Below are 70147 nucleotides of genomic sequence, written 5' to 3' on the forward strand. Positions count from 1 at the left end.
AAATTCAGTCCAATTCAGCCTCTCTACAGCATGATGCTGTAACCAGAATGCAGCTATTCCACTAAAATTGAGTGTTGCCACCTTAACCCAATTGAGAGGATGAACACCATAAACATCAAAGTATTTTTCACAATTTATCTTCCACATCTTAGGGTTATCACCATTAAATTGAGGACAGCTCAGGGGTGGAACATTTCCAACTATGCTCATTCCTGGCACCGAATGAGATGAACCCGCAGCAGAATCATATCCAAAAATGATGGGTGATATAGGAATCTCTTCGCGCGTATCTTGGTTCACTGGTGTGACCAGAATTGAAGAAGGGTCTAGCTTGGTCTGCAACTCGATCTTCAGTTGACATAGGATGTTGCCCTCCAGGTGTTCGACATTTTGACTCAATGCATCAAACGCCACACTCGGATCCTCCACTTTCTTCCATAGCAAGCTTGAGGGCTACCAAGTCAGATTGGTTCCTTTCATCTGCCTCAACTCGCTTCTTCTCGTTCTCCTCAATGGTCTTCAGCAGAAGATCCAGCTTACTATCTTGAGCCATGGTCTGAGCAGCCTGCTTGGTGATGTACCTTGTTTCCTCCAGGATCGCGCCCGATCAAACTCCGCAATTCTGATTCACAAACCAACGGAAGGCAACTTGCCTTTTCGCGGATAACACTTCGAAAAGTGAATCCAATCCTTCCGTCAGAAGTTTACCGCAAAATCATAGACGGAATTCAACCGAGACCTTGCTCTGATACCAAATTGTTAACTACTTGAGATCGTATAGAGGAAATGATAGTAGTAGCTAGATAGTATTTCGATCATGAACTGGATTGCTGATACAACTCGCCGATCCAACCGGATCATCACCGCCGCCGCCAATGCCACCAGCCAGTTCCAAGCCACCTTCTACGTAGTAGTTCATGTGTTCTTATACACCACACCCTGACAGCTGCACGGCTAGCCAGCTGTTACATGATCATGCACGCACCCACTCCGGCCCGTGATAGCACTTGTTGGGCCAACGCTCTCGACCAGCATGGCCCAGCACTTGCGTAGTCTCCTGTAGCTTGTTCGGCACGCCGCTCTCGCTAGCTTCTCCTTCTGTCGCCGTGTCGTCCTCACTATTAGCAGGCGCCACACCTTCGTCAGTAGCATCAGTAGTAGTTGGTACCCTGACATTTTCTTAAGACCAACGAGAGAAGATGTGCACAACCTGATGGATATTCTAGACCATTTCGATCAGGCAACGGGGTTGAGGGTAAATGCCCAGAAGAGCTCAGTCACAACCATCCAATGTCAGGGTATCAACTTGTCCGAAGTACTACACAGCTTTAGCGGACAATCTGTAGCCTTCCCACTAACCTACCTGGGGCTACCGTTGCACACAAGAAGGATCAAATCAGTACACTTGCAGCACATTCGGGACAAAATTAGAGCAAAGTTGGCAGGCTGGAAAGGGAAGTGGTTAACTATGGCAGGCAGAAGAACATTAGTAGCAGCTGTTCTAAGCTCAATACCTCTTTACCTGCTAACAGTTATCAAAACACCAAATGATTTCATCAGTGAGTTAGACAAATCTCGCAGGAGATTCCTCTGGGCTGGAGAGGGCGAGCTCACTGGAGGGAAATGCGAAGTGAATTGGGAAATGGTCTGCTCACCGAAGAACTTGGGAAGTTTGGGCATACTAAACACTAAAAAGTTTGCAAGGGCGCTACGTATGCGATGGCATTGGTACCAATGGACAGATGGTTCCAAGCCATGGGCGGGCATGAATATCCCAACGGATGGTAAAGATGCTCAACTCTTCGCGGCACTCACAAAGGTTAATATTGGGAATGGGAAGAAAGCAAAATTCTGGCCAGACAACTGGCTGGGAAATGCCACTGTCAAATCCCTGGCGCCATCCTTGTTCGGTCACTGTAGAGAGAAAAATCTAACGGTCCTCGAAGCTATAACTGGAAATAGATGGATGAGGTGTATGGTAGACAACCCAGGAGTCGAAATGATCAGAGAATACTTTGCAGTCTGGGAGAAGCTTGAAGGGGCAAACCTACAATTCACCGAAGACACCGAAGACCACATTCAGTGGAAAGTTGATAATTCGGGTATGTACACGGCAAAATCAGCATATTTGGCACAGTTTGCAGGAAGGGTTAACTCACACGAAGCATCAACAGTTTGGAATACCTGGGCAAAATGATGTTCTGGTTGCTGCTGAAAAACAAACTGTGGACATCGGACAGGCTGCAAAGGAGGGGTTGGCCAAATGCTTACTTTTGTCAACTATATTACAGGAACCTTGAGACGTCGGGACACCTCTTCAAAGACTGCACTTTCACCAAAAATATCTGGCAAGCACTGCTCACCAGGCAATTGAGCACAAGTATGTACTAGGACTACACAAAATCAGATAGCCTTGTCAGATGGCTCCACAAAGCGTTGGCCGGAAGTGGAAAAAATACTAAAAAGATGATCAAGTCGCTGGTTATGCTGGTCCTTTGGGAACTTTGGTGCGAGAGGAATCGCAGGGTGTTCCATAAAGAAGAAATGACGACCGAACGGCTGCTGTGAAAAATCAGTGATGAAATCCACGTTTGGAAGGCCTGTGGGGCTAAATTATCGCGAGATTAAAAACCATCCTTTGTAAGAGAGTGGGCCCATTTGGTGGCCTTACCCGATAACGGGTTGTAAATCAGCGCAAGAGCTGGCTTTGGTTTCAAAAAAACAGAAGTGGGAATGAAGGCAATTTATTACTGTTAACAAAATGGAAATGGAAATGGTGACAGTAATGACTGTTTATTAAAAATCTATTACCTCAATTCCACGTTAATGTGGAATAAGGGATAAATTTAATTACAAAATGATAAAGCCCCAGATGCTCTGAATATTTCAAGTAGGTGAGCAGTACATTAGGTAGCACTGCATTGTTGCGCTCTATAAATGTTACTACTGTACAAAGATTAAAATGGCCATTAATATGAACGAACAAAACAGAATAATCGATCATTTGGAATAACGAAAAAGCACTGAAACAAATAGAGATAATAAGGTTCTCATTGTGCACGGAGAACAAATCATACACATACACACAGATACTATTCAGAAGACAATAAACTGAAATTCATGCTCAAAACCTCAAACATATGCACTTCTACCTAACATATTTGCACCACCTATTAATCTATCTTATACTGTAATTTACATAACCATTCAGATGCCATAAAAAAACGATGGAACATCCACTCCAGAGATTAGAAGCCATTTTAAATTAAAAGGATCACAAAGTATATAACAATGGGCAGGAGATCACAGATCACTGTACCCTAGAACATAATCAGGTCTTGTATAGTTTGCAAAATTTTTTTGCAAAAACATCACATCAAGTTTTTAAACACACATTTAAAGTATTACATGCAGTCTAATTACAAAACAAATTTTAGATTCCGTCTGGAAACCGCGAGACGAATCTTTTGAGTCTAATTAATTCATCATTAGCACATATTGATTACTATAGCATTTATAGCTAATCACGTCCTAATTATACTCAAAAGATTCGTCTCATGATTTTCTCCATAACTATCTAATTAGTTTTAATATTCATATATATTTAATGCTTTATTTAGATGTTTAAAGATTTGATGTGATGTTTTTTGAAAAAAGTTTTTGGAAGCCTCCATACAGAAAAGCCGGCGGGTGGCTTCAGAAGTTCAGACGAAAAGCTTCCCCGCTTGTCCTTCTTCCCACCATTCCAAATCCCATCCAGAACTTTCCAGAAACTCAAACTTCTCCTCTGACCTCTCCCTCCCATGGCGTCTTCTTCTTCCCACCAATCCCCCCAAGAGTCTCCAGAAACTCAAGCTCGACCTCCTACCATGTTCCACGCAAACAAGGGGTTGGCGAAGCTCCTCGAAGACTGACTCGTCTCCATCCTCCGCCGCCTCCATTGCCTCCTCGACCACGCCATGATCTCCTGTGTCTGCAAGCGGTGGCACAACATCGCTCGGCGGTACCCGCCGGCCATGCTACCATGGCTGCTCATGCCGTCCAGGCGTCCACCGCCGAGACCTCCTTCTTCTGCCTCCCCTGCGGGCTCAACCACCAGGGGCCCCGCATACCGGACAACGCCCGCGGTGCGCGGCGCTTCTGCAACTTCTTCACGGGCAGTTGGCTCGCCATCGCCGAAATCCCCGGGATTAGTGGCCCCGCTCTGCCATGGAATCGTGCCCCCGCTCTGCTCAACCTCTGCACCGGCGAGCGCGTCGACCTCCCGAGAACCCTCCGCGACAACAACCCTGATGTCACCAACATCAACCTCGTCCACACCGTCATCCTCTCCGGTGCCCCGTCTGAAACTCGCCCGTACTGCGCCGCTGCCATTGTGTCTGGCAAGCCCAACATCGCGTTCTGGCGCCCCGAGATGGACTACTGGACGCCGCCGATGCTCAAGTGGGATACGCCGGTGAATAAATGGAAGAAAATGCTATCCAAGGACCCAATCGAGGACGCCAAGTACTTCCTCGCCGGCCCGTTCGGCAAGGGTTTCCATGTCCTCACCAACAAGGAGGACCTCCTGGTATACACGCCCAACACCAACGACAAGCGCCGCGAGCTCACCATGTCTTCCGTGAAGACGTACCACGTCCGCAGAAATCCCCGCCCGACCATGCCGGAGCCAGGGGAGGTGCTCGCCCGCTACCTCGTGGAGTCCCGCGGGAAACTGCTCATGGTCGTCAGGTTCGTCTCCTCAGAGAAGGCCACGGTGGCATTCGACGTCTTCAGACTGGATCAGCCGCAGCCACCTTCCTGGAGCTGGAACTGGAAGAAACTCACCTTCGACACCCTCGTAGACCGGTCGATCTTCCTGAAGCAAGGCTGCTCCGTATCCGTCGAGATGAGGTGCCCCTTCCCGCTCAACATCTACTTCCTGGATGACTCCGCGAGGTTCGACGGCGCCGGGACCTCGCAGACGCCGCAGATCGAGAACCCCTTCCCCTGCCGTGACGCTGGTAGATGCTGCCTCGTCGACCAGAGCATCGACCACTGCCTACCGCGGGAACCGCCATCGGATTGCTCCCCGTGGGTTTGGTTCTTCCTGCCCGAAAGCGGCGCCATGCATCGATCGTCTGCAATGGAATCAGTTCAGAATTGGCATCGGAATACTCGCCGTAGAATTGGCACAGACACTGCTTCATGTTTAGGATGAGTAGAATTTGTTCTGATCGTTCAGAATTCTATTGATTCAGCTCTGGTAATCCTTGGCCTGCTAATGGATTTGGATCCAATCCAAATCCACTCTAATCCATCTCTTTATTAGCTAGTCTACCAAACCAACCCACCCTAATTATTTTTTATTAGGATCTAATCCAAACCAATCTAATTTTAATTTTAGTCCAACTTGCACCAAACCATTTAGTTAAAATTCCAATCCACTTCAGTAGCATGGATGCGCTCATTTGGTATATATAAACTCAGACCTAAAATTTTAAAACTCGCGTTCACACTATAAAAATTTATCAAATTTGACTGAAATTTGGCGGGATGATTTATTATGTGTAAGAGCAGCTTTGTGCAAATTTTGATCAATTTCTACATGTGGGTCGCACGTATGTCTATTCTCTTATCTATTAGCTCAATTAAAGGATCCATTTACCCTTCACGGGTTAAATCTATTTAAAACATAAAATCACCTAACCAAACCCAATCCATATCAATCCATCTGTCTCTATAACCCAACCCAATCCAATCCATTTGAAGTAACAATCCATTTGCACCTAACCAAAGACAATCCAAACTAAAATCCAACCCATTTAATCTATTTCCATCTAACCCATTAGCAGGCCTAGGTACTCCTTCTATATTTGGCAATATGTTTGAGTAACTTTTGAGATATGAATCATTGTTACTATACCATGAGATGCGTGATAAAATTTTGATACTGATGTTCATGCTTGCAGTTCTGAATTTTCCTAACCCATGAAGGTTGTGACCTCTGCTACTGTTTCTTCCATTGATGTCTGGTGTCATTTTAACACTACTGATCTCCGCATTTGTCCAATTAGTGAATGATGCAAACTTTAATTTTCCTAGTTCACCTATTACAACTGATTGACATCTTTAGACTGCTTTATCCATATTGGTGTTTTCCTCGTTTCTCAAAGCTTCTTTCAGATGTTCTTACGTGCGTGAAATGTTTAACTGGTGATCGTAGCACTAAATTGAAACATAGTTCGGCAGTTTTCAGGTTCTGCAAACAAGTATGGATGTGGCTCTCTCCTAGAGTCAAGACACATATGCCGTTTCTTGCATTTGTTTGAACAGTCTGTACAAGCGATGGTCCTTATTGCTTTATCCATATTGGTGATTGAAATTGACATTTGGCATGTCATTGTACGTATGCATAATTGGAACTGGCCTGTTGGTTACTCCATTATAAAGTAGTATATTGAGTCATAAGTGACAAAACTTTCTACCTTGGGCTGCCCGCAAAGATGGTCTCTGATTCAAGTCACAAAAGCAATTCAAATGTTTTTGAAAGCAATGACAGTGCTGTCCAAAGTGGGATAGAATTTGGTACTTTTTTTTCTCTGGCAATATTTCGGGCTCGCAGTTCGCAGTTTTCCTGACCGCATGAAGATTGTGCTCAGTACCGTGGGCTGTGGTTATGAGTTATGACCTCTGTTACTTTTTGTTGCCTTCATGACTGATGCCTCTGTTGTGTTGTTAATTCACTTCTGGCTGCTGTTTAAGAACTTATGATCATCTCGATGTTCCTGTTGAATCCCCCATCCCCCCTCTATTTTTAAAGATTCTTTCTTGTGACTTGTGAATTTCAAACGAAAAGCAGGTTGGTATTTGCAGTTCTGAAATGAAACATAATTCAGACGTTGAGGTTGGGATGAACATCAGGTGGCACTTGACACAAATTGGATACCATCCTTTAGCCATGGCATAATTGCTGCTTTTTATGTTTTTTTCAGAGTTTTTTACCATCTTTAAAAAAATATCTCAAGGTACCATACTTTTTAGTATAAAAAGCGTAGTGTCTTGAGATACATTGTATCTTGAGTTACCAAAAATTTATACTAAATTTCTTTGTACCTTGATGTACTTTTCAAGAATGATAAAAAAACCTTTATTTTGAAGAGTTTGTCCGGTACATGTGATTGTCATGTTGAATTCAGACGTTTCGAACTGATATTTGTCATGTGTAGTTAACATTAATGGCATTTGAGCACTTCTGTAAGGTCTGGAGTTCCATTTGACAAATCACAATGACAGTCCTAAGTGATGCAAATGACTACTTTTATAAATGAATGACCTACCTTTTAATACTGCACAAGAATTAGGATAAGCTACAGAATCTCTGGTATCACTTACTCGCTGTGGTAAGTCTTACGTATGTGAGCTCATTTCAGCTGCAATGAGTAAAATATGCAATGTCAATTAACATAATCTATGTGGCATGTCAGAAACCTCCTTTCCTTCAATACTGAAATTGAGAATGAAGGCAATTTATAGTAATGCCTGCCTATTGAAATGATGATAGTAATGCCTGCCTATTGAAATTAATTACAGAATGATGGAACTTTCCAGTTCTGAATATTTCAAACAGCTGAACAGAATGTTGGGTAGCACTATAGCAGTGAATTATAAAGCTATATAAACGTTGTGAAATACTCCCCTCCCAATTTTAATCCATTTGCCACACATTTAATCAATCGTCTTATTTAAAAACTTACGTATTTATTATTTATTTTGTTATGATTAGATTTAGTACTAAATATATTTTAATCATACGTACATTTTTGGTATATTTACATAAAACTTTTGAATAAGACGAATAGTTTAACATATATACTTAAAAAGTTATTGATGTCATCTATTAAAATACAGAGAGGGTATTAAACTAGGCATACATACAAACGGCTAAACCGAAAGAATTGATTATGTTGAATAGTGAAAGTACTAAAACACAAATAGAGTGATCTTATATTTTTCCAGGTTATAATTTTTATAAGATATTAAAGACATTTTGTTTTTTCTCTAAATTCATATATATACCAAATCTAAAAACATATACATCGATTCAGACGTAGATATAGGGAAAACCAAAACATTTATAACCTAAATAGAGAGGAGTGCTCGTAGTTAATGCTCAAACAAATGCAGCACATATATAGCGCACACTGTAACTGCAGCATGGCAAGAGATCACCGAACAATAAAGAGAAGGGTGAAAAGCCTTGTGCCTTAAGAGTTGAGACGAGAAGCCTATAAATAAGAGCTGCTCTGTAACATCAGGCTCAGCGTTTCGTCTTCCCCCCACCACCAGCGAATCTCTCTTCAAAATCAACTCCAATCCCATGGCCTCTTCTTCTCCTCCTCCTCCTCCTCCTCCCATGGCCGACGCAAACAAGGGCTGGGGGGAGCTCCCCGAAAGATGCCTCGGCAGAATCCTCCGCCACCTCCCTTGCCTCCTCGACCACGCCGCGTTCGCCGATGTCTGCAAGCGGTGGCGCACCATCGCTGGGCGGAACCCGCCGCCTATGCAGCCGTGGCTGCTCAAGCCGTCCACCGCCGCGACCTCCTTCTTCTGCGTCGCCTGCGAGCGCAACCACCAGGGCCCCCGCATGCCGGACTACGCTCGCGGGGCTCGCGTGTGCGGCTCATTCCCGGGCGGGTGGGTCGCCGTCGCCGATATCCCCACGATCGGCGGGCCCGCTTCTCCCGGGAATCGTAGCCCCGCTCTGCTCAACCTCTGCAACGGCGAACGCGTCGGCCTCCCGAGATCCCTTCGCGACAACAACCCTCGTGTCACCAACATCAACCTCGTCCACACCGTCATCCTCTCCGACGACCCGTCCGACAGCATTGGCCCGTACTGCGCCGCCGCCATAGTGTCTGGCAAGCCCAACATCGTGTTCTGGCGCCCCGGCATGAGTTACTGGACGCCGCCGATGCTCAAGTGGGACGCGCCGATGAAGAAATGGAAGAAGCTGCTACCCAAGGACCCAATCGAGGACGTCAAATACTTCGTCGCCAGCGCGCTCGGCGTGGGCTTCCATGTCCTCACCAGCAACGAGGACATCCTGGTGTACGCGCCCAGCACCAACGACAAGCCCAGAGAGCTCACGATGTCGTCGGTGGAGACGTACAAGGTTCGCAGAAATCGTCACCCGACCATGCCGGAGCCAGGGGAGGTGGTCGCCCGCTACCTCACGCAGTCCCGCGGCAAGATGCTCATGGTCGTCAGGTACGTCTCCGCGGAGAGGACCACGATGGCGTTCGACGTCTTCAGGTTGGAGCGCCAGCCACCTTCCTGGAGCTGGAAGAAACTGGCCCCCGAGGCCCTCACAAGCCTGACGATCTTCCTCGTGCAAGGCTCCTCCGTCGCCGTCCACAGCTTGCTGGATGAGTCCGAGAGGAAGCCCTTCCCTCTCAGCATCTACTTCCTGCATGACCCCGTGAGGTTCGACGACGCGGGGACCTCGCAGTCGCCGCAGATCGAGAACCCGTTCCCCTGCAGCGACGCCGGCAGGTGCCGCCTGTTCGACCAGAACATCGTCCACTGCCTACCGCGAGAGCCGCCATCAGACTGTTCGCCATGGTCTTGGTTCTTCCTGCCCCCAAACAACGCCGTGCGTCATTTGTATTCGGTGGAAGTCATCAGAGAACTCTTAGGAGCAGGAGGGCGTGCATCTGCTTCATCTTCAGGATGAGTAGGATTTCGTGCAGATTGTTCAGTATTCCGTTAATTCAACTCAGGTACTCCATAAAGATTTGGCAATATGTTAGAGCAAGGATTGAGACATGACTCCTTGTTGCTGTATCATGAGGTATATGACGCGTTATCTCCGGCTTGCACTTCCGAGTTAATTTTTTTTTCTTTTTAGATAATACTCTGCTGCTATTTCTTCCACTGATGCCTGATCCCACTGTTGTGCTGTTAATCATTTTAACATTCTACTGATCTCTGGCTCTCTGCATTTGTCTAATGGCTGAATGATGCAGGCTATAATTTTCCTAATCCACCTATTACAGCTGATCAATAACTTTAGACTGCTATCATGCTATGTTCATATTGGTGCTTTCCTCTTTTCTCAAACGTAGACATGAATGGCATTTTGAGTACTCCATTGAAGTTTTTTAATTCATAATGTGTGCCAAATGTTTATGTTTACAAACGTCTAGTTCTGAGTACTCTTCTGTGATGATAATCATTTTAACATTCTACATATACAACCAACAAGTTTTCGTAGTTCTGACAGCTCATCTTCTACTGAATACAGTTCTGACAGTTGATTAATTACCTAGGATTGGTTGGTCCTTTTGATTATTCCCTCTAACAGCCTTTCAAATGTTATTGTGAATTTTAAATCTGAAACCACTTGGTATTTGGAGAGCTAAAAGGAAACATGCTTCAGAAGTTCAGGTTGTGCTGAACTTCAGGCACTCCGGTGGCACTTACCACTAAATTAAGTCCTTCCTTGAGCCATGCCATGCCTAGTTTTCTTAATTTGTTTTCTGAACTATTTTGTCAAGTACAAGCGAATAAGCGATAGTCCTTTTTAATCGAAATGTTTGGAACCGATACTTGGCATGTCAGTGCACATATGCATTAACCATGAATGTCATTTTGAGCACTTCTTTAAATCCAATTAGGGGCTTTCTATTCATCAATGTGAGTCACCAGTGTCTGATTTCAAATATCTGATTTGAGACATTAATGGACATGCGCTGAGAACATTGAGATTGTCTGCAATTGACGACGTGCTACTGGGTACAGTAAGAAGTTGCTCTATGTTTTCTTTTTTGGAGATCTTTTTACATGGAAGTTGACAACCTGGCGACCGGTAACATGGAAGTTGGTTCTTTTTTGTTACTAATGTTGAGATATCTAGTAATCTAGACATCTAGTTGCGCTGCATGTTAGAGTTCGCCTCATCGCCTGATGCTTTAACTTTTGTGACCTTTACAAAAGCGAAACATGATTCAGAAGTTCAGATTGTGCTAAACATAACTTCTGTTTTTCATATAAGAGTTTGTCCGAGTCCGATACATGTGATCCTCTTTCTAAATTTAGATTTTTCGAACTGCCATATCAGTTTATCTGCAGTAATCAGAATTGTATTTTCAAGCACTTCTTGAATGTTTGGAGTTCCATTTAACAAATCAAGTGTTATTCTTTTTTTTTGAGGGGAAAATCAAGTGTTATTCATAGGTGTCTACTTGCAAATGTTTCCTTTTTAAAATGAATGCGTTTTTTCTAAAAAGAAATTGCAAGGGAATTAGGATGGTAGATCGTCGGCTTCTGTAGCATTTATTGGGTGTTGGATGTACTTGGTTCTTTTCGTGTGTTTTTGCTCAGAATGTACTGAACCATCTTTCCTCTCCGTAAGAAACTGAAGAAAGTAGTATTTAAATAATAGTGTCTCGTGTATGGGTCTTACAAGAATATTGGACATTCATGATAATGCCCCTTTGATTCAAAGAAAATTCATAAGAATTTTAGAGAATTTTATTCCTATAGAAAATTTTCCTATAAAGTCCTTTGAATCAAAGAAATGAGCCCTATGACATCCTATGAAACTTGTATAGAATGTCTCTTCCCATATAAGTTTTGGAGGAAATTTAACAAGAGGTAAAACCTCATGGAAAAAATCTTATGAGTTTTTATCTCTTCAAATTCTTGTGTTTTTCTTGTGGTCCAATCAAATGGTCGTTCGTACGTTTTCTATGTTTTACAATCCTATGTTTTATACTTACATTTCGTATTGCTCTTTTTTTATTCATGTGATTCAAAGAGCCTTATGCCTCCAGCTATAAGATAATACATGTCATACAAGAGATAGTACTCCAGTCGATTTCTCTAGTGAGCTGCCTATAGAGTTATTTCTTAGTACTTTTAAAATAATAGCAACTAAAAGGGATATGGTGATAAGCTACACAACATCTCTGTGTGGCTGTGTGTGTGTGCTGCTACTCAAAAGATCAATATACACGATATGAAAAATAGACAACTCAAATCAGCTTGAATAACATGAATCATTCACTCCAGTTCTCATCATAGCACCACATCAAAGAACAATTCCACCAACTGCTAAATTTCATTGTACTACAGGAAATAGGAATATCATGGTCATAAAAAACATAGGCGAGATGGACAAACACTGGATAACACCCATAGATACAAGTGCTAATTGCATTCCTCAAACAAAAGTGGCAAGAGGCTACCTGGAGGGTAGCCACAAGTGCTTATTCATTCCTTGAATAAGACCACCTAGAGCAAGACAACAATCTGGAACGAAAATCACCAAAAGTTGAACAATATGTTGACTTCCTGTTAATCAGAGAGAGAAAAAGTGACGGTTCAGCCATGGCCCATTTCAAACAACCATGAACATTCAGTTTTTTTAAAAAAAATAATCATACCTGAGCAGCATATGACAGTCTCACAGAATAACCAACGCTAACACCTGCCCCTTACTTAATGAAAAGAACAAACTGTAAGTGAAGTTATCAATACTTTTGATTGTAAAATAAAAGATATATGAATTAGATAATAATGCTTACATGAAAAATGAAATAATGACTAATTATTTTGCATGTTTTGATATAATGCCCATTTCCTAGTGATTAGAATATGCAGTGTGAAGTCTATTTTTAACTTAATGGTATCCCTTTTAGTAAAACTGATCGTGTCACGGATACAGCACGATTCAAATAATTCAAATAGACATTCTAGTTGAACTCCACCCAGATCAGTGCCTAACTAAATCAAACCCCACATCAATTAATCAAAATAAGACCAGAATCGCAAAATCACCCTCTACTGAAAAAAAATTAACCATGTCTGACTTACCTGATTGAGCTCCAGGAGGTAGAGCCATGGCGCTACCCGGACCTGCCACAAATCCATTCGGCGGTGGCGGCAGCGTCGTTGTCGTCGTCGGCGGCGGCGGGGTCGTCGTCAGCGGCAGCATCGTCGGGAGCGGCGGCGTCATCGTCGGCGGCAGCGGCGGCGCTACTTCTCGCTTGGACCGGTTCATCTTGCTGCAGGGGTCTTCTACGATGCAGAGAATAGCTTCGTCGCCGTGGCCTTCGTCAGCAGCAGGCTGGAGCAATGAGGGGTGAGCAGATTCATTCATCCAACAAGAAAGAGGAGGGGATATGAAGGGGAAAAGAAGAGGGAGAGCACCGTGGGATGGCAGATTTGGCGGGTAGGTGCGGCGCGCGAGCAGATTTGGCGGGGAGGTGAGGCGCGCGGAGGGAGAAGATGCAGCGGGGATTTCGGGGAGGGAGACGCAGGTGATCCGTTTTCGCTAGCGGAAGAGACAGCATCATCGTTTAGGTTGTCTCTTAGCCTTCTCGGTTTTCGTTCGAGACTAGCGAAAGATTAATCGCTGGCTGAGGGAGTTATTGCCCTTCTCACACCTCCACGTCGGCAGCTATCCCATGTAAGCAGACGATAACGCCTCCCTTTGGAGGAGGCCTTAAGGCAGTCCTAATGGAACATTAATTATAGTTTCTATCTATCTTAATTAGGGTGATAGCTAAGTAAATTATTGAGGTGGCAATAGATTTAATGTGGAGAGAATCTAAAACAAAGAAATCGTTTCTCCACAAGACTCAACGGCTTCACCAGGTTCAAGAAACAAAGAAACTAGAAAAACAGCACTGGGAGAATTCGAGTAGTTTGTATCCTCTTTCTCCTGGATTCTATGCGTCGTCGTCGCCTCGGCACCTCTCGCGCCCGCAGCTCCCGCGCACGCACTCGCTTCCCGCGTGTGCCTCTATGTCCGTCAAGATTCTCCCGCGCTCGCAACTGCCGCACTTGCTCCCCCCTCCCGCGCGAGCGCGCAACTAGCGTGATTAAGAGACTGTATCCCGGCCGTGGAGTTCCTAAATCACACCTCTCTCCAAATCCCCTCCTGACCTGTTCTTCTTCTGTGGATTTCCCTTGATTTCCATGAGCTAATATCCCAAATCCCCAATCTCTGAGCCAATGAATCCCCGAGCAAGGAATCTCAGTTCGAGTTTCATGCAAAGCGCTGGTGATCCGACCGCTAATGATGATGTAACACCTTCTTTGGTCGTCGGTGTTCATGTCCCCCATGGTGGTCACGTGGCTGGTGTTCCTTCATGGTGGTCAACATCATATCTTGGGGCCTCCTCTAGACAAGATTCATCTAGGTAAGTTTAGTGATTTGTTCATATTTGATTTCTTCCCTGTTGTGTGACAGTCATAGCACATTTGATTTGTTCCCTTCTTGCAACTCGTAACACTGAGATCCTGTGTGTTTATAGTCATAGCCTATTTAGTCTGTATGTGAAGAGACCATGCAAAAATTAGTATGGTTGTGTTGACAGTGATACTACCAAATGCCAATAAGTATTAGTGAGGTCCTGTACTGAGATTACTCTCACAAGATTTTTGTTCACTATGCTGAAATCATGATTTTTGTTCCAGGGTAAACCTACCTAGTGGTTTTTTGCAGTTAAACCAACCAATTGACCAACAAAATGAAAATCATAGTCCAGAAAATTTCTATTTTGTTGGCAGTACACCAATGACAAAAACAATTTCTCCAACTCCAAGTTCTAGAAGAACCCCGTCAAGTGGAAGCAATGCAAAAAACAAAGAAACAATTGATGTTGATGCAAATGATGCTCGGACTGAGAAACGTTTGAACTGGACAAAGGAAGAAGATGTTAGATTGGTAAGCCACCTACTTTGTAAAATTTGAGCAGTGCAAAAATATTTTGGGTTGTAAACTTCAACAAGTATTATTTTCTAATTGCAGGCTTCTGCTTGGATGCATAACTCAAAGGACCCGGTTGATGGAAACGACAGGAAGTCTGATCAATATTGGGCAGATGTTACTATTGATTACAACAAAACCACAGAGACTTGCCGTAAGAGAAATCAGAATCAGTTGAAAATCCGTTGGGATCGTGTTAAGAAACTAGTTAGTGAGTTCCATGGTTGCTGGGTAAAAACAAATAAAGTATATAGAAGTGGGGTGAGTGACGACCAATTAATGGAAATTGCTGAGAAGATGTATGCTTCTGATCATTGTGACAAGGATTTCATGTTGAAGCATATATGGAAGGTTGTGAGAGGTGAAAGAAAGTGGTCTGCATATGTCAAAAAAATAGAACATGAAAAAGATAAGAACAAGGGTACAACTAATAGGCCAGCTGAAGTGGTGAATTCAGAAGATAATCCTAACATTCGTCCTATTGGACATAAGAGGGCTAAGGATGAGCACTATGGAAAAAAGAAGACACCTGAAACCTATTCAGCTATTAGTGACAAGCTAGACAAGTTCATTGAAGTAAGCACAATGGCTAGAAAGGACCATGAGAAGATGTCGGAGACACAACAGAACTTAGCAAATAGTAAGGTGGAAGCTGCGCGGTTGAATGATAAAGCAGCAGAAAAACAACTTAAGTGCAAAATGCTGGACACTTATAGAGAGCTACTATTAGCTCCGATAAACAACATGAATGCTAATGCTTTGGCTGAAAGGGAAAAAACATTGGAGAGTATGAGGTTGGCCTTATTTGCTTCAGATAATTAAGGTAAGGCCACCAGCTTTTTCCAACTGTAAGTTGCATGTTCATTTTTGATGTGGTTATGTGAACACGTACTAAAACTAAATCTGTATTATTTATTTACTAAAACTGAAATATTACTGTGAGCACTACCAGCCCACTATATATATATATATTTCTTAGCTGAAACTGAAACTGAAAATTGCATGTCAAACTGAAAATTAAATGTGAACACTGCCATCCCACTATATATTTATTTGCTGAAATTGAAACTGCAGTATTTATTTACAGAAACTGAAATATTAGTGTGAACATTACCAGCCCGCTATATGTATATTTCTTAGCAGAAACAGAAACAGAAACTGAAAACTGCATGTGAAACTGAAAATTAAATGTGAACACTGCAATCCAACTATATATTTATTTGTTGAAATTGAAACTGCAGTATTTACTTACCAAAACTGAAATATTAGTGTGAACACTACCAGCCCACTATATGTATGCACGGCTAGCCCACTATATATGCACAGTGGGCACCTCTATATGCACAGCCAGCATATCTCTCTATCTCATCTTGCCTACTCCTAATGTCTCACCAACCACCGAGTGATGCTGAACCTCATGCTGATGATGGCTGCATAGACCCAGAAGATCTATACACAATTGATGAATTTCTAGCAGAGCAAGAAGTATTAGAAGATATGCAAGACGCAATGGTTGCAGAATTGAGTCATGACATTGAAGTGCTAGAAGAAGGGAGGAAACGAAACAATGGTCCAAGGAGATATCTGTCGAGGCCTCGTGAAGAAGCCAATCATCGGCTTATGGAAGATTATTTCACGCAGAATCCTATCTACAATTCTACGATTTTTCGTAGAAGGTTTAGGATGAGGAGGCCCCTGTTTGTACGCATTGTTTTTTTACCTTAAGATTCGATGCTGTTAATCGTCCTGGGCTATCTCCAATTCAAAAGTGCACTGCTGCTATAAGACAATTAGCAAATGGAAGCCCAGCAGATCAGCTTGATGAGTATATTAAGATCGGTGAGAGTACTGCAGTAGAGTGTTTGAAGTTATTTGTGAAGGGAGTGATTGAACTATTTGGGAGAGAATATTTGAGGCGACCAACGGTACACAATGTCGAACAGCTAATGGAAATTGGTGAGCGTCGTGGGTTCCCTGGCATGCTAGGGAGTATTGATTGTATGCATTGGCACTGGGAAAAATGCCCTTATGCATGGAAGGGATGTATACCCGCGGTGATCACGGTGTACCTACGATCATTCTAGAGGCAGTTGCTTCGCATGATCGTTGGATATGGCATTCCTTTTTTGATGTTGCTGGATCCAACAATGATATCAATGTGCTTAACCAATCACATTTGTTTGTTGAGAAGCTGAGAGGAGAAGCTCCTGAGGTACATTACTCTATCAATGGAAGGCAATATAATATTGGTTATTATCTAGCGGATGGCATATATCTAGAGTGGCCTGTTTTCGTGAAGTCTATACGTGAACCACAAACCGAAAAACAAAATTTCTGCACAACACCAGGAAGGGGCAAGGAAGGATGTTGAATGCGCCTTTGGCATTTTGCAGTCTCGCTTTTCTATTTTGCGTCGACCAGCACGTCTATACGAACAAGGAGATCTTGAGAATATCATGCTTGCTTGTATAATCCTCCACAACATGATAATTGAAGATGAGAAGAACATAGAGCAAATTCCACTTGATTTGAATGAGGAAGCCAACACATATTTTGTTCAAGAAGCTACAATCTCTCATGGAGAAAATCCGGAGATGGAAGATGTACTTAATAGAAACATTGCCTTACATGATCGGCAAGCGTACAAACAACTACAATCTGATTTGATTGATCATATTTGGCAAAAGTTTGGAAATTCAAATAAGCAAAATAATTAGGTACATATCTGTTAGTAGATCAATTTTTAGAGATATAAATGTTTGTGCTTATTTTTATTCTCTATTTTTATATATATCTTTGTTTTCTATGTTTATTTTTTATCATTATTGATTTAGTTTTTGCTTGTAGATGATGCTGTGCACCATGATGGCTTCTGGAGGACTTGTGAACCTACGTGAGATGACGTTGTGCTGAAGCTGTGAACGCTGCAGGACTTGAGATGATCCTGATGCCATATCTTATTATATATCATGAACTTTTGTTATTTTGTTGCAAACTATATGCGTAGCCTGCTACCTTTTATTTTCTGGATTGGTATGATTAATATATAGAGAAACTGCATGTGCAGTCCAGGCGATGAATCGTATTCCTATATGTTTTTTGTTGCAAGATGTTTCATCTGATCTGCAGAAATAAATTAGGCTATATAGTTGCTTGCCACAGTTGATCTATTCATTTTTTTGTTGCATTTAAATTATCTATGTTATAGAAGCTACCGTAGAACCTATGGATTGGGAAGGGTAATTTCTATTTCACTTTAATTGCCCTCTTTCTCTCTTAGAAACGGTATGAAGAAACCAGCCATTGGGACTGCCCTTATAACTATTGGACTGAATGCCGAGAGGGAAAAGTACCATTCACCCTGAGAAAGGTGCTTCAGTGATTGGGTGCTTTGCACTGGCACAAAACTATTCGCTGGATTTTCTTTTTTTGGAGCCGGGAGAGCCCCGGACTGGCCTTCCAATTTCATTAAGAAATGAAAGCATATAAAGTCTGTTACAAACCAGCTTAAACGCTGAGCCCGGCTAGAAGCCTAGGATCCAAAGGACACTATTCAGCTGAAATGAGTAAGAGAAACAATGTCAATTACCATGATCTATGTGGCATGTCACAAACCTTCTTCCCTTTAGGCCCCCTTTGATTTAAAGAAAATTCATAGGAATTTTAGAGAATTTCATTTCTATAGAAATTTTTCCTATAAAGCCATTTGAATCAAAAGAATGAACTCTATGAAATCCTATGAAATTCCTATGGAATGCATCTTCCCATACAAGTTTTGGAGGAAAAAAATTTAAGGGTAAAACCTCATGGAAAAAATCCTTTGAGTCTTTATCTCTCCTTAAATTCCTGTGTTTTTTCTATGGTCTAATCAAACGGTCATTTCTATATTTTTTATGTGTTTTGTAATTCTCTGTTTTACACTTACATTCATGTTAGAATTCTATATTTTTTCTATTCCTCCGTTTTTTTCAATCGTGTGATTTAAAGGGGCCCTTAATATTTAAGCTGGAGAAGATGGAACGCAGGTTTTTTAGTTACTTGAGTTGAACCTAGAGGAAATAAAAATGATGTAGACATCTGACTATCGAAATTATTTATAGAATGATGTACATCCATGTTCTAACCTTTCAAGATATATATACCAAATATCGGTGAAGAGAAACAACAGTCTATTGTTGAGCTAAAAGATGGTGAACATGCATACAAGTTAACAAACGGAAGAACTTTTTACGTGCAGTAAGGCAAGCAGTGTACTATAAAATTAAGGCAATCTTCTAATTCTTAACGAGAACAATCATACCAGCCAGAACAAAGTAAACACAAGGCCGGAATACTTAATAAACTGAAGTCGGTTCTCATACCAATGCAGAACAAAAAAAACAAACCAAATGGCAGGAGATCAATCATCAGGTCAGATCATACTGAGTATTCCGTAGGAGCATTAGGTGAAGCTACTAACAGACTAACATTATTTTGCTAGAAAAAAGAACAGCAGAATGGACTAATCTACGCTTCTTTCAGAATATAACAAAATTAAAATATTGTAAAATTGCTTACAGGGGAAAAAACCTACCCACATGATTTTTTATGTTTTCAAAATAAACTTATAAGTGTGTACGAGTGTATGAATTCTCAGGTGATAAGGCCACAATATTTACTAGCTGGGGTGGTGTTAGTTTGTTAGAGCCGTAGGCGTAAGTCTGCTTCCAGATTTTTGTTGATAGCGGATATTTGAATCACTACACCATTTTTTTTTACTTATAAACCAAAATTTAAATTTTCAACCTTAAATTTTAAATTGATTTTGAGGTTTTTCACCAAAGTTTATTTTCCAGCCTTAGCTTTTATATCAATATAATACATATATAATATTTTGATTCACAAAGTATTTTCATTTACAAATATACCGTTTAGCTTTTTCTGTAAAACATCCAAACAATCACCCTATATATGCAATTAAACAAGGCTTTTTCCAACCAAATACTATAGTGATTAGATAACATTGCCCACTAAATTCAAAGAAACTCCTTTTAGGCGGTGGTGGTTCACATACATATGAGATCAGCATTTCACCACCGAAGCAGCAGAACGAGGTTATCATTCATGGCACTCATCATCACAAATTTAAGTCAAACCAATTTAGAAACCAGATGGATACTATGTTGCAACTAGAAAGTACTGCATAAATTGCACATCAAAGAACATGTCCACACAACTGGGACTCATAGTAGACTTAACATATAATTAGTTACAGCTTCTTGGAAAATGAGGACAGCAAAAGAAGAGTGAATATAAACACCAGGATACTTCCTGCCCTGATATGAAGACCTAGATTCCATACTCTTAACAGGCATGAACACCATACTGTTCTACCTCACAATTTTCACATGCACGATGTAACAGTCTGGACCTAATTCTCATCAGATATCAAATTCATCATCATATATGGCACCATCAGAGCATGCATCATCATCATCATCCATATCATCAAAGTCAGCATCATCATCATCAGTGACCACATCCAGTAGATCATCATACATATCAACCTCCAAATCAGAACCAGAATAACCGGTGCTGACAATGTAAGCTCGGTACTTGAAATCAGAGATTGAGTCATGAGGAAGCTTAACATCTCTTATTCTAGCACACTTCGATTTCAGAGCATCATCCATTTGAATGCTGTAGCACTGGCGTATGTCCAGGGATTCAAGGTGTTGGCAATGGTCTAGGATTGACATTAGCCCATCATTAGTTAGCTTGTTGCCAATCAACTGAAGTTCTCGGAGATTAGGCATATTGCTTGCAATCCCTAATGCTCCAGTGTCATCATCCATAACACCAGGGGCTGCATAATCCATTGGAAAAGTATAACGTTCGTTCAACCTGAAGCATTTAAGTTCTGGGCAAGCTTTGCCAACAGATGCACACACATCACCATACAAAGAACAGAATGTAATATCCAGCTCCTCAAGCTGAGGAAAGCCCTTCATTGCCTCTGCAATCCCTTCATTACTGACATTGAGGCACATGCTGAGTTGAAGGCTCTTCAATGAGGAGGCTCTACATGAAAAGATGGATATATCCATGTAAGTGGGCAAGATAAGAAATATCACTTCAAGATTAATATCGTTGAAATAAGAAATAATACATTTCAAAAAATACATCTTCTAAAAAAATTTCTTCTACAGCATTGCTTAGACAATTTGTTCTAAGCTATTTTTTAAGTTTATTTCTCAAAACATTTAATTTACCCATATAATCAAATCGATAATCTGCGTCACTAATCTGCTCAACAATCTAAATAAAAAAGGGCCTAAGTTAAAAGTATTGGGTGAGAACAATACTCATGCATAGTTAGATGCCCAGTTAGCTTGAACACACAGTTCTAAAAATTAACATCACCTCAGCTGACACAATGTGCATGTCATTATATCACAATGACAAACCATAGAAAGTTAGAAACAGTACATAGAATGAACAATCTACTCTCTCCATTCCATATTATAAGATGATTTGGCCCTGTCAAGATTCATCAATATATATATATATATATATATATATATATATATATTCATTATCATCCATATGAATTTAGGGAAGGCCAAAACGTCTTATGATGTGAAACGGAGGTAATATATAATAGATACACACATCATCTCAGCTAACAATTCCATGTGTCTAGAGCAACTAGTCTAACTAACCAGATTAAGCAACAATAAATGCATACTAAGCTGGATGATAACCTGTGTATTAGATACTGCGCTGTCAACAGGCCAATTTCTTCAATGATAATAAATCTTCACAATGCTACCCCATATACATGTCGATGGTATGTTATTAGGTAATCTAATTGTAGAAAGGAAAATGTTTGGTCCAAATGAAAGTCCTATCACTATAACTATATTATCACTTAAACAACATAAAGCTCTGGTTAATTTATTACATGCACAAAGATTATTTTAGATTACCTGCAGTGCTGTTGGATCAATCAGACTCTCAAGCCTAAGCATGATGATTTGATTTCTAACAATACTAACACATTTCTTCTGTATGAATTTAAGGGAAGGTTAGCATAACTTGCTCATTTCTATCAGGAAATCCTATCACCGTGTCATGTGAAATTTACTTGCTAACATAATTTCAAGCTCATCACATACAATAAACACATCAAGGGTGACATGAACTAAACTCACATTCAAATAGAGAAACATGCTTAAAGATTCCCCACGGAAAGAGGGGATGTCAAAAAATTGAAGTCCCACAGTTGAAATTAACAGGAGAAAGGTCTTAACGAAAAAGAGCTATGTTACATCTTATACTTATTTGGTGCCTGTTTGTTTTGCATCTGTAGCTGGGAGCAGTGTCATTGCACTGCTTAACCAGATTTACAAGAAGAATGCACAAAGAGGTGACAAGTTTTAGATGCTTTTAGAATCAGGGGAAGACTCTTTTAGATGTGCTTGTTCATTTCTCGTAATAGAAATTGGGTGTGGGTGAAGGGATATACGTTCTCCTCACTTAACATCAAAGGCAACATGATCAGCTTTCTCATACTAATCTAACTTAGCAGATCTTGCTTTTTACAAACAGATCCATTAATAAATAGAAATGTACAAAGCTTATCCAGATTGGTTGCTATCGCATAGTAAATTAACCAAAGCATGCGTCGTAACCCATCCTGTAAAGAACCAGAAAGGCAACGAGGGGGAGGGAAATGCCGCTGCGACCTCTCGGAGATGTAGAGGAGGAGGCCGTCGGTGACGAAGGAGTCGGCCCAGAATGCCTCCATGGTGCCGGCGGCGCGGTCGACCGCGGCGCGCGCCATGGCCTCCGCCTCGTCGTCCTCCATGATGTCCCCCTGGTGGCTCATGTCCACGCGGCGCCACGGGGTGGGGTCGGTGGCCGCGAGCCGGCGCCACGCGCGGCACACCAGCCCGGCCCCGGTCAGCAGGTCGGTCACGTCCAGCTTCCCGAACACCGCCGCGAGCGCGTCCGACGGCATCTCCGCCCAGTCGCGGCTCTCGACCTCGGGCTCCGCCGCGCCCGTCGGCGGGGGCGACGACATGGCGGGCTAGGGTTCGCGAGATTGGGGGAGGAGAGGCGGTGGTGGGGGTGGGGGTCACGGAGTTGTACTTCACGCTCAGCTTGCCATTACCCCGAAAATGTAGGAGGACGTGGTGGTACAGTCGAGAGCGTACCCCAGCGCATTTCTTCTACGCTTGTCGTGGCTTCTATGGAAAACATTTGGTTAGACAAAAGTGAGTGTCAAGGTGTTGCTAACAGTTTAACATTTATCGTCTCTACATGTTTATAAGTTGTTGTCTTAAGATTTAAGACTGTGTTTGTGGTTGCATAAACCTTTTATCTATGCACGTGTATTTTTGTTGCTTATTAAGAAATTGATTTTATTTTACTTTAAATTCAAGCAGAAAACATTGAACCTTTAGGAAAGTGTTTTGTCATGAGATTATCTTCAATATTCACGTGACCGTGACCTCACCAGAGATAGTAATACGCATATTATTTTAGTATTATTTAATAACTCCATAAATGAGCTAATTAAATATGCAAATAAATTATGCAAGAATAGCAACACTACCCACTACAGCACCAGTCGACACAAACGTTTCAACTTTTCAAGTATTCAATCCTAGGTTCCTAACACAGTTCAACAGTTCATAGTATTCAACACAAGTACACAACCATTCAACAATTAAGAGGTATGATTTACAATCTACCAAAAGAAATTCAGCAATAATTATTACATCCCGATATTTTGCATCAATCAGACAATAACTTCAATCAGGCTAGGCAAACAACCATCAGTTTGCACACAACTTCAGTTGTGGTTATAGTTAATTCACAATCATCCTAAAAGACAAAAAAAGAAAACTTTATAAGCACTACATATCTGTAAGAGAGAGATACTTATGGGCCAAAACCATATATATATATATATTTTGTCGATGATACCGAAACTAATGTTTCCTAACCAGTCAGCTCATGACACCCTAAGATTTATCCGCATCTCAGCTGGAAGGGGTCACAATGCCTTGTGTTAGAAACAAAGGCACAAACGAGACACAAATTTAACGTGGAAAACCCTTGTGGAAAAAACCACGGGCGCCAACCGGCAATAACCACTACGAGGATATGATTACAATGCAGGGGAAACAATGAGAACTCGTTTCTTCCCGTGCAGACTACAAGAGTATATATAAGGGGAAAAACTAAGAGTCCTAATAGAATAAGGCGAAAGAATCATATTAGGAAACTGATCTGGCTCCTAGTAGGAAATAACTGGAAGAAACCTATAAGGAAACTAATCCGAATATAATTCCAGTTACAATTCGGATCACATATTTAACAATCTTCACCTTAAGACGAATTTGCTCTTGTAGCATCAAAATCATCAATCACCAATAAACACCTCATAGGTCAAATTGATTGCGCGTCAAATAGTCTCTTGGACTATACCGTAACACCAACCAATCTTGAGCAAAGCTCAAACTTAGTGGCAGGAACTGACTTTATCATCATGTCAGCTGGATTATCATGAGTACTTATCTTGCATACCTTAACATCACCATCAGCAATAACACCTCGAATAAAGTGATATCTGACATCAATGTGCTTAGTTCTCTCATGAAACATCTGATTCTTTGTAAGACAAATTGCATTTTGACTATCACAAAATATATTTATGCAAGACGTAACTCCACAAAGCTCAGTATACAAGCCTCTGAGCCAAATAGCTTCTTTGCAGGCTTCAGAAATAGCCATGTACTCTGCTTCAGTAGTAGATAAGACAACATTTGCTTGTAAACTTACCTTCCAACTAACAGCACAACCTCCAATAGTGAAAACATAACCTGTAAGCGATCTTCTCTTATCCAAATCTCCAGCAAAGTTTGAATCCACATAACCAACAAGTCCATCTCTAGACGTCCCAAACTGCAAACAAGCATTAGAAATACCACGCAGATATCTGAAAATCCATTGAACTGCTTTCCAATGCTCTTTGCCAGGATTAGCCATGTATCTACTGACAACACTCAATGCATGTGATAAGTCAGGACGTGAACATACCATGGCATACATAAGTGAACCAACTACACTTGAATATGGAACTCCAGACATGTACTCAATATCAACTTCTAATTGTGGATAGGAATCTGAAGATAATCTGAAATGTGCAGCTAAAGGAGTGCTCACTGGTTTTGCATCATGCATATTGAAACGACGAAGGACCTTTTCAATATAACCTTTTTGGCTAAGATATAACTTGCCAGACTGTCTTTCTCTGGTAATTTCCATACCGAGAAATTTCTTCGCTGCACCTAAATCCTTCATCTCAAACTCACTACTCAGTTGTGCCTTTAACTTTGCTATCTCTGATTTGTTTTTTTGCAGCAATCAACATACCATCAACATAAAGAAACAGATATATAGTTGAACCATTAATCTCTTTGAGAGAAACACAACTATCAAATTGTGATCTTTTGAAATTCTGAGAAAGCATGAAAGAGTCAAATCTCTTGTACCATTGCCGAGGTGATCGTTTCAACCCATAAAGGGACTTATCCAACCTACAGACAAGGTTTTCTTTAGCAGAAACAACAAAACCTTCAGGTTGCTCCATATAGATGTCTTCTTCTAACTCCCATGTAAAAATACAGTTTTCACATCTAATTGCTCTAGTTCATAATCATGCATTGCAACAATACCAAGTAAAGTGCGAATCGAACTATGCTTCACAACTGGGGAAAACACATCATTGAAATCAATACCTGAAATCTGGTTATATCCTTTAGCAACTAACCTTGCTTTGTATCTTGCCTCATCAGTTGGAGATAAACCTTCCTTTCTTTTGAAAATCCATTTGCAACGGATAGGTTTCTTCTCCTTTGGCAATTTCACCAATTTCCAAGTTTGATTCTTTTCAAGTGACTCCATATCATCATGCATGGTAGCTATCCATCTATTGCTATCATCAGAAACAATAGCCTCAGAATATGAAGAAGGTTTTGCATTACCTTCGATTTCTTCCGCCACACTCATAACATAAGCAACTATGTTCGCTTCTTCTATCAATCTTTGAGGGGCTTTAATATTTCGTCTAGCTCTGCCCTGTGCAATAGAGTATTTTGGTGACTGCTCAACAACAGAAGAGTCTGACTCTTCAGTAACATGTGCATCTTGGTTAATAGCAATATTCTCTTTTTCTGGTGCATGTCCTGAACTGATCAAGCGCTCCACCTGCACGCTTGCTTTCTGCTGACTCTCAACAGGAACACTAGTAGAAGACTTATCATTCAACATAACTGATTCATTGAAGATGACATTTCTACTAATCACAACCTTTTTAGTTTCAGGACATAATAACTTGTAGGCTTTCACATCAGAAGGATAACCAAGAAAGATGCACTTAATAGCTCTTGGCTCCAATTTATCATTATCAACGTGAGCATAAGCAGTACAACCAAATACTTTTAGGTCTAAATAATTAGCTGGGAAACCAGACCACATCTCAATTGGAGTCTTCTTATCGATGGCATAACTGGGTGAGCGATTAATAAGATAACAAGCAGTGGAAGTGGCTTATGCCCAAAACCGTCTAGGTAAACCTGCATTTGACAGCATACAGCGGGCCTTTAAGATAATTGTCCTGTTCATACGCTCAACTACGCCGTTCTGTTGAGGTGTATGCGAAACGGTGTAGTGGCGCACAATGCCTTCTGACGTGCAATATGATTTAAATTGCTTAGAACAGAACTCCATCCCATTATTAGTACGAAGGATTTTCACCTTCCTTTTAGTCTGTCTTTCGACCATAGTCTTCCACTCCTTAAATACTGAAAAGGCTTTAAATTTGTGCTTTAGAAAATAGGGCCAAACTTTTCTCGAATTATTATCAACGATAGTCATCATATAACGAGCACCTCCAAATGACCTCTTAGACCCCATAAGTCAGAATGCATATAATCAAGAATACCTTCAGTAGTATGTGTAGATATGGTAAACTTCACCCTCTTGTGTTTGCCAAAGATACAATGCTCACAAAATTTCAACTTTTCGATGTTTTGTCCATCTAGTAATCTTCTCTTGCTCAATTCTGCCAAACCAATTTTACTCGTATGCCCAAGACGCATATACCAAAGATCAGTAACACCGGAATTCAATAATGGATCAGTAACTGCAGCAACATTACCTACTATCGTAGTACCTCGTAGATGGTACAAATCGGCAATCTTAATATCAGCTTTCATCACAACAAGAGAGCCTTTTGTTACCTTCAAAATTTCGTCTTCACCGGAATATCTGTATCCTTTGCGATCAAGAGTAGACAAAGCGATGAGATTTCTCTTCAAACTGGGAATATGCCACACATCTGACAATGTTCTAACACAGCCATCAAACATCTTGATCTATATCGTACCAATGCCCGCAACTTTGCAGGGTGTATTATCACTCATCAAAACATTACCACCTTGTACAGGTTCATAGGTAGCAAACCAATCCCTATTAGGGCACATATGATAGGTGCATCCAGTATCAAGAAGCCACTAATCACTGGTTTGTACACAACCAGCATAAGCAACCAGTAATTCTGCATCTGGTTTATCATCAGTAGCAACTGCGGCTTTACCGTGCTTGCTCTTCTTGCTTACCTTTCGGTCTGTAATTTTCCTTTTGCTTTTCTTTGTTCTGTAGCTTCCAACAATCAGAAATATCATGTCCACCTTTCTTACAGTATTTGCACGACTTATACCTGCCTCTGGACTTTGATCTCCCGCGGTAGCTACTAGAACTTTTGTCTCTTGATTTGTTGTCCGTGTTCTTCTCCTGTTGCCTACCCCGAACAACCAAGCTTTCTGCTTATGAATTAGAACCTTCAGAAGGTACCATCTTCTCCATCTTTTCTTTGGCATTCAAAGCATTATAAACTTCTTGCAAAGTTAGAGTATCACGACTATACAAGATAGTATCTCTCAAATTTGCATATGAGCTAGGCAGCGAGCACAACAGAATAAGATCTAAATCCTTTTCATCATACTTTATCTCCATGGACTCAAGGTCAGCAACAATTTACTTGAAAGTGGAGAGATGATCCATCATAGACTCATCATCTTGCAACTTGTGCAAAAATAGCTTTTGCTTCAGGTGCATCTTGCTGGTCAGATCCTTTGTCATGCATATATGTTCCAGCTTCAACCATAGCGCGGCGGCTGTCTTCTCCTTAAGCACCTCCTGTAAAATATTATTAGATAGATGAAGATGGATATATGCCATAGCCTTACGGTCTCTTTTCTTCTCATCGTCGGACCAATCACTTATCCTTTTGTTGTTGAATCCATCAAGCCCATCATCCAGATCTTGCTGTGCAAAGAATTGCACGCATCTTCACTTGCCACAATGAGAATCTTGTGTCTCGATCCAAAAGAGATAGATCATACTTCAAACTCGCCATTGGGAATAAATCCTAAATCTGCTGGTATTAATTTATTGAACCCTAGCAGATACGCAAAACTCTAGTGCTCGAAACGAAGCACAATAGATGATCTGATAGCTTTCAGGGTACACAAGATCGGGTAAACGTAGCAATTGAACCAAAAAAATAATTTACTGTAGCACCTGGATGGATTGGATGGAACGATCTGTTTGCGCCTCCTCTACGTGCGTGAGAGCAGTAGAGAAAAAACAATTTGCTTCCTCCGAGCGTGCGTGCGCCTGCTGAGTCACGGCGCCGACTCCATAGATCACCGAGAAAACCCGGTCGGCGGCGGCAGTGTAGCGTAGATTAATCTTCGCGGCTCTGATACCACTTGTTAGAAACAAAGGCACAAACGAGACACGAATTTAACGTGGAAAACCCTTGCAGGAAAAACCACGGGCGCCAACCGGCAATAACCACTATGAGGATATGATTACAATGCAGGGAAAACAATGAGAACTCGTTTCTTCCCGTGCAGACTACAAGAGTATATAGAAGGGGAAAAACTAAGAGTCCTAATAGGATAAGGCGAAAGAATCCTATTAGGAAACTAATCTGACTCCTAGTAGGAAACAACTAGGAGAAACCTACTAGGAAACTAATCCGAATATAATTCCAGTTATAATTCGGATCACATATTTAACACCTTGTCTCTCCACTTGAGGAACAAAAAAGGTGTCAAGGTAGCCCAACGCACAAAGCCCACCAACGTGGGATATTTTTGAAGGCCACCGGACGAGGCCCTTGTGAGGAAATACTTTTGAGGTGAAGGGGCCCTCCACCTATTGTATTTATGTCGAGCAAGCAAGTCAGGCACGTGCGGCGTCTGACACCCTCTACCCTACACCGCATCATTAAGTTCAATATGAAAGTGTTTGCCACTCATTAGATAGGTGTGGAAAGTAGGGGCTTCCTTTGTCGGGTCCCCTTAATCTTTTCATCATCATCATCATCATCATCATCATCATCATAATTGTTCACAACAGTTGATCAAACGGTGACATAAAATTCGTGATTTCTCACATTTCGGGAATCAACGGTGCGCCCATATAATGGGGTTATAACTGCTTTTACACCTGCACTATTTGATATCGCCCATGGCACTTAGTGTCTATTTGGATCCAGGGACTTTTTTGTAGTCCGTTGTCACATCGAATATTTGGACGTTAATTAGGTCTATTAAATATAGACTGATAACAAAACTAATTGCATAAATAAATACTATTTCATTAGACAATTTTTTAAGCCTAATTAAGCTACGATTAGTAAATGTTTACTATAGCATCACATTCGCTAATCATGGACTAATTAGGCTCATTAGATTCGTCTCGCGAAATAGTCCACCGTATAGGGTGGGTTTTATTAATAGTCTATATTTAATACTTCTAATTAATGTCCAAACATTCGATGTGACAGGGATTTAAAAAAGTCTTGGGGGAACCAAATAGTCACTTAATTGCGCTTTTCAGCATGTGCCTAAACTTTGAGTAAACCCGAATATACTCGGTACTAACTACTCAGCTGTAACGGTTAGGCAGTATTGCATAACCTACCCTACATGCACAATATAATTATAAATTACATGTCTGGGGAGACATGACACAAAAACCATCTCCAAACCACACGGGTTCAAATCGCTCGAAGAGAGCAACCAGAGCTAGGTACCACTCGGGTCCGGAAGCACTTAGAACAGTGTTGCTCGAGTCGGAAAACTCAAAACTTTGAGAAACATCTCTTGGGTAACAGTTCATACGAGACTCTATGTTAATTATTACGCATTTAAGCTTATAGTCAGAGGCTACACCTATTAGGTGTATCTCCGATGCACCTAAGCCTTTTTTATACAGTCTCGAAAAGACTTTATGTTTAATTGTTACGCATTTAAGCATAGAGTCGGGGGGCTACACCTAATAGGTGCATCGAAGATGCACCTATTCTTTTCTTCCGTTCGGAGCCATCCACAGCCTCTACAATCGTCACAGAATACTCGGGATCACTCGAAAAGCACTCGGGGAGCGCCCAGGAAGCGCTCGGATAACGTCAAGCATATTGTGTGAAGATACGCCTGATGATCAACAATCTACACAGACGATTTGCGCGGCTATGTACGACTCCGGGGGCTGCTGTGGAATACCCGTACTAGGGGTATCCATAAACTACATGTATACATACAGTCGTAGGGGTATCAAATAGGAAGGAGATTATATCTGTATGGTATCAACCGAAGTTTGGTTACTGTCGGATTGCATGCCACATATACCGGATCTGAGTTGTAACCGAATTAGGATAGATCTTAGTCTCATCAAATTAAGACTCTATCTGTAAACCCTATCCTCCACTATATAAGGGGGATAGGGGCACCCCTTATATGGACGGCCAGACACACGGCATATTCAGATCGGCTATCTTCTAGTTTATTTGCCCACAATCCAATACAATCGTCAAGCAGGAGTATGGTATTATCTTGCTAGTCGAGAACCTGAACCTAGGTAACCCTATGTCTTCATCCTAACCATCGATCTTTACGCCTCGCTAGCCACCCCATATATATTGCTGACATCCATATTATCGACAAATAAATTTACCAATCTAATAAGTCGTGCCCCCTAATGTATTAAAGAGCAGTGCCTTAAAAGACAGGAACCTAATCTAACAAAATCAAGGCTATCCGACTCATATATCATCAGATGCAGTGATCTATGGATGTAATCTAGATGTTACCATTCTCCTAAGATCCAGGCTTATATTTTTGCCCAACTCCGGACCCCTTTTCCTATACATATAAGTACATTACATGGTATACCCCGTATTCTGGTATCCCACACTTATGCTTATAAGGTAAAATTTAAATTTTTATCTGAAATTTAGAGTTGATTTTGAGGTTTTTTACCGAAGTTTATTTTCCACTCTTGGTCCTTAAATCACTAAGAATATATATATAAAGTTTTATCAACAAATTATCTTCCATTTGCAAATACGTCATTTGACTTTTTCTTAAAAAAACAAAACAATCACCCTTATAAAAAAACGTGACAGTTGCCCATTAGACTTCTGGGTTAAAAACAAGGGAAATTTTGGTCTATAGCACAACTTAAAGCTCAAAATCATGAAATACCACAGTAAATTTTTAACTTCGTCTTATACCACAGTATGTTGTGCTTTTGTTTGGTTTATAGCATAACTGGCACTTTCCCTACTAACGGTGTTACGTTAGACAAGAATACCCTTCAGATCTTCATCTTCCAATTACAAACACGCCCTGACCAAAATCCCTAAATCCATGTCTCACGAGTTCATCAGGCTACACAAGGTTCTGACTTCCTAGGAATCGTCATGCTGCGTGTCAGCTCAAGCTCATCGACGTTACTGCAAGTTAATCAGATTCTAGGCCACTCACGAAGTCATTGGTCCTCATTGTCTTGCTACAAATCTGGGTCGCATGTGCATACAGCTGAACACTCAAAATTACCTTGCTATTGATTTATTCAAGCCATCAATCCATCATCTAGAGCTTGTTGGCTACAGCATCATTACCAGAGAGAAAATCTAATCCAGCTGCTTACTCATGCACCCATCAGCATGCTTCTTGTCTTTTCTAATGCCGTCGATCTCTTGCATTATCGCTCGGTGATTAACACCACCATTCTAGCCATCCCATGTGTGTTCCTAGCCTGTCTATCATCGGCGGCGACAGGCTCGTCGTTGTTGCGTCGGATCTGCTGCTATTGCCGGGCTAGTGTGGACATTTTGCAAGATCAAGCCGCTGGCCCTGCTCATCTTAGACGGAAGTAATGACAGCACCTCACGGTTGTGGCATAAATAAAAGAAAATGGTGTAACCTGTGGTATAGAATGGAACGGCAATTTTTTTTTTGGTATTTCTTGAATTTAGGATCCCACCTATGCTATATAACGAATTTTCCCTAAAAACAAACTTATCTATACCCACACAAATAAATAAATTAAGCCGGCCCACTACACAGTAAATTCATTTTTCAGTTTTTAGATACAATATTATGACTCTTTGTGTTATTTGAATTTTTTTACGATTAACATTTTTATTACTACTGGATGATAAAACATGAGTAGTACTTTATCATGACTAATTTTTCAAGTTTTTACATAAATTAATATATAGTATAGGACGGAGGTACTACCATCCTACTCACTAGCTACTCCCTCCGTCCCAAAATAAATAAGTTTTAGTTTGTAGATACAATGTTTAATTCTTCGTCTTATAAAAAAATTACGATTAATAATTTTATTTTTATTATATGATAAAAGATAAATAAGACTTTATATGTGATTAGTATTTTTAAAAAAAATTTGAAAATATTTTATGGTTAAATGCCCAATAAAAACCGAAAAGTTATTTTTTTTTTAAAGACGGAGGGAGCAACCCTGTGGTTGATCCAGACCGAGCCGTAAAAGGCTCATGTCAGTGGCACTAATATCCCAGATTCCCAAAGTAATTTGTGTGAAAGAAAAGAAAAAACCAGTCTCGCTTAAACTTGGCCGCTCTTAACTAACTCTGCGTGGTTGCGCCCCCAGCACCGCAGTCAGGATCTCCCTGTCCCTCCTCGCCTCGGCCGCGACTCCCACTTGCTCTGCTCGCCGATCTCCATCCCGCGACCAGCGGCCGCCGCCGTCTTGCCGCTTCCGCCCCGCCGGTGAGCACCCGTACCTACCCACACACCCCTTCCTCATCCCTCCCTACCCACACCATTTCTCTCTCTCTGTTTTCCTGAACCCATATCTCCTCTAGATCTGGAAGCTCTTCTCTCAATTTGCCTTAACCTTCTCTAGATCCGCCCCTGACTAACAACAGAGGTTTGTTTCCGAGAAAGTTTTCCTTTTGTTGCTTGCGTTTTGAGCCTGGATCTTGCCAAACAGGTGGGTTGGTCTTTGCTGCTTTCGGTGGGCGTGTCTCCTCCACAGGCCATGGCAGAATTCTCCAAGGTAAGCGGGTTATCATTTATTAAATATATTTAGTTTTAGTTGCTTGGTTACCGTTCTATGGCGAAATGTACTCAATTTTGAGTACTAAGGTTGGAGAGATCTGGTTATTGTGACAATTCCAAACATGCCAGAGTATGGTGGTAAATCTTTCTCTTGCAATGGAGCTTGACAACTCGTTAGTATGCTCGCTAGTCCTGTATTACTGGTTGAAACTACATATGATCACGGCATATTTATATAGAAATGGAATCCAGGAGGATGGTATAGATACAATATACTCAATCCTTTACTTGGAGTTCTAGTGGCCCGTATCAGTCCAGCTTACTGTATTTTAAAAGTTTTTCATGTCATGTGTTTATTTTACTCTTTACTGATTCAGCATTCTTATTTGTTTCCTTTTATCAATGTTTAACTTCGTTTTTTGATGCTTTTGTTGATGAACATGAAGTGCAGCGTTAACTTGCATGGCAGTAGTACTTCAGATAAGCTTATGTAATGATTCATGATTGTCTATTTTCGTTACACAGGAATCCTGCCCTTCTGTTAAGAACATTTTGCTTCTGGATTCTGAAGGGAAGCGTGTTGCTGTGAAATACTTCTCAGATGATTGGTCTAGTAATGCCTCAAAGTTGGCCTTTGAAAAGTCCGTTTTTACTAAAACTCTGAAGACAAATGCACGCTCAGAAGGTATTTCATTCGTAGCATTGTTGCATGTGTTATCCCTCCATGCTTCACATTTTCTGGTACATGACGATACTAATCTGTCGTACTGTTTATAGAGTACGAATTCATATTTGACAACTTAATTGGAATTCACACACATCTAGACTACTCAGCAATGAATACCTTGAACTATCTTTTCCAAACCTTCAAGGAAAATGATCTTACATAAAAAAATGATAGTATTTCAGTGATTCCAAATCATCTGGCAGGATGTGATGATTATGTTAATTTCTTGTTGCTAGCAAAAAAGCTACTCTTTGTTTCTTTATGAATGAAGACCTTCGTATTTATGCTAAATGTTATAATTATGTCTTGATATATCCACTTTTTTCGATCTTTAGTTCAATTTAGAGTTTTCCTTTGATACCTATTCTTTTTATTATCTGCAGCTGAGATAACATTATTTGATGGCTATATTGTCGTTTACAAGTTTGTACAAGACCTTCATTTTTTTGTCACTGCTGGTGATGATGAGAATGAGCTCATTATAGCAAACGTACTACAGGGCTTCTCTGATTCTGTTGGTCTTTTACTCAGGTGTTGTACTTGTTCCAATATCACACATGGCACATGAACATGTCTTTTGTTAATGGTAGCTGGTAAGGCTGTTTGTTTAAAGTGAACTTACTGTGCTTTAGGGGTGATGTTGAGAAGAGGACTGCACTCGAGAACTTGGACTTGATACTTCTCTGCATTGATGAAATTGTAGATGGCGGGTAAAGATTTCTTGTGCTCTATGCTACATTTTTACCATCTGTTTTCTTTTAGAAAATAGCATGCAACTGTCCCTGACCACTGTACTTTTTTTTATCATGCATACACTGGTCCATATTTTAAGTAGATTATGTGGCTTTTTTATAAATAAAAAAATTACTAGCCTCTACCCCATTCAAAACATTCAAAAAAATTTACTATGCTCCCACCTTCCAGCGATTAAAATTATTACCATCAGTTAAACACAAACAAGAATTTTTTTTACAACGTAAAAATTATACCAGTTCTCATCTTACAAAGTAATATTTTTACTATTGGAAAATCGTAACAGTTTTCTCGCATGTTGATTGTTGGAGTAGTATTTTTTTTTCACCACGCTGATTTGTGGTCAGTAGTATTTATAGTGTAGTAGCTTATAGACAAAAACTCTTTGTATAACTTGTCTCTCGTAGTGTCTTTTTCTAATGCAAAGGACAGTAGAAAGAATGTATATGCCCTGTAGTTAATACAATTTACACTTATGGACAAATCCGATTAAATTCATGCAAAGCATGAATGGCCATTTTCATGTATTAAGGCGGCGGCTCTCTCGCGGAGTTGTAGTTTTACATGCCATTCTGTTTATAAATATAAACTGAAACAATTAGTCCTGCAGCATAATTCTGGAAACAGATGCAAATACCATTGCCGGGAAGGTTGCAACTAATGCGGTTGATGGTTCTGCCCCATTCTCTGAGCAGGTATTTCTTTATCCTGCTGAGGAAATTGCTTCTTTGGTTTCATAATCTCATCATTTTCCTGGGCTATTTTCTGCAGACGATATCTCAGGCTCTAGCCACTGCTAGGGAGCACCTTGCAAGATCTCTGCTCAAGTGATCGACTATCCTTTACCTTTTGACCTCTTACAAGTTACAACTTCTCTGCGTTGAGGATTGGGCGAGTGTATGTTGAAGCATGTAATTGTTACCTATTACTCACAATAAGGTGTAATTGTGACAGAAAAAACAGATGAATATGATATAATACTGATATTCGGATTTATCTCATCAAGTGCTAATGATTTTTTCTATGAGCTTCTGCATTACACTCTCTCCCGAAGTATATAGAAAATAAAGAGTGGAATGTTTTTATTTTCTACTCCCTCCATGTGTTTTAGCAATCATTGTATTGGAGTTTGTCAAGGCAGGGAACATATATATTAAAAGAAGATAAAGTAGAAGACAATTATATTGGTATTTCATAAAGTAAAGATATTCTATTTTTTGCTTTTACATTGGTATATGTGAAATGAGTGAAAAATAAAGTTATTTTGGGTTGAATGAAGTATTAAACTTGACTAGGTATATAATTATGCTAATGCTATGGTAATACTTGTCTAGCGAGGTGTACCTATGTAGGAAGTGTAACCTTAACGTGGTGTGAAGGAGTGGGTTATGCGAACGGTTCTGTCATAGCCTCTTATCGAGATGATGTGATGACATATTAGCGTATGGGTATGCATGTTACGGTTGTGTCTTGTTGGTATAGTTGTACACCTATTATTAAGTAAAATTGATCGAACAACCGTGCCCACGGTTATGGGGGACCGATCGAGATTCGTTGCATTAGTCTTACTCTTTTATCATAAATGAATATAGTTAATATTACTAGCATAGATATGTGAAGCTAGTACTATGTGGCTTAGCATGATATTAGTGGATGCTTGATCTTAGTGCAATATGGTGTAACGCTGACCAATGTTTGGTTTAATATTGATCAATGACTATCAATGTTTTTTCTTTGAAATAAATGTTTTGAAATGTTTTATGCAAAATAACCCTAAGCTATTTCTATGCATCTATATTGCATTTATTTGTGTGACTTGTTGAGTACAATAAATGTACTCAATCATGCAAATTTTCCCTTTTCTCCAGAAGCCACCTATGATTATGAGAAAGCCCCTTTGGAAGGTTAAGGTTATTTCTTTGCTCAACGGCTCAAGGATGTCTATTGGTCGCTACCACGAGAATTAGTTTCTTTTAGTTCTGCTATATTTGTAAGACTGTTATTATAAGCGCTCTGTGAAACGATGACTATTTTATTAAATTGCCATATTGAGTATCCAACTAGGTCCTGGACTGAGATTTAATACATGTTATTGTTTAGAAATTGGTTGAATTTTCTGCCGTGACGGTGAGCTTCCTCTTTTTTGCACTTGCCTACGTCAAAGTATCATTTCCTTGTTCAATTTGTTCCTCTATCATACTTGCAGTTGGGGTTGCATCTCCAGATGTGACCAAAATAGGAGGACACATATGGGAACCTTATTGACGTTGGCTACGGCTACCTAGAGCTTCCATTGTTTCGAATACTACAGATCAATTTAGAAAAAAGATAAAAAAAAAAGATAGATTTAGGAGAGACTAGATCGGAAATAAAATCCAAAGGATAATACCTTGCAAAATTGCATTGGAAGTAGGAGAGGGCATGATTGCCATCCCTACTCATGACCTTAGCTCCTCCGCTTCCACCTAGGTCGATCACTCGACTTCTCGTTAGGTCAATGGACTTAGTGATATGTACTAAGGTACCTATGCTTACATGTCCCTCGAAATTAGGGGCTCATATGATCGTGCGTGTCACACGCCCCAGGGGACGATCCTGTGCATGACTCCCATAATCTTCTGCAATGGGCTGACATGATCTAGTGGATTGGGCAACTATGTGCTTCCCAACCTTGTGTGAGACTTCAGCATACCTTTAGCAGTCTATTTTTTAAAAGTTTCATTGGTCTCTATTTCGTGAAAACACAAACTTCTAGAATAATGAAAATCGGTTGTCCACCAGTAGCCCAAAAGAATAAACTTGAATAATTTTTTCTAGCAATAATACTACATCCGTTTTTTAAATGATGTATTAACTAACCAACATCATTTAATTAGGAATAGAGGGAGTACTAATCAAGAAAGGGCTGATTTGTAAATAAGATTTTTCTGGTTGATTTCCATTTCTAAGTGTAGGATATTTATCCTTATGCCACCTATTAATACTACTAGAGTAGCATGTACTGTAATGCATAGCATGCTATATAGGTGTAACATTCCACTCAACGCTAAAATCTACAATGGAAGCAAATGAGGCCACGTCAATCCAGCGCATCAAAAGAAATTGTTAGCTCACTCACCTTCCACAAGTGTGGGTTTTTTTTTTCTCCCCCACGAGGGCTTATTTGGTTTTGAGGAATTTCAACCTCAAGAAATAGGAAAAGTGAAGGAATAAGAATATATGGTAACATCAATTCATAGAAACTTTTTTAAGAGGTTTGAGTAGATGAAAATTTTCCTATGTTTTCTCTCTCTGTCTCGTAGTTTATTCCTACAAACCGAATGACTTTTTAAAGAAATTTAATCCTTAGAAATTGGATCCTTTGGTTTTCCATCAAAACGAATAGACCTGAATCTCTGCTCTTTCTCGTAATACTAGGGTGTAGTTGGGGCTAAAATGGCATAGAGAAAGTCATTTCACACCATAAGTAAATGTCCTTTTTCTTTCCCTTGATGTTCACTAGACCCAGTTAACTAATGAAACTTCTAAGAGAAAATTTGGAAAAGTCCGTCGCAGAAAATACATGGACGGCAAAATACCATTGTATGTTAGAATGATGGGGGCTAGAGTCCTAGATCCAATTTTTCAATGGCATATACGTTACTTTTTAACTGTAATTTTTTTTTTGCGATGGTACCAAATGGCCTGATTTCTAATGAGCGAACGTTTACATAAACATGTACTATTCTATATTTTCTGGCTGGTCTTCATTTGTTTTGCCTTTCTGTGGACACTGAGGCGAGGAAGTAATGTGGACCTGCGTTAGACACAACAGAAAATATATCGGACTTTATGAAGGTTTCGATATCAAAAGTTCCCGTGTACAATGTTCCTATATTTTAGTTGTTTGTGAATACTTATTTCGCAAGTATACCACAACAACTATCCTGATAAAACTTATAAAGGAAATGAGACTTTTTCTTGACGTACCGAGGTTAACATCTTGACGCCTACAGTGTTGGTGCCAACACAAGAGAGTCGGTGCCAAAGAGATTTGTGCCAATGACATGTTTGTAAATAAGTTATTTACAAGTTCTGGGCACCGGCCTCTCCTACATCATCACTCGACCACCGAGGGGTTGAGAATGTCTATGCTAGCATCGTAAATGCATATTTTAGACCTCAACATCCATTACCATCACGTGGAGGAAAAGATCCATTTTTAGACCAAGCTTTTCTAAACAAGTTCTCAAAAAACATTTAACATGTAAAAAATCCAGTACAAAGTTTCCGCATTGCAAATCAGGCTAGTATCGCTTGAACATTACGCGCACAAGGCCCGGGAGGTTGGAAGTGCATAGCTGAGCGCCAGAAAAGGGACAGAAAACACGCGATTGAACCCCCAAAGCAGCACACACGTGGACTGGAGACCCGTTCGCGCGTCTCACTCGCACGCGAGGGCTAGTTCGCATAATTAGTCCAGTCGACAGAACATATCATCAAAGTCGTACGCATACCAACAAACTTACCACAGAGCTACAGTAGTACAGAACAAGAACAAAAGGTTGCCACTACTACATATGATTTGAGGTCACTTGCCCGATTGCAGTTTGGAAGCAGAAGCTGCAAAAGCTATCTTACAGCGCCCAGCGAGTTAACTTACTTCGGAAGACGCTTGGCTGCTATAAGAAGCGTAGAACTTCCAGATGACCATTTTTATATATTTAGATAAGAAGAACCTGCAGATGTCATTGATCAATTAATCATCGTGGACGATCCGCCCACGCACATGGTAGTCACCCATTATAAGACCATACTCTTGTCACCCTGTGGCCAAAAGGGATGCCCAAGCTATGATGTAGTGAGGGTGTCTCAATATACGTCTCATACTCATAGTCTTTGGTTGAGTCATTCGGGAACCTGACATCCTTCAGCCTTACACACTTTGCTTGCAGCTCTGCGTCCACATAGACGTTGAAGCACTGACGCAAGTCAAGGGACTCAAGGTGCAGGCAGTTGTCAAGGATGGCAGCAAGTGCATTGTTGCGGAGTCGATTGGCAAAGAGCTGAAGATGGCGTAGCTTGGGCATACTGCAGGCTATGCCAAGGGCATGGAAGTTATCTCTGAACTCATCAAGCTGAATATCAAACCAACGATTGTTCAGCCACAGACACTTCAGGTTTGGAAATGCCTGGCCAACAACCTTCAGCAAAATATCGATGGAACAGGTAGTGAGCTCAAGCTCCTCAAGACAGGGAGATGTCTTGCCAACAGCAACCAATCCTTTGTCCGCGATTTCCATGCAATCAAGTAGCCGAAGACTTTTCATGCAGGTAGTTCTGCAATTCATAAAACATAAGTTAGAGAAATCGGCATTAATCAACATGACAGTAAGAATACCCAATAGGCAAGTTACCTAATGAAAATGAAGGCACAACTTATAAAAATGATGTAAGTAGAGACTGTCAAGTGTGGTTCTGAAATTAAATCACAGAATGAAGTGACTGCTTGTCAAGTAAGGAAAAATAGCAGCAATCAATAATGCTAATTTGCTTATTGAACTCATCAACTTAAGCATGTTCATTAGTTCTATAATGCTGAAGTATATCCTCAATCCATCTATCAATCAAGAAACGGTCAGCATCTATCTATGGGGAACGTAAATGCCAGGTTAGATCAAATAAAGACTAGTAATATCAGAGTCAAAGCGTTAGTTTATTGAACAAATAAAGCAGGAGAAACTCCTAGTACAATAAGCTGGCTGAATATATGCAGACTAACCACTTTGACACCAAAAATTCCTATATGTTAAGCAAAATACCTGCTAAAGACTTGATAACATATATGATATTACCTCTAACCCCCAAAAGGTCAAGTATATATCTTGTATCTGAAGGATGATTTCTTTAGTAATGAATGATACAATTGCATATACTAATGCTGTATAGTTTAGATTTTTCCTTCAGCCTTACATAGTTTAGATTGCATAATCCAGTCTTTACCTCAAATTGATCCTTAATGCACATTTCTGGAAGAGAATTCCTCTTATACCACTGAGTTAGCTTCCCTCACGTCACTCAAAAAATCATGTCCATCCTATACCTGGAGTTGGTGTGAGTGGCAAATAAGGGTAAGAAAAATTGGGAATGTTTAGCATAGGATGGACAAAATATTTTGGGTGATACATGAGGGAAGACTCTAATATAAAACACATAGAATGGTTATTTTCTGTTCAATGGAGTAAATAATATCAAGATCAATCTAGAGTTTCAGACCACAATAATATTCGCTATAGATGTTACCCTTAGTGCTAGCCATGGAATTATAGTGATGAGTTCCAGAAATAATTTTCTTAGGAAATATCAAATACAGCATGGAATTATTAGTGATAGATTTTGTGAAACTGGAGTCTGCATTTGTGCAATTTCCTGATTCCATACCACTAAAAGACTCAATAAGTCCAGATTATGTAATCTTTACTAAGAATTTAAGAAAGAGAATCACCATATCCAATTGATTGTATTCTCTTGTCACTTATATTTGAGTTTGTTTGACCGAGACAATATAGAGACCAGAGGTGTATAATATGTAAAATACTTCACACATTGCAAAACAGTTCACTTGAAGTATTGATAATATGATTGTAGAAATGCTATGATAGAATTGCAGCCAAAGAAAAACAAATAACCAAAAGATTTAGAAGTTAACTATCAAATGCTTAAAGCATTAGCATCGAGGCATTGGATGATTTGCATAAAACCATAAAAATCTTTTATTCTTAACATTAGATGATCACACAACAACAAATAATCTTATTTTTCGTGCCTGGAATAAATTTGATAGCGGTATAATGTCCCAGTTCAGTCCAGTACTAGTGAAAAAAAGCCCTAGCTGGTAAATGTAGTGCAAGGGAGTGGAAGACAAGGCCGTTGACCAGAGAATGAATTGCAACACAAGACCCAAATTAAGAAAATGGACTGATTACACAAAACATGAAAACAAATCAACCCAGCATCATACCTCCTGATCATAGTATGTCCAACGCACAACAAATGTACCCCCTAATCCACTTTGTATCGTTGTGGCACATGAGCAATTTTCTTGCGATTTTGTAACGGTGTTGTATGTGCACACCTGACCCCTCACGATGCAGAGGTCAAGCTTCTCATCATATGAAATAAGAACTCGCATCACGTCCTCCGCTCTACTTAAATCATCATATAGTGGCGGGAATAAGAAAAACACGATCAGAGCGACCTAGTAACACCCTAAAGTAAACCCTAAACCCACCAAATTTTCACACCTGGAAACTACGCCGGCAAATATCGTCCAGATTCAAAACCTCCAGAGTTTAGAGACAAAATAATAATAATAATAATAATAATAATAATAATAATAATAATAATAATAATAATAATAATAATAATAATAATAATAATAGTAGTAGTAGTAGTAGTAATAGTAAACGGAAGATTGCAACCTCTTGGCGATGTAGGAGAGGAGCGCGTCGGTGACGAAGCTGTCGGCGGCGAAGTGCTCGAGGCGTCCGTCGGCGCGGTCGACGGCCGCGCGGGCCATGGCCTCCATGTCGACGGTGGGGTCGAAGCTGCCGGTGAGGTCCACCCGGCGCCAGAGCCGCGGCTCGCGGGTGGCCACGCGGAGCCAGGTGCGGCACACGACCCCGGCGCCCATCAGCACCTCTGCCGCACCCAGCCGCTCGAACACAGCCAGGATCGCGTCCACCGGTAGCTCAGCCCATTCCGGCTGCGGCGGGGGCGGGGCCGGCGGCGGCGCCATTGGTGGTCGAGGGATGAGGGGAGGGGAGGGGAGGCCGGCTTCTCTAGACTGTACTGTCTTCTCTCGTACGGCAACGGGGCGAGGATAGCGAAGCGTTTAAAAGCGCGGAGTGGGCATCGCATCGGGCACGATGAAATCGTCGCGTCGCTTCACTTTCACCTGCACTTATGATGGGCGGGACGCGTTGAACGGTGAGACACGCTGACTGAGGTGTTGTTTAGGGGGTGTTTAGCTGGTGAAATGAAAATTTGTTGTATGTCGTATTGGACGTTTGACCGGACGTCGGAAAAAATTTTCACACATAAATAAGAAAACGAATTTTACGGCTGACGTGAAAACCGCGAGACGAATCTTTTGAGCCTAATTAGACCATCATTAGCGTATGTAGGGTACTGTAGCACTTATGGCTAATTACGTACTAATTAGGCTCAAAAAGTTCGTCTCACGATTTCTCACGTAACCGTGTAATTAATTTTTCATTTTATCTATGTTTAATACTCTATTTAGGTGTCCAAAGATTTGATGTAATGTTTTTGAGTAAAAATTTTTGGAACTAAACAGCCCCTTAGTTCCAAAAAAATTTTCAAAAACATCACATCGAATCTTTGGATACCTAAATAAAGCATTAAACATAGATGAACCAAAAAACTAATAGCACAGTTACGGAAGAAATCTTGAGACGAATCTTTTGAGGGTAATTAGTCTATGATTAATCATAAGTGCTACAGAACCAACATGTGCTAATGACGGATTAATTAGGCTAAAAAAATCGTCTCGCGGTTTCTAGGCTAGTCGTGAAATTCGTTTTTTCATTCGTATCCGAAAACCCCTTCCGACATTCGGTCAAACGTTCGATGTGACCCCTTTAGCAAAAATTTTTGCCAACTAAAAACGAAGGCCAGTCCCAAAGAGGCTGTGCGAGAGATTATTTCGATATTTAATAGTATAATAATGATTTTAATTACTATTACTTTTATTTGGTGTCGTTGATTTTTTTATAAGCGTTGGACTATTTGTCTTATTCAATTTTTTTGTCAAATATGTAAAACTATATATATGCATAAAAGTATATATTTAACAATAAATGAAATAATATAAAAATAATTAATAATTATATAAATTTTTTGAATAAGATGAACGGTCAAACATGTATAAAAAAGTCAACGACGTCAAATATTTAGGGAAGTAGGGAGTATAACATTAAAAATATATTTATGCATGAGGCAACAAATATAACTTTCACGGTACTTATTGTCACATTAATTACTTTTCATTCAAAATTACTCATTTTATCTCACATACTCTCCAATCTCAACTCCTCGTATATTAAGGGATATTATACTTATTTTCTCACCCTTAATCCCTACAGTTAAAACATATATAATAACAACTTATTATTTCCTCTATTTTAAATTATGCAATGTATTTTGTCTCGTAAGGACAAAAGATTTGATCCAGCATTAGTCTATTAGGATAATATTACAACCCAAAATTGATATTGTTAATCGGTATTCGAAAATATTTTTATATATTATATTTTTCTATCACATTTGTGAGTATCTTTACTTAAACTTTTGTTTTATCAAATGAAAATACATCATATATTTTGAAATATATTTTGAAATAGATGGAGTACCGGATTAGACACAACCCAGTACTGGCCTAATTTACATGGACAAGAGTGGAAATGCAATGTTTTGAATTAAATTATGGAAACTTCTGTGTTGCACGATGAATTTTTTTGCGATGAACTATTGTATAGCAAAACCCTAAATAAAAAAGATCGGAATGGAGTTTTCACAGTTAGTTTATTTCTTTTATGTATATACTAAAAAAATGAACATACGTAGCAACAGCAAAAACTAAATTACAATAAACATTATCATATTGATCTTAAAAAGGACAATTGCTCTATTGACCTTGTTTTAAAGCTTAACTAACAAAATGATCCTATTATTTTTAGTTTCCTCATTTCACCCTCATTTTCAAAAATGGACCGGCCGCCTCACCCTATTCCGTTAATCATTGTTGATGGTGTTAAAATAGCCAAAAAAAAAGTTACACTGATGCCCTTGCTCACTAGACATTGCTTTATCATGTCAACTGAGGTAGGATTTATTCGTTTGTAACTATGTGCACAATATTGAATTGTTTGAAATATATGTGATATGTTATGGAGACATTTGAATTATTTAAAATATATTTGATACGTTTTGCATAAATTTGAATTATCAAAAATATACTTCAAAGTTGTGAAAAATCTATCAAATATGATTCAAATTTCTCCATACTGTATCATATATATTTTAAACAATTCAATTTTATGCACATGTTTACAATAAACAAATCCTATCCAAATTCTCATAGTATAGCAGGGTTAAATGAGTAAGGGTATCGCTGACAATTTTTGGCTATGTTAACACCGTCAACAAGGATTAATGGAATAGGGTCAAACGACTGATTCATTTTTTGATAACGAGGGTCAAATGAGCAGTAATTTTTTTAATTAGGCTTTAAAACATGGTCAATATAGTAATTCTCCCTTAAAACGTGCACTTCCAGTTATGTGACTGGACAATAAGACACGTTTAGGACCAAGGGTGGCAGCTGCAATTGGTCCAACACCGACACCAGGAGTGCAACAACAGTTCGTTCCAATAAGTGGAGCATCAGAAGTGGACATGATGTAGTTACGCAATGGGTTGAATTCAGGGCCTAAGAGCATCCCAACAGCTAATCTATCTTATCTTTATTCTAAAAATAAAATTCTAAAAATAGAGGATAAAATTACAAATTGAGCTCTAACAGAACGGCTATCATATCATCTATTTTTAGATATCATCTATATTAAGAGAGAAAACTTTTATATTTGGATGATCTCTCTCCATCCTCCAAAGAGATATAGAGGATGTTATATATGGATGATCTAGTGGAGTACATAAAGATTGAAGGATGAAACTAGTTTAGATGATCATCCAAAATAAACATATGAATGACCAAATTTAGATGAGCTGTTAGGGATGCTCTAACATTCCATCTAACATATAATCGTCCTGGACAGTGGTTCCTACGAGAATGGGTGCAGTAAGGGCATTATAATGGTCGTCAATAACGAGACATGCCTCATCATCCGTGTTAAGGTGGTCTAAATTAAGACCAAAGATGGTTGGACCACCAAGGTCCTATTAGGTCCTAAAGTTAAGAATTTTTAGCTAGATCTATCTCTTGATAAATTTATATTGTTAATATATATGTCTAGATTTATTAACATCTGTATAAATCTAGATAATAATATAAATTTTTCCATTACCAAACTCTGAGTTAGCACATGTTTCTAAATACTTCAAAGTACTTATTTTTAAACTTTAGAGTCACATATTTTTAAAAAGGTTTACATATGATTAAAAACAAACATGTCACAAATCGAAGTATATTGCATCCCACAATTATGCCAGCCTAATTGTTGACAAGTACATCATTCATCCTAAAGTGTAACTATTATAGGATTAGGCATGGAGATTAAGAAAAAGGTAAAAATAATTGAAGAAAGATTACGATTGGTTGAGAAGAGATGTAGGTAAGAAAATTCAATGAAAAATGGTTGTGATTAATTGAAATGGTAATGCACGTGGATAAATAGCTTTATTGGGACCGGGGGAGTAATTAGTATTCACAGTTGAGTTGGCTGATTAAGGTCATGTTTCTTTCAGCTTGGGATTATTATAATCTAGATTATTGGGAGTAAGCTGAAAAACTTATTGAAGTAGCTTATTATAATCTGGAGCCCAACTTATTATAATCTGATAAGCTCATTTAGTTGAGCTTTTTCTAGATTATTGGGTGAAAAATTACCCACCATGCCACTCAACTCCCTCTTTAGACTTGCAACCCAATAATCCAGACTCTAATAATCTAGGAAAGAAGCAACTCATAGCTTATTCTACTACAGATTATAACAATATAGATTATAGTAATCTGACTCAATAATCTAGATTATAATAATCTTAAGCTGAAATAAACAGGGCCTAAAGAACAGATATTTGTTGAAATAGTGTGTGTAGCATTGTAGCTTACTACTGTACTAGCTCCAAAAATTTTTCATGTTACTAAGAGATAATATAGAGTCAACTTGGATAATAGTTACACTTACACATAAACATATGCAAAATATTAATACATGACCCATCTCTCATACATGCATGTGCCTTGGAGTTTATGATTTACAGTTGGATGTAAATCTGTAGCCAGCTTTTCTTTACTTTATTTTTCTCTCTTCTCCACGTAAGCATAAATATAAAGTAGCAATTTTTAAAGCATCATGCTTATATCACCTATTGTACTTGTTCTAGGGCCATACTTAGTACAAGGTTTCGTAGCGAGGTTTTCACGTCATCTAAGGATATTTGACTTTGATGAATGAAACTCAATCTCTCATATGCAAAGTTTCGCTTTATAGTTTCATAGATTAAAATATTATTTATATGTGGCATCAAAGTAACAAATAAAAATTGATGAAAAATTTTGAGATGAAAAACCCTCTCAACGTTTCACGTGGTTTCCAAATAGGACCCTTTTTTTTGTGGATACATCAACAGACGAGTTGTACCCATGCACATAATCATTTGGAGGTGCTCCGGTACAAATCTAAACAAAATTAGAGGCCTAGCCTTCCGTAGCACGGGTATACGCTTGCATAAGTCTAAGACATATAGTTCACCGCAAGAACATTAATCAACTAAAATAGGCTCAGTTTGCACATGCACCTTACTTTCAATCAACTAAATTTAGGTCCCTTTTCTTGGAATTATAATGTGGTTTTCTTCTAAAATTCAAAAACAAATATGGAGCTGCTCTTAAGGATTTTGAATGGTGATATTCAAAATTGTCACTAGGAGTATTTTACAAATTGTACACTTCATTTGCATTAAAAGTTACATTAACAATTAGCCTTTGAATTGTGCTTTTCGGAAGATGGATTTTCAAAACCTAATTGTGAATGTAGTTTTTATACAAATGAAGTGTACAATTTGTATAGTACTTGCACGGTATAAATGGCGACAAGTCTAATGTGACACAAGCTACAAGACCCAAAAATAGTATATTAACCACGGGTATATAATTTTTTTTTTTTTGAAATAGCTGGGTATGCTTCATACGAAATCAACTGCAAACCTTAGAAATGAGATGAAATGGTTTGAAACAAAACAGCATTAGCAGAATGTATAACGCGGTACTTTGATAATCCACAGAGAACTACGCGGACAGAAGAACAAGAATGGTCAAAATAGTATCATATATATAATTTAGATGATTCTTAACACCAGCTTGATATTAAAACTGAAAGAGATTGCTATGTAAAGTATGCCAAAATGAGCCCAAAAAATTTGATCCCGTCGAAAATTCGGGTCGGCCTCCAGTAAGATCACTAAGATAACACTATATTATCAACTGAACCCTTCACTAATTGTCCTCATCCTCATCATTGCTGTCTGCACCAGCAGAGGAGTTGAGGGCATTCAGCCTCTGAACGAGGCTGGCCTTCCTCCCCTCGTAGGTCAGCTTCTTAAGGTTGTACCTGCAACAAAGAGAGGCACGTTAGGTACAGAAAAATTAGTGCAGCGGATAGGGGTGCCTACAACAATGCCAGTAGACATGTAGAATATGATCATGGAATAGCTATAGGGGTACCTCTTGTGCGTCTTTGGAGGTTCCTTAGTTGATTTAACCATGGTAGGATTAGCACGAATGGCAGCATGGACCTTTTTGTACAGTGCTTCCATGTCATCAGCCTCAATTCCCCTCTTGATGTAGTCACTAAAGTGCGCTTGGAACTTCTCAGGTTCCTCCTCAGCTAGAGACTGGAATAAGCACAGCACAATAAATATTGATCACAATGTTAAACAGAATTAGCATCCAAACTTTCAACAGCACTATATTTCTTAACCGAACTCACCCTCATGTAGTCTGCCACGTGGCCTCCATAGATATACTTGCGGTGAATCTCAGCATCCAGTTGTTTCTCATCCTTCTTGAAACCAGCAAACCTCTTCTCACCATGGGGAATGTCGAGGCCACCATCCAAAGCTCCCTGCAGAAGACAATAAAATACATGTGCATCATAAAAAGATAATGTAGGAGATACACATTCATGGAAAAACATAAATGACAAGATACAAACAGGTATCTTTGCTTTTTCAAGCATTTAATTAATGGAACAAATGAGAACATTAAGAGTTAAACCGATAGCTCAAGTTTAAAGGGTCAAAAGCAGATCACCTACGAACAATCATCCAGAATCAATGTCAGAAGTATGTATCATCACATAAAGCAACATATACCTTGAGCGCACCAAATACACGGTTGCCAGTTGTGGTCCTAACAAGACCAACATCCAAGAGAGCATGAAAAGGCCTCCTTTCATCAGATGGCTCAACAGAGTAGTCCTCACCAGCGGCCTAAGCACAGGAATAAAAAATGTACACGTCAAAACAGCATCATAGAATATTAAGCTGAACAAATGAAATGAATCACACCTCAACATTGCCCTCGTATTCCTGGTCCAGATCACGGAGCTTGAGCACACGGCGAGCCAAAAGCAGACCAGTGCAGTAGGCTATATGACACATTAAAACAGTTTAATTATATAATTATATCACATGCATGCATCAAGATAACAGCAGCATTCTGCACATTCAAAGATGATGAAATCTACCTGCAGCATAGTTGGTGAGACCAACTTCTAGACCATACCGAGGCAGCTCATGGGAATAGGCAGCTGCCATCACAATGTCACCAGCAATGGTAGCATATGCTATTTGGCAAGTAATATCCTTGTTGGTCTAAATAATATTGTTAAGGGATACAATATGCCTGTGCTAGTCAAAATTATGGTATTATAACAAGCATAGAGATTATTATCGCAACACCAATATAGAATGAGAATGAAAATGTCAAGGATACAAATCGCACAACAAACCGGTACTTAGGTGTGTTATACTTGTTTTTATCCTGGTTAGTTAGCCTGACCCTGGCCCTGTAATCAGTCTTGCCCTCTGAAAACACAAAAACAGAAAAGAAGTCCATCAAGTTAGCACCGTACAACAAAAGTAGACAAGGGGGACTAAGCCAATGACTTCATTCAAATTCACATACGTCTCCGTCTCTTGAACTTCACCTGGAAACGCTTGTGGTACGCATGGGTCTTCTGGAGCTTGACAAATGCACCCTGGAGAAATGTAAATAGTTGAACACATCAATAATAAACAGTGGAAAGCCACAAAACATGCAAACAAGCTTTTTTTTTTCATCACTACTTTGAAGTTCACTTAAAAAAATTCAGAGTGATAATAAACCCTTCCATGTATTTGATCAAAACAGTCACAAGATAATGTCAATATGTAAAGGATACAATATGCCTACTAGAAGACTGAGCTTGCTATCTAAGGCTGTTTGGGTCATGGCCATAATTTGCCTTGCCGCATCTCGTGTTAGGCAAGGTTGACCAAGTTAACCATCTATTTGGTTAGTAGGCGCACTTATGGCAGGTTTTCTTCTCCATCTCATTGGTCCCACATGTCAACAGCACCAAAAATTGGGGCAAGTTTGCCGCATGGTACCTAAACTGCGGCTTCATATTCAAGTTAGCTTAAAAATTGTGGCAACCCTGGGCAATTTGAGTCACCTAAGCTAGCATCTTAGTCTGCTACCACATGCTGGTAGATTGTACCACATTGCTAATGCTTCTACTACCTGCTACTCGGTAACACCAATACATGATAGAGAGAGAAAAAAACACAGATATGATATCTTATCACAGATGACACAAATTGAGTCTCTGAAAAGGAATGAACAGAGCATATGGATAATCATAATCAACATAAGGATAATCATAATACAGAGACATGGTGGATGGATCGACAGCGCCACGAATCTATCAACATACACAAAACACATGCACTAGCGATCAAGGAGTGAGTGGGAGGGAGGGCTCAGGATCTTACCATCTCACTCGCCTGCGTGTGGCGGCGGCTGTGGCTTTCCTTGGCGTGCGGGATGACGAGAGGAAGCGAGGTGGGAGGAGGGAAGGGTTTATATGTGCGGCCTCACGAATGGGCCTCTCGTTGGGCCGTGAAATGGAGCTAGCAGCCTAGCATGCGTTGGCTGTTGGTGATGCCCCATCCATAAAGAAGGGAAAAATGCATCCAAAAAATTAATTTTATTAGGAAACTGAAATATTGGCAATGTCAAAACCCGATAATTATCAAAACCGTGGTAATATTTAGGACATTTGATTTAACCAAAATAAAGAAACTCAAGGTATTGCCAAAATTGTTCGGTGTGTGTTTGGGTGCTAATAACAGCAAGCCCTTGAGAATTCTGAGTACCGCAGTAGACACGACGCAAAAAACGTGATTTTTCATAGGATCCATTGAATGCCAATCACATAATAAGCAATAATTTCCTATATCAAATAACCAAGGAATATGGTTCCTTTTGAACTGACAAAATATGGTTCAAGATTATATATAAAGTATAAACGTATATGTAGATTCACAGTTACAAACATGCAAAAACCCCTTCTCTTCCAATTACTGATGCTCGGGAAGAGCTTCAGATGAGCATTACAAGCACCCCACCCCAGCTAGTCATATACTTACATTACACTTATACCCGGTTTGCTTATACCAGTTCTAGGCAGGAAGTAATATCCATTCTGTATATTTCTTTCTTTCTTCTTTTTCTTTCTTTTTTGGACTCCAAATAAAGGAAAATCTTACATGTTTAGCTACAGTACAGAGGAGCATTGGCAGGCTTGTAGAGGAACGTCTTGACGATATGAGAGTTCCCTGAAGGTTTACTGTATGTGAACTTAACCCCAGAGTGTGTATCACCCCTCCTGGTGCAGTGCTGGTGGAAGCTGCTGATGGGCCTTGCCAAACATGATTCCCAACGGTCACTCTCTGGCATCGTCTCCGCAACAGTGTAGGCACCCTTGGAGTTTGTGAAGGCCTGGTAGTTGATAACTTCACCAGATTTTGTGATGCAGAGAACAGCGACCTCGGCGCCTACACAATGTACAAGACATGCATCAGGAATGGGAGAGTAAGATTAGCTTGTAGCAACTTTGTTACGGTGTTGAACACGAGTGAAAAATGCAAAATGAGGAAAAAAAACAAAATATGAAAAAAATGGAAGTACCGAACAATAGGACCACACACACACACGTACACAAAAAAAAACTCATTTAGGGACTTTACTATTGAACAAGTGAATAAATTACTGAAAACTGCTGTACGTTTGGGGAAAAAAAAATGCAAAACCACAGTTAGGAACAGGAAGAGATCCTGAGACCAAGTAGTCAGTCTCTGTTAGGCCTGCTGAAGATGTTGGCAGTGCATAAAGTGTAGGTTTCTGGTGCAAATGGAAGTTTGTTTTGCCAAAACAGTCACTTAAACGTATAGTTTTTTCCAGCTATGTGAAATGTACACATTAAAAATAGATTAAGGTATAAGCTTCCATTGTGCAATGAAAACTGCAACATATGAGTATAAACAAACTGGTAACCCTTCTTTTATTGAAGAATAAATGAGCGAACATTGAAAATCCATCACAGCGATTCTGTATAATCAATGCTAAACTGCTAAAGCATGGAATGGAACATACATCATGCCAGGCCCTTTTTGGCATGTCGTTTGTGTACGTCTGTTTTTCTCATTGCTACCAATGGTTATGCCAGACCTAATCATGTTTAAGCAACCCACAAGGACAGTAACATAAATGGTCAATTGGATATCTATTGGCATCTCAACACGGCTGAGAGTTCCTTTTTTTCCAATGAACAATATAAAACATAGATGAATAAATCAGCTAACAATCAGGTAACCTTAGTGGAAATTACTAGCATAACTACCTTTATGCATCTTGAAAATAATAAACAAATGGGATAACACGACATGTTCAAAATATAACATCAAAAGAGAGTTTTGAGAGTTGACGATAGGCAAGCAGTGTACCCCATGTCAGTCACAAAGTCTTTCAAGGTGGTAGGAAGGTGCTTGGTGCAAACCCCAGAGACAGCGCACCTGGTTTTCCCACTTAGCCTGCTTTATCAATGGTTAGGCACTAAGGGCAGACTACAGCCATGCCAACTCCTAGCACCAAGGGTAACAATATATTTGTAGGCAAGAGGTATAAACTGGCTACTTGACAGTGATTGGGTTTAAAGAAAAGGCTAGGTCAGACAAAGAGCAGAACAAACACCTGCCTGATCTGGAAGCTACTGGGCTGTAGGCCGCTAAGAATATCCACATGAAGGATCTATGGCTTCAATTAAATTTTTGTAGTTAGCATTCGGTATAATCTAGTTCCATTAAATTAGGCAAACAGGTTGCTGGAAACTAGCAATTGCTACTGGGCAAGATCCAAAAGGCACCAGAGAGTAGTAGACATTGTGGGGGTACATTGCAGTTAGTATTCAATTGATTGGAATATGAGTAGGAGATCACTACATAATCCAACTCTTTCAGTTGGAAAATAAGTGGGATATACAAAAAAATCAGAAAGAGAGGTCAAAGTGGTCACACAAGCATCATCATGAGCAATACTCAATATTTCGCTACATTGATTAGCTCAGACAACAAAAACTATCTATGTGCAAATTAAATGGGGCACAAAAGTCAAAGAAGAGAATAGAATAGTTCACAAAAAAACGAACTCAAACAATTTTACAGGATAAACCCCTTGAACATATGATTGCCCACAAAATCAAGTCCCTGCAAGGTCAAGTAGGACAACATCCCCCCCCCCCCCCCCCCCCACACACACACACACACCCCACCACCTTATTTGATCACCTCAAAAAGAACATGTAAGAGGAAAAAGATATTGACAACCCTATTTTTGCTTCCCCCAATCAACTATCTATATGCAAAATGCCTGGGTGCATCTGCCAATATTGATAAACTTTTCCTAATTTAACAGAGCAGGACAATGCTTCACAGGGTAAAGTGTACTTGCATTCAGTTTAGAACTTCATATTCTCCTGTTATGGGCACTTTGTCTCTTTTTTCCGTACTCTTCACTCGTTAATGAGATATTTAATAATTTGCCACTTACATTTGGCAAAATTGTTAAACGAGTTATTGTGCAAATAATTAAATGAAATGAACGGACATGTGTATGATGATTTTCGAAACTGTGATCTGACCATGTGTCAACAAATTGGGAACACAAATTGTTGAATTGGGCCAATATTGCAAACAATGAATTTCATGTCAAGACAAAATAAAAGGGACAAATTCTCCATATTTCACATGATCAGCTACCAAATCCATACCAAATCTATTCTTCTCATACCGGGAATACACATTACAGTTCTTTCTACCAGTGCATAGTAAAATCGCGAATTCGTTACGACGGCAGTAAGCAAATGAGCTCGCCACCAACGAACCTCCTATCCAAACAAAACGCAATCTCCAGATCTACCTAACGTCTCGAATTCCTCCACTAGAAGGCCAATCACGACCCACGCAAGATCCAGAACAGGGTAACCGGAGCAGCCAGCAGACAACGCGGCGAACCGCACGCACGAAATCGACCCCAATCACCGAGCTACAACCCTACGAAGAACGCAAGGCTGTCGAGATAGGAGGCCCCACCTTCGAGGACGTGGTCCTCCGGGCCGATGGCGGCGTCCCCGCAGACGTCGCAGACGACGTGGCCGCGGATCTCCCCCGTCCATGCCTCGGCCGCCACCAGCAGGAAGGCGAGAACGACGAGGGGGGCGAGCGCCCGCCAGCGAGGGCCAGCCGCAGCCATGGATTCCGCGGCTCGGTAGCTGAGCTTCTCCTCCCGGTGGAGTAATTCGGGATGGAGTAGTTGGTGGCGGCTTTGATTGACGAGACGACACTAGCGAGCCAGAGTAGAGAGAGAAGCCGGAGAAAGAAGAAAGGAGATGATTTTACAATTCTACCCCTTTCCTCCAATAATGAGGTTCCTCGGGCTGTTTGGATCGGAATTATTAATTTTTTTGCCACTCTTTTATTTGATCATAAGACTAGTCTCAGTTGAAGTTTTATGGAAAATAAATAGAGTGTCATGTAGATATTTTTGATGATATAATACAATGTTAATAAAGAGAGATGAAATAAGTTTCATGTAGATAAAACTTTCTATGCACAGTTACCTAGACAGTTTATATCTTACATATAATCTAATAAACAACAATAGATCAAACTTTTTAAATAAAATGTCACTCTAGGTAATCGTGTCCATGAAACTTACATTGAGGATGACCTAATAGATTAGTCCCTATACCTATATGTCATAGACATATGAGGGCCCATGTGTCATAGGCAGTAAGTCTAAAATCTGTTATCGTCTATTTTTAATAGCGGCACAAAATTAAATACCCTGTTTGGATCCCTCCAATTTTTTTGTACGTATCATATCGAATGTTTGGATACTAATAAAACTCACCCGTCCTTTGGACTATTTTCACGAGACGAATCTATTGCGTCTAATTAGTCCATGATTAGCGAATATGATGTTACAGTAAACATTTGCTAACCATAAATTAATTAGGTTTAAAAATTTGTCTAATGAAATAATCTTTATTTATGCAATTAGTTTTGTTATCAGTCTATTTAATACTTCTTATTAACGTTCAAACATTCGATGTGACAAGGACTATAAAAAATTTCCTAGATCCAAATAGCCTCTTCCTTTAGAGCATCTCCAACGGGAGGCTAAAAATTAGCTCCTAAAAATCCTGGATTAGGAGCTAGCCAATAAATTTTGGGGTTAAAAAACATCCTCATCTCCAACACCAACAGTGGCCCTATAATTGGTTCCCAAAAATTTTAAAATGGGCCACGTTAATCTTTTGTCTTAAGTAAAATACTGGATAGAATCATTCTGCTTGTGTGCACAAAAACTTTATAAGCTAGTACATATTTGTTACAATACTTCAGTATGCTACGTCAATATATTTTCATATTACAATCCACGCTGAGCTACATCATAGAACCTCTATTTAGGTACATCAACTAGTAAAATCTATCGACCAGCCGTGAAGCTGACAGGGAGGGAGATGGCGGCAGCAGCTAGCCGGTATCGTTCCCAAGAATGACGAATTGTTGTATTGTGAACCCCAGTAGAAAGTCAAAATTTAGCTCAAAACGTACATGTGCTTGGGATGCTAATAGTTTAGGAGTCCTTTTGGGCATCCGTTGGAGTGTGTTTTTAGTCTCTAATGTCAAAATTTAATTTTTGGGACTCATATTAGCCTCTTGTTGAAGATGCACTAAGGCCCAAAATTTTCAGTGGAAGAAAAACCAATTTCGGCCCACCTGTTTGACAAATCTGATGCGCTGGATCTACTACTACAGGCCGAGATAAATGGGAAGGTGAGACTAGGGCCTTGTTTAGTTGTAAAAAAGTTTTGGTAAAAAGGTCACGTCGAATTTGATTGAATGTTGAAAATGATTTTTGATATGAATGAAAAAACTAATTTCACAGCTCGTCTGAAAACCGTGAGATGAATCTTTTGAGCTTAATTAATTCGTCATTAGCACATGTGGGTTACTGTAGCGGTTATAGCTAATCATAGACTAATTAGGCTCAAAAAATTCGTCTCACAATTTTCTCCATAATTGTGCAATTAGTTTTTATTTTTATCTATGTTTAATGCTCTATTTAAGTGTTCAAAGATTCGATGCGATGTTTTTGGAAAAATTTTAGGAACTAAACGCCTAGGACATGAAGAAGATATTTCCTGACATACTCTATTTTATATGTTATAATTAACTTGATCAAAGTCCAAAATTCATCGGTAAACATTCTATATAGTTTATTTTTCATCTTTGGCTAAGAGCTTGTTTGGTAGGGCTCCTGATTATAGGATTCAGTAATTCTGATTCTAATTCTCCATGAATCAGATTCAAGACAGAAACAAAATCAATTTGATAAGGCACTTATTTGGCATGTGATGCAATGTTGCATACATGTCTATATGTGAACGATAAAATTAATGCATATCCCATAAAAAAATCACGACTCTCGTGGATATTATCAAATAAAAGTATTTTTTGGCAGCAACATAAGATATAATTTCACCACATAAAATAGTTCTTAATCAAAATAAAATTAGAAAAAAGAAAGAAAACTGAAGCTGATTTAAGCTTGGATCGGATCATGTACTCCGTTCATTTCATATCTCAGGTCGTTGTTTTGGTTATGTCCAAATTTATCTATTTATATTATTGGTATATATGTCTAGATTTATTAGATCTCATATGAATTTTGAGAATACTAGAAAGTCCAATATTATGAAATGGAGGTGGTATGATCTACTTATTCCAATTCATATCTAGTATTTATTTATGAATTTTCTAATTCTGTTACTAATATTGATAATACAGTTACGTAAAACTATGATTGAATTTTAATTTGAATTGATAAAATTTATAATTTACTCCAAAATGTCTAGAAATATTTCAACTGCACATTCATGGATGTTAAAACTCATTAATTAAACCAGATGCAAAAGCAGGTTGTTCCAAGCATAATATTATTTTATATAAATTATTAAACTATTTTGCATGGACCAATTATTTTTTGTATTGCTCATAAAATATAATAAGTTTTACTTACCATATGGAACATATGATATTTTTTGACAAATGTTTTTAAATTACTTAAAAATGTTCATGTGTTGCATTGGGTCAAGTTAATTTTAATTATGTAAATTAAAATAAAATTTGAAAATAAGCTTTGAAAAATTACACATTCAGTCAGAAAAAGACAATTAATTTAGAAAGAATCAGAAAAGAATAGTAAATTATGGGTCAACACCATAAACAAATTAAATAAAATGGGCCTTTTCAACAACGAAATGAGATAGAGAAACGCTAAACCTAGTTATGACATTCAACCAAGTCCTCTAAGTCCTACTCCCTTTGATTTTTCTTATTTGATGCAAATATTTAATTTTAAATAGGGCATGGTGACGACTAATAAGAACCTTCTAATCTCATTTTTTTAATTCTTATCACAGTGAATGGAGGCGAGGGGTGGTGATGGTGTTGGATTTGGGACTGAAACCCGAACTGAATGTGAATTTCATGTCATATTTAGGCGAAACATGTGCTTTCTTTTTTAAAAAAGTAGAAACGGAATCCTAACACTATTGCAATTCCTTTTTTGTTGTTAATTGTATTTTTAATTAGATTTATTTTTAAAAATTAAAGATAAATTACGTTCTCACTTTATGAATTGTAGATTTGTATTGCATATAAACGGCAAAAAAGAAATAAATCAGGATATAAAAGGAAAAATATTGGATGAATCGGAATAAATCGGAATATTAGAAATAAAATAAATCAAATGCATAGCAGGCACGTAAAAGGCTAAAAAATGTTTAAAAAAATATTGGATGATCTCATCCAACCATGGAGAAAGGAGCAGTTAGAGGAAGAGCACGTGTTTCTCCCAAAGAAGAATTGATCACGTGATTTCTCCCTCTTCTCTGTGTCCCTCAACACCGAGTGCAACAGTTCCCAAACCATCCCACTCGTATGGTTCCCACCAGATCAGTCTATATCAATTATATTACCAAATGAGAATCCCCCAGCATTCCTTTTTTTCTCGTACTCTCTCATTTTCAAACACATTATCAGTATTTTTGCTCTTATTCCCATTCTGGAAACAAGACGCAAGGAGACGAACAAGGAAAATAAGAGAAGGTATGATGCCTACCTTTGGGATGATCTTGGATGCCACCCTTGGTCTTCCTTGCCACTAGCGGACTCATCGTCTTCACCATCTCATTCGTCGTTCGAGGAGGATGCGCCATGGTTGTCGACACAATCACCATCATTGGCACCACCATGGGTCTGCTTCCTCACCATCGACTATCATGTTGGCCTTCACTACGTCAACGCTTGCTTCGCAGGGTACCGGGCCATCTCGCCTCGTCCAAGTCCAGGGGGTACAATACTATACCAACCATGGATGGACGTCGGTGGTTTCTCCTGGAGCCCAATCTTGCTCAATTCCGTTGGAGACAAAGTCACCACCGCCCACCGGGCCCCTTCATTGTCGCCATTCCTTCCATGACTCGACCATCAACTCCTCCGCCACCGATGCCCTCAAGACAAGGTTGCTCCCCCACTCCTATGCCTCCAGGGCTCCAGGCTTCAGCCAAGTCGGCAGAATAGCTGCGCGCACCAGGGAGCCACCAATCTCCGTCCCATCCTTGTCTCGGCGCTAAGTCGGAGCCACCAATGCCCGTCCTTTGGCCTCTGCGCCATTCCCCATGGCTCTCCAAGTCCCACACTCCCGAACGGAGTAGTGGCCAATGGAGTGAGGGCTCAGCCAGCCTCCGACTCAGGTGAGGAGTGAGGATGGTCACCCTAACTCCCATGGACAGGAAGCCAGTCGCCTCAAAGGAAGGTGGCAGCAGGGGACAGAAGAAGGTGGTGGTGGTCGGGGTGGCAACAGGCATAGGTCGGTGGCCTTTGCGGTAGCGCCTGACTACACAGGTTGCGACGACCGCTGCACTGGTGGCGACGGTGGTTAGGGAGGAAGAGACTGAGGTGGCTTTGGTGGCGGCGAATCAACCACAGTGCCAACGGCCGAGGTAGCGACCGACACGCACATGTCGCGGTGGCGGTGGCCAATGTAACACCTTGAGTTTTATCCTAAACTTAAATCACTAAAGAAATTATTTAATAATAATGTGCTTAATTAACTTAGTAAAAATCTCACAAAAGAATTAATTTAATTAAATTTAAGTTCAACAGAATATTCTAAAATATCTCGGCAATAGGGAAATATTAACTGAATTTAAATTTGAATTGCAGAGTATAAAATTTTGCTCCAAAAATTAATTTAAAAATTAGCAAGGTGAGGTTTTCCTTTTTTTTCTTTTTCTTTTTCTTTCTCCTTTTTCCTTTTTTTTTCTAGATTTGGGCCGCAGCCCAAATCCTCTCCTTTCTCTCCACCGGCCACTCCCTCTCCTCTCTTGGGCCAGCCTACTATTGCGGCCCGCTTCCTGCTTCCCCCCGCACGTGCTCTCCCCTCCTCCTCTGGGCCGCCTCGGCCCAGCACCCGCGTCCGCGCCATGTGAGTACGCCGTACCTCCCTCGTCATCCGCCGCCTCCAACCGCCGCCTCTAATGACGGATTAATTAGACTCAAAAGATTTGTCTTGCAGTTTCCAGGCGGAATCTGAAATTTGTTTTGTAATTAGACTACATTTAGTGCTTCAAATGTGTGTTTAAAGTTTTGATGTGATGTTTTTGCAAAAAAAATTTTGCAAACTAAAGAAGGCCTAAATATCAAATTTCGAATTATAATAATATAAATTCAAATTTATCAAAATTGAAATTATATATATCAAACTAACATCAAATCTATCAAATATAGTTCAAACTTTATTCCAATATTTCTGAATAAATATTTACATTTATTTCCTATAAGTTAATATACAATAGGGTCAAAAAATCAAGGGCAAATTGGTCAAGTTGCCCTTCATTTAACGGTGTTAAATTGTCTTCACGGAGTAGGGTTACTCAGCTGCTTCGTTTTTGAAAAAGAGGGTCAAATCTGCAAAGCTAAAAAAGTAGGGTCAAATCTGTAGTTCGTGTTTAAAGTAGGGTCAGATTTACAATTATCCCTATCTGTTTTGGGTTAGTTTTAGGGTATAAATACTAAGCCCGTAGTTTGTAATGGGTATAAATCACGGATCAATAAACTCGTTTCGGCACGTCACCACCTATTTTGACAGAGCAAGCTGTTGGAAAGCCATGCTCCGATGCCCGTCAAATTCATTGGGACGGGACGATATTTACCCTAGCTTGAAGGCTTGGACCCTTAGTAAAGAGAGGCCACCATTTTTATCTTCTCCATTGCCTCTGTACCTTTTGGTTCCATCACTTTTTCTCATTTTTGGTAAGTGTGTGGTCAAACTTTTAAAACTTTAATTGTTAATAATTTTAAAAAAGTTTAATTTAAAAACACTAGGGCAAACAGATGGGTTATAAAAAATATTATAGTAAATAAATATATATTAATTTTTATTTACATTTTAATAGAAAATTATAGCCAAAAAATAATTTAGAAAACCATCTCGTTATCTAAAACGACAACAAAATAAAACCGGACTACCGTGCACCAAAACAATCATGCACATGCCATATATGCTATGACTGACCGACGAAGAGACCCACTCCTCGTGAGTTAGTTCATGTGCTCGTTTGCTGCCGCCTGCGTTGCATGCGCTTGCCACCCCACCACACATACGTACGCAAGCCATGGCCGGCGCGTGCGTACCTAGGCCGCCTTCACCACTTTACCAAACCTGATTAGATCGAGTACATATAATGCTACTCTACCAAGAGTAGAGTACATACGTTAAGCACTACCAAACCCCTCTCCCATGCCCCGTCCTCTCGCCATCCATCTGTGGCTACCCTACCACTGTCCACGGCCATCTCTCTAAATCCAAGAAACACCCTTCTTTCTAAAGCGTTTGTCCTTTTTTAAACTCTAAACCCTAACCTTCAGTGCTGTTCTTTTACAGCGGAAAGATGAAATATTATCTAACTTTTATAATAACTATTTAATGATGTAAAAGATAAAATTAATTATTATAAAGCTGAAAAATCTATTTTAGAAGGATAAGATGATGATTTTCTCTATAAATATTTTGCAAAAATACACCGTTTAGTAATTTAAGAAACACAATGCCAAAGCTCATGGAGACATAGACTAGACATAAATATTTACACTATTCCTATGGTACATATATAATGTAATATTTCATCCACATTTTCAGTCAAATCCATTGGACCATTGCTATCTTTAGAATGAACCAATTGTTATAAAAGAATTTTTTTATGAAAAAAAGACTTATTTTAAAAATAAAATCCATTGTTCTCCTTATTATCCTCACCACCTTCCTTGAGACCACTGTCCTATGTCCAACGACGGGTGCAAAGTCACTAAGGCTAGGTTCATGGGAGAAGGTTGGAAGCTTCTGCCCTGTCATGAAAAATGGAGCGTTGGATTAACACATGATTAATTAATTGAGTATTATCTATAAAATATTGATAACGAATTCAAATGACTTTCGAAGTTACTTTTTAATAAAAAAAGCTTTGTGAAAACACACCGTTTTAGTACTTCAGGAAGCATGCACGCAAAAAATGAGAGATAGAAGGCAAATCGAAAAAGGACAACAACCTAAGAACATTCTCAATAGCTCATCTAAATTTTTATCATCTACGTTATCATTTGGATAACCATTCAAAATAGATTCTCTATTAATATCAGTTATTACTCCAATAGAATATTCACATCATATCATCCATATATATTTTACTAATATTTTGTAACTATATCCTCTTATGTTGTTATTGTTTTCTCCTCTTATGATTGGATGTTGAGATATGAAGAGAGGAGAGAGAACATCCATATTTAAAGTTTATCTTTTTAATATGGATGATACACTATTTTTGGATGATGGGATAAATGACTTACTGGAACCCCTTTTTACCTACATTTTCTATTTTTAGGATGATGCTAGGATATATAATCTCCTAGTTTTGCACGCACAGACAACCGTTGTCTATTGACATACACAAGCAACTAAACAAACAAGTTGTATAGTAAATTATCTATTTAGTTGTCTATACCATATTTATGTCATTTTTCATATCTTGTATCGTTACATGCATTCAATGTATGAATCTTTTTTTTTCTAAAAGTGTTGAATGCAGTTTGGAAGCATGTACACGAGCAGTAGACAGAGGAATAGACATCAACGAAATTTTCTTGAGTTAGAGCATGAGTAATATATAAGATAATGTAATCTATATGGGTGAGACCCAACGTATGTGACATTAGTTGAAGAAAGCTTCACAATGCTTATGGATAGAGTAGAAACTCTGGCTTGTGGTTAGTACATGTAAGACTTCCAAGGTTTTCCTGATAACTGGTCCTTAATTGCTATGGGTACGACTCTCAAAACCATTCACCCACAACCCACCATAAGCAGTATCTTTAACCCTCACTAGGTAATTAATCATCATCACAACCATTAAAGGTCCATCAAAGTATAACAATAATTAAATAATAACATGTGAGCTAGTTGAACTAAGCCAGACATTGACTAATCCTAATTCTAGTCAAATTATCCTTGGGATGACAATAATAATAAATGAGAATCAACGGATATAAGGTAATTGCCTAATAAAAAATAAATAAAGTAAATTTGCATAAATAATGCATATTTGAATGTGAAACAGGGATTTTGCAATTGTCGGATCAATATGTTCAAGGATGGGGTGCCACTTGCCTTGCTCTGTCCCATGAGGAACTTTGGTGGCGACCTCGAGAACGATCGGTGCTTCGACGGGCGAAAAACCTACGACAAATAGAGAAAACAAGCGAAAAAATGCTATAAAACTATTGAAACATAGAAAGAAACTAATTTTAGTGGATTCTTTACATTTTTCTGGATTTAATGAAATATGAATGGACTAAAACAGAGATCGAATGAATTAATTATGAATTTTAGAAGTTTAACTGTGTTTAAACTAAACAGAAAAGCTAAAATGATTTAATGTGCATTACTGAAGGCTGACGTCATCCTAGGGGGAGGAGACAACCGCTAACATGCAGGCCCCAACTGTCAGTGGCACAAAGCCAAGGGGGAAGGGAGAAGGTGTCGCCGATACGTGGGCCCAACGAACCATACAGAGAAAAGGGAGGCGGGTGAGACCACAGGCCAGATGTCACGTCTAGAAATTTACATCAATTTCTAAATAATAGCATGTATTAAATCTCGGTCCAGAAATCAACCCGACTACACACTATGACAAATTAATACACAGTTCTATGCCTTAAAACATATTAAAAACAATTGTCTATCGAAATGCAGCGTAAAAGAAAAACAAACTAAAACTCCAACTAATCTTCAGCTTCAGCTTGGCGATGATGACTCCACACCACATGCATTCTCGATGGTGCACTCAACCTCACTTCAATCTTGGGAACAACCTTCTGATTGAAACTCTGGCTCTTGCTCTGGTGGGAGAAAAGTTAAGCAATACTGAGTACAAATCACCGTACTCAACAAGTAACACTCAAGAGAGGGAGAATAGTGAATGCAATAGGGTATCACGGATAGGCTAAAGTTAATTTGCACAAAAACGACAGTAATTAGCAAAACAGTAAATAAAAATAGACTAAATAAAAAATAAAGTAAACATTTAAAGTAATCATCCACTGTTCAATGTTACACCATGTTGCAATAGGCCCAAACCATTGTTTAGCGTTACACCACACTACGATAGGGTCAACCCTCTGTCCAACGTTACACCATGTTACGACAGACCCAAACCGCTGCCAACGTTACACCATGGTGCGCAGGATCAAACCAGTTCCAACTTCATCAGATTAATAAGGGTTCGTATAATCCCAGCGAATCTGTCAGTTCACCCCATAACCACGGGAACTTCTATTTAAATAGTTTTACTCTAATCAAAGGTGTACGTACAACTTTACCCACAAGTGATGGCTTCCCAGCATGTTACCATGCCCCAACATATCACTACGATACCTCAGTACGGAAACCATGGTAAGACCTTTCATCTAACCCTCCCTAGACAATCATACCGCACTTCAGGTTTCGCCCCCTTCTTTACACCATGTCGGACAATCCCCTCTTGTGCCTAGGTGAATCCGAAAGCAGCATAGGTCATCATTACACCATGACTCCCATCCATACTCCATCACGACCACCCTTGCTTAGGAACGTCGAATAGAGACAAGCTAGACTACAAGTCTCACTGTTGCCCACTCTGACTTGTGGTTAGTGCGTGTAAGACTTCTAGGGTTTCCTAAGAACCGATCCTTAATTGCCAAGGACACGACTCTCAAAACCATGCACCCACAACCCCCCATAAGATTTTAGTTATATTTAACCCGCATCGGGAGATTAATCATGATCACAACCATTAAAGGTCTATCAAAGTCTAACAGTAATTAAATAATAATTGGTGGGCTAGTTGAATTATGCCAGGCTAAGCATTGCCTAACCCTAATTCTAGTCACATTAACCCTGGGATAACAATTATAATACATGGTAATCAACGGATATAAAAGGTAAATGTCCAATAGATAAATAAATATGGTAAAGTAAATTTGCATAAAATAATACATGTTTAATGTAAAACGGAGAATTTTATAAGCATTGGGGTCAATATGATCAAAGACGGTGCCACTTGCCTTACTCTAACCCACGAGAAACTTCGGCAATGACTTCGGGAACGATTGGCACTTCAACATGTGAAGAATCTATGACAAATATTGAAACAAAGAAAGAAATTATTTTTAGTGGATTCTTGGCATTTTTCTAGATTTAATGAAATTTAAATGGACTTAAACAGACACCGGATGAATTAGTTATGAATTTTAGAAGTTTAACTGTGTTTTTAAATTAAACAAAAAATCCTTAATGCATCAATTGCGCAAAATTGGAGGATGACATCAGCAAGGACAGAGGGAGTGCTGACGGCTGGGTCCCACTGGACAGTGAGACGAGTGAGGGGAGTGACACTGACAAGGGGGGCCCACAGAAGAGAGGGGAGAGGGAGACTGACGCGGGGACCCCACGGGTCGAAGAGAGAGGATGGCACAAACGCTGGCAAGTGGGGCCCATGGCCTGGTGAGAGGTGGTGGCCGGCAGCCGGCAGGTGGACCCCACTAGCCATAGAGAGTAAACAGAGGAGGGGGCGGGGTTAGCTCGATCGAGCGGCAGGCGGCAGTAGCGCGCTCCGCTGGCGGCGGCGGAAGCGGGAAAGCCGTGCGGGACAGCGACGACGGGGAGAAGCGGTCGTCGGCGACGGCGCGGGAGGCGGCGATGGCGACATGGGGAGGTGGGATGCGGGGACGCGGCGCGGACGAACGGCGAAAGCTGACAGACAAGCGGCGGCTATAGGCTGCTAAGCACGCTTGTGCGCACGGCGGCGGCAAACGACGCGGCGACACAGGCAGTGACAGCGCAGCTAGCTAGTGGCGGTGCGCCATGGCGCGGGAAAGCGATAGCGAGGGGCAGCATGCTCCGGCAGCGTGTGCACACAAGCGCGCACGACGGCAGCGCGCTAGCGGCACAGGGAGTAGCGAAGGAGACGGCGTACAACAGCGTGGTGACAATGGGGAATAGCGGCGGCGACGCGGACAGAGGCACGACGCGGACGAACGCAAGCGAAGGCCGAGCGGAGGGCGATGGCGCGACCGTGGTTGAATTTAAAGGGGGCGAGCATGGCGGTGTGAGATTGGCGGCAACAATTGCGGTCGGCAGTTGCACGGGTGGGATTGGTGAGATCGTGCGTGCAATCGGCGGCAGCCGTTTTGGGACGCGGGCGCAAGGCATAGGCGAGGTGCGATGGCATGGCGTGCGGGCGCGGATGCGGACGGGGCGCACGGCGCGGTGGCAGGGTAGGCACGGGTGACGCGGGCGCAGAAGAGGCGGCGCTGAGCGACGCGGGTACGAGCGAGGCGGCGCGCGGCAGATGCATGACGCGGTGGCAAGGGCGGCACAACGCGGCAGCAGCCACGGCGGGGCAGCGGGGCATGCGCGGCGTGCATGCGGGCGAGCGCGAGGAAGGCAGGGAGCACGCGACGCAGGTGAGGCACAGCGCGGGGAGGACGGGGAAGACGGCGGCGAGGCCGCCCCACGGCGCGACTGTCCCATGCACGAGCTGGCGGACGGAGGAGGGAGACGGGGTTGATAGGTGGGCCACACCTGTCGCTGTCTCGGGAGAGGAGGAGGAGGAGAGGACTCAGGCGCGAGGTGGGCCGTGGCTAGGCAGTCGGCCCACGGGAGGGAGAGAGCGTGAAAGAGAGAGGGAGGTGGGGTGCGAGCGGGTCGGCAGGGAGAGAGAGGAGGGCGTGGGCCGGCAGGAGAGAGGAGAGGGGAGGAGGGGCGATGGGTTGCCGGCCCAGCCCAAAGGGAGGGAAAGGAAAAGAGAAAAAGAAAAGAGAAAAAAAGAGAAAGAAAGAAGGGAAAAGGAAAGAAGAAGAAGGAAGAAAGGGAAGGAAAAAGGAAGGAGGAAAAAACAAAAAAGGGGAAAAATAAATTAGCTCTAATTTTGCTGAGTTTTATTAAATTTATTTAAGCAAATTTTATTGACTGAAGTTCAAATTTAAATCCTGTTAATAGTTTAAAATGCTTTCATGATATTTTGGAATATCTGAAAAGCATCAAATTAATTAGATTAAATTAAATTATAGACAATGTTCTCATGAATAATTTATAGACTGTTTTTCTCCTGAACTTTAATTAACAAATTATTTTTAATGCATTATTTAATTAATTTTCGGCTAGGGAAAACTCTGGACGTGACACCAGGTGAGAGAGAGGAGAGGGTAGCTGAGAGGCCGACGGATGGGACCCATCGGTCGGTGAGAGGGGTGGAGGGAAGAGGGAGACTGACGGGCAGGACCCACCCGTCAACTAGAGGAAAACAAAGGAGAGGCGATGGCGCTCGGCGGACGGCAGCGCGGCGACGCTAACGACGATGGCGGCGAAACATGGCGGCAGCAACCGGCGAAGAAGGGTGGTGGTGACGAAGACCGACGCCCGAACGGCGGCCCGTGGTGGCGACGGCGATGGTGCGGGTCGGCGACGGTGTCGGCGCAACGGCGGCAAGCGACGCATGCGCGCTCGCAGTGGCTCATGGAGATGAGCCGAGAGGAAGGGAAAAAGAGTGTGTGTGTGAGAGAGAGAGGGGAGTGAGTGGCTCACCGGCGATGGCGACGACGTGATGTGACGGCGAGGTCCAAGTGGCGGCGGGAGATGCGACACGGCTACGTGATGACGGGGAGCGGCAGCGTCGGCACGCGGCGGTAGCGCGACAGACCGAGGTGATGAGGGCGACGTGACGACGACGGCGCCGACGCGGGGCGAAGACGACAGTAACTGGCACATGCACGCTTGCGGCGGCGCACGACGGTGAGCCGAGGAAGAGGAAGGAGTAGCGGGGAGGAAGGTGGCGGCGGTGCTCACCAGGAACAGCAGCAGCTCGACAAGGTTGATGCGATGGAGAGGGCGGCGACGGCGACCGGTGGGGGAGATCGGCGGCGGGAGAGAGGAGCGAAGGGGAGCAGCGACACGACCAAGGGGAAGGATTTATAGGAGTGATGGTGGCGGCCAGCGTAGAGGTTGCGGCACGTGGACGCAGAGGAAGCAGGGTCGGCAGGTGCGGGCGACGCGGGCGGGGAATCCAGCGACGGTTGCGGCGGCCGAGATTTTCGGCGACGATTGTTACGGGACACGGGCAAAGTGCGGCAGTCACGGCGAGAGCACGTCGTGGGTCGGCACAGACGAGGTGTTGTGCGGGGAGGCGGCAACGAGGCCGACGCGGCGCGCCTGTCGCGCGCGTGAGCAGGCGGACGGAGGAGGGAGATAGGGCTAACATGTGGTCCTCACCTGTCAGTAGCTCGAAGAGAGGAGGGGAGGCGGTCCAGATTTCGGTGCGAGGCGGCTAGGCCACGACCCATGGGAGAGAAAGGGAGGGAGGGAGGCGAGCCAAGCGGGAGAAGCAGGCTGGGCCGCGCGGCTTGGCACAGTGGGAGGAGAGGGGAGGCTGGGGAAAAAAGGAGAGGAGAGGTGGGGTGGGCTGAAAGGAAAGAGAGAGAAAGGAGTGGGCCGTCGGCTTGGGCCGAAAGGGAGGGAAAAGAAAAGAGAGAAAGGGAGAGGGAGAAAAAGGAAGGAAAAAGGGAGAAAAAGGAAGAAAAAGAGAGAAATAAAACAAAGGGAGAAAAAGAAAAAAGAATAAGGAAAAAGACAAAAGGAAAAATGCCTCTAATTTTTACCCTTTTTTAAAGTTTGTTTCAACAAATTTTATACTCTGAAACTCAAATTTAAATCCGGTAAATTATTTTAAATACTTTCAGGACATTTTAAAATATTCTGAAAAGTTTCCAATTTAATTTAATTAAATAATACATTGTTTTTCTCATTAACATTAATTAACAAATTATTTTTAGTGTATTATTTAATTCATTTTATCTAGGGATAAACTCAGGCGTGACCATCCCAAATGAGAAAAAAAAATGAGAACCTTTATTTTTATGGGCAACCCATATGCTAAGGACTACTTTAGCCATTAATAATGTAATGATCATACTCACAATGTATAAATGCAACTTATATGAGATCATTTAAGGTATAGTGACCACTTTTGTGGTACATTGTGAATGCTCATGTATGATGATTAATGTAACATGTATGTATATGGACGATTGTTCTCTTAACGTTGTGCATGCCCTTATGTAGAGTTTAAACAAAATACCAAAAGTTTAATCGATCCTGTAATTTTAGGAAAAACATGCGTCTCAACAAAGGTTATAATAATCTTATTTACTAGTGAGAACCCTGCGCATTACTCCAGAGCTTCTCTATGTTTAATTAGATCCATAATATATTCCATCGTTTGCAATAAATATGAACACTATTCTAAACTATATGTATAATTAATATTTGTGATGACTTATATATATCTTGCAACGGTTTGTAAAACTTGCAAAGAAAATCATAATCAATGGATAGATCGAGTAATGTATTTTTTGTGCTTACTTTTGTTGGGTTAGGTCATTAAAAAGGAAGACGGCTGAAATCTTTACTTTCATATATATAAACGGATTAAGGAAAAATTAAAGTTGTATGAAAATTGTTTATTTTAAAAATATAAGCATATAAATCTGCATTATGATGTTATTAGAGTGGGGATGTGAAAGAGTGACTAATCAATGATATTTTGTGCATCTCCTGCTTTATAGGAGTTAATACTTTTTAGGGGTACCAGATATAAAGAAAGAATAGATACGATCAAGGACATAGGTAGAACAAAACGTGGAGAGGTGCCACTCATTTATTTTTAGTGCTTTAGAGCAGATTTAGACTGTTATGAGTAGGACTGAAAACGGAGCGAATACGAATGGATAATACACATATCGTATTTGTTTCCATATTTTTAGGCGGATACGGAAACGAATACGAATATCTCGGATACGGAAACAAATACGAATTATCTCGAATACAAATAAGAATCGGATGTAGTCGAACACGAATACGAAAACAAATATTTCTCGGAACATACAAACCAGTCAAATCATTCGTAAAAACAAATAGCACCACATATATATAGCTAACTTAATCGAGACAGTGGTCATTTTAGGCCTCATCATAGATTAAACACGTTACAAGTGACATAAGTTTACCCCATAGCATATAATGAGTTCAACAAATACTGATCGTCTAATAGCACAAAAACATTTTGTAGTAAATTGATTGATGCCTTGATGGGCCAGACCTGGAATTAAGCGGGCTGAACTAATTTTAGGTGTTCGTGGATATCCGCTCATTACAATATGCGGATATACGTCGGAATATCCGTATCCATCGGAAACTGTCATACCGTATTCGTATTTGTATCCGAAGAAAATTATCCATATTCGTATCCGTATTCGAATTATCCGAGAAATATCCGCTCCAAGCTATCTCCGTATCCGTTTTTTCCGGAGCGGACGGAAACTAGCCGCTCCGTTTTCAGCCATAGCTACGAGTGACTGAATTAAGATCGAGAGGGTGTATATACGGTGAAAATT

The 70147-nt window shown here is 40.4% G+C and overlaps 8 protein-coding genes and 1 pseudogene across 10 annotated transcripts; 4 read left to right on the forward strand and 5 right to left on the reverse strand.

The window, feature by feature from the left end:
• Positions 1–3869: 3869 nt before the first annotated feature.
• Positions 3870–5200, forward strand: LOC102703283 (annotated as a pseudogene).
• A 3018-nt stretch (positions 5201–8218) lies between these two features.
• LOC102703558 lies at positions 8219–10045 on the forward strand. Its single transcript, XM_006648513.3, has one exon. The coding sequence runs from the start codon at positions 8360–8362 to the stop codon at positions 9713–9715; it is 1356 nt and encodes a 451-aa protein (XP_006648576.2). The 5' UTR covers positions 8219–8359; the 3' UTR covers positions 9716–10045.
• Positions 10046–11992: 1947 nt separating this feature from the next.
• LOC107303621 (mulatexin-like) lies at positions 11993–13372 on the reverse strand. 3 transcript variants are annotated; one of them, XR_001549579.2, is made up of 4 exons: positions 13195–13372; positions 12859–13111; positions 12429–12482; positions 11993–12336 (listed from the first exon to the last, which is right to left on the reverse strand). XR_001549579.2 is itself a non-coding variant. In XM_040521208.1 (3 exons), the coding sequence occupies exons 1-3, from the start codon at positions 13142–13144 to the stop codon at positions 12307–12309; spliced, it is 360 nt and encodes a 119-aa protein (XP_040377142.1). In that variant the 5' UTR covers positions 13145–13186; the 3' UTR covers positions 11993–12306. The 3 variants fall into 3 exon arrangements, 2 of the variants coding, with proteins under 2 accessions (XP_040377142.1, XP_040377141.1); XM_040521208.1 differs by lacking the exon at positions 13195–13372 and having other exon boundaries at positions 12429–12472; positions 12859–13186; XM_040521207.1 differs by lacking the exon at positions 13195–13372 and having other exon boundaries at positions 12429–12478; positions 12859–13186.
• Positions 13373–13703: 331 nt separating this feature from the next.
• LOC102703843 (glutathione S-transferase T3-like) lies at positions 13704–17910 on the forward strand. The gene is made up of 4 exons (XM_015833085.2): positions 13704–14189; positions 14467–14716; positions 14801–15581; positions 17606–17910. The coding sequence occupies exons 1-3, from the start codon at positions 14002–14004 to the stop codon at positions 15578–15580; spliced, it is 1218 nt and encodes a 405-aa protein (XP_015688571.1). The 5' UTR covers positions 13704–14001; the 3' UTR covers position 15581; positions 17606–17910.
• A 1947-nt stretch (positions 17911–19857) lies between these two features.
• LOC102719554 (putative F-box/LRR-repeat protein 23) lies at positions 19858–22924 on the reverse strand. Its single transcript, XM_006647160.3, has 2 exons — positions 22486–22924; positions 19858–20818 (listed from the first exon to the last, which is right to left on the reverse strand). The coding sequence occupies exons 1-2, from the start codon at positions 22821–22823 to the stop codon at positions 20179–20181; spliced, it is 978 nt and encodes a 325-aa protein (XP_006647223.2). The 5' UTR covers positions 22824–22924; the 3' UTR covers positions 19858–20178.
• A 9866-nt stretch (positions 22925–32790) lies between these two features.
• LOC102718987 (coatomer subunit zeta-2) lies at positions 32791–35687 on the forward strand. The gene is made up of 7 exons (XM_006647159.2): positions 32791–32922; positions 33146–33211; positions 33739–33898; positions 34324–34471; positions 34573–34650; positions 35304–35388; positions 35465–35687. Exons 2-7 carry the CDS (start codon positions 33194–33196, stop codon positions 35522–35524), a joined length of 549 nt encoding a protein of 182 aa, XP_006647222.1. The 5' UTR covers positions 32791–32922; positions 33146–33193; the 3' UTR covers positions 35525–35687.
• Positions 35688–38957: 3270 nt separating this feature from the next.
• LOC102704123 (putative F-box/LRR-repeat protein 23) lies at positions 38958–42523 on the reverse strand. Its single transcript, XM_040521137.1, has 2 exons — positions 42154–42523; positions 38958–40012 (listed from the first exon to the last, which is right to left on the reverse strand). Exons 1-2 carry the CDS (start codon positions 42468–42470, stop codon positions 39469–39471), a joined length of 861 nt encoding a protein of 286 aa, XP_040377071.1. The 5' UTR covers positions 42471–42523; the 3' UTR covers positions 38958–39468.
• Positions 42524–47689: 5166 nt separating this feature from the next.
• LOC102718710 (60S ribosomal protein L5-1-like) lies at positions 47690–50549 on the reverse strand. The gene is made up of 9 exons (XM_006647158.2): positions 50471–50549; positions 49623–49695; positions 49431–49522; positions 49183–49309; positions 49004–49083; positions 48809–48925; positions 48424–48558; positions 48159–48328; positions 47690–48045 (listed from the first exon to the last, which is right to left on the reverse strand). The coding sequence occupies exons 1-9, from the start codon at positions 50471–50473 to the stop codon at positions 47931–47933; spliced, it is 912 nt and encodes a 303-aa protein (XP_006647221.1). The 5' UTR covers positions 50474–50549; the 3' UTR covers positions 47690–47930.
• Positions 50550–50969: 420 nt separating this feature from the next.
• LOC102704397 lies at positions 50970–54387 on the reverse strand. The gene is made up of 2 exons (XM_006648514.3): positions 54128–54387; positions 50970–51535 (listed from the first exon to the last, which is right to left on the reverse strand). The coding sequence occupies exons 1-2, from the start codon at positions 54285–54287 to the stop codon at positions 51252–51254; spliced, it is 444 nt and encodes a 147-aa protein (XP_006648577.1). The 5' UTR covers positions 54288–54387; the 3' UTR covers positions 50970–51251.
• Between the last annotated feature and the right edge of the window lie 15760 nt (positions 54388–70147).

The sequence above is a fragment of the Oryza brachyantha genome, chromosome 2, assembly GCF_000231095.2.
Source record: "Oryza brachyantha chromosome 2, ObraRS2, whole genome shotgun sequence".
NCBI lineage: Eukaryota > Viridiplantae > Streptophyta > Magnoliopsida > Poales > Poaceae > Oryza > Oryza brachyantha.

Bases quoted from the DNA above. Each gene is read 5' to 3' on its own strand.
- LOC102703558 (XM_006648513.3), top strand. From the start codon at position 8,360: ATGGCCTCTTCTTCTCCTCCTCCTCCTCCTCCTCCCATGGCCGACGCA.
- LOC107303621 (XM_040521207.1), bottom strand. From the start codon at position 13,144: ATGAATGAATCTGCTCACCCCTCATTGCTCCAGCCTGCTGCTGACGAA. The intron at 12,479-12,858 runs GTAAGTCAGACA...TCATTAAGTAAG, and splicing joins ACCTCCTGGAGCTCAATCAG to GGGCAGGTGTTAGCGTTGGT. The intron at 12,337-12,428 runs GTATGATTATTT...TCTGATTAACAG, and splicing joins GACTGTCATATGCTGCTCAG to GAAGTCAACATATTGTTCAA.
- LOC102703843 (XM_015833085.2), top strand. From the start codon at position 14,002: ATGAATCCCCGAGCAAGGAATCTCAGTTCGAGTTTCATGCAAAGCGCT. The intron at 14,190-14,466 runs GTAAGTTTAGTG...TTTTTGTTCCAG, and splicing joins TCTAGACAAGATTCATCTAG to GGTAAACCTACCTAGTGGTT. The intron at 14,717-14,800 runs GTAAGCCACCTA...TTCTAATTGCAG, and splicing joins AGGAAGAAGATGTTAGATTG to GCTTCTGCTTGGATGCATAA.
- LOC102719554 (XM_006647160.3), bottom strand. From the start codon at position 22,823: ATGTCGTCGCCCCCGCCGACGGGCGCGGCGGAGCCCGAGGTCGAGAGC. The intron at 20,819-22,485 runs GTCGCAGCGGCA...CTTTTCATGTAG, and splicing joins CTCCTCTACATCTCCGAGAG to AGCCTCCTCATTGAAGAGCC.
- LOC102718987 (XM_006647159.2), top strand. The intron at 33,899-34,323 runs GTATTTCATTCG...TATTATCTGCAG, and splicing joins GACAAATGCACGCTCAGAAG to CTGAGATAACATTATTTGAT. The intron at 35,389-35,464 runs GTATTTCTTTAT...TATTTTCTGCAG, and splicing joins CTGCCCCATTCTCTGAGCAG to ACGATATCTCAGGCTCTAGC.
- LOC102704123 (XM_040521137.1), bottom strand. From the start codon at position 42,470: ATGGCGCCGCCGCCGGCCCCGCCCCCGCCGCAGCCGGAATGGGCTGAG. The intron at 40,013-42,153 runs GTTGCAATCTTC...TATGAATTGCAG, and splicing joins CTCTCCTACATCGCCAAGAG to AACTACCTGCATGAAAAGTC.
- LOC102718710 (XM_006647158.2), bottom strand. The intron at 49,523-49,622 runs GTATGTGAATTT...TTGTGTTTTCAG, and splicing joins GAAGTTCAAGAGACGGAGAC to AGGGCAAGACTGATTACAGG. The intron at 48,329-48,423 runs GTGAGTTCGGTT...TGCTTATTCCAG, and splicing joins ACGTGGCAGACTACATGAGG to TCTCTAGCTGAGGAGGAACC.
- LOC102704397 (XM_006648514.3), bottom strand. From the start codon at position 54,287: ATGGCTGCGGCTGGCCCTCGCTGGCGGGCGCTCGCCCCCCTCGTCGTT. The intron at 51,536-54,127 runs GTGGGGCCTCCT...TACATTGTGTAG, and splicing joins GGAGGACCACGTCCTCGAAG to GCGCCGAGGTCGCTGTTCTC.